The sequence below is a fragment of the Ahaetulla prasina genome, chromosome 2 (assembly GCF_028640845.1).
Source record: "Ahaetulla prasina isolate Xishuangbanna chromosome 2, ASM2864084v1, whole genome shotgun sequence".
Lineage (NCBI taxonomy): Eukaryota > Metazoa > Chordata > Lepidosauria > Squamata > Colubridae > Ahaetulla > Ahaetulla prasina.
Window position 1 is genome coordinate 80,828,162 of NC_080540.1, and position 71,635 is coordinate 80,899,796.

The 71,635-nt window shown below is 42.5% G+C and overlaps 4 protein-coding genes across 5 annotated transcripts in view; 2 read left to right on the plus strand and 2 right to left on the minus strand.

The window, feature by feature from the left end:
* The first annotated feature begins 269 nt into the window (after positions 1–269).
* Positions 270–25,893, plus strand: SLC34A1 (solute carrier family 34 member 1). The gene is made up of 11 exons (XM_058167846.1): positions 270–348; positions 13,674–13,802; positions 16,181–16,324; positions 17,101–17,212; positions 17,629–17,824; positions 19,007–19,102; positions 20,856–20,958; positions 21,112–21,279; positions 21,444–21,560; positions 23,579–23,703; positions 24,002–25,893. The coding sequence occupies exons 1-11, from the start codon at positions 270–272 to the stop codon at positions 24,554–24,556; spliced, it is 1,824 nt and encodes a 607-aa protein (XP_058023829.1). The 3' UTR covers positions 24,557–25,893.
* Positions 25,894–30,820: 4,927 nt separating this feature from the next.
* On the plus strand, positions 30,821–32,581 carry LOC131193320 (alpha-2Da adrenergic receptor-like). Its single transcript, XM_058173369.1, has one exon. It carries the CDS (start codon positions 31,069–31,071, stop codon positions 32,278–32,280), a length of 1,212 nt encoding a protein of 403 aa, XP_058029352.1. The 5' UTR covers positions 30,821–31,068; the 3' UTR covers positions 32,281–32,581.
* An 8,552-nt stretch (positions 32,582–41,133) lies between these two features.
* Positions 41,134–64,517, minus strand: F12 (coagulation factor XII). Of its 2 annotated transcripts, XM_058170505.1 has the most exons (16): positions 64,136–64,517; positions 63,147–63,273; positions 61,739–61,774; positions 59,688–59,724; positions 57,197–57,296; positions 56,919–56,989; positions 56,573–56,680; positions 55,198–55,332; positions 52,318–52,422; positions 51,251–51,422; positions 50,503–50,603; positions 50,151–50,424; positions 49,279–49,415; positions 48,589–48,732; positions 46,171–46,319; positions 41,134–41,446 (listed from the first exon to the last, which is right to left on the minus strand). In XM_058170505.1, the coding sequence occupies exons 2-16, from the start codon at positions 63,192–63,194 to the stop codon at positions 41,291–41,293; spliced, it is 1,773 nt and encodes a 590-aa protein (XP_058026488.1). In that variant the 5' UTR covers positions 63,195–63,273; positions 64,136–64,517; the 3' UTR covers positions 41,134–41,290. The 2 variants fall into 2 exon arrangements, with proteins under 2 accessions (XP_058026488.1, XP_058026489.1); XM_058170506.1 differs by lacking the exons at positions 61,739–61,774; positions 64,136–64,517 and having other exon boundaries at positions 63,147–63,249.
* A 4,345-nt stretch (positions 64,518–68,862) lies between these two features.
* The window catches only part of LOC131191942 (uracil nucleotide/cysteinyl leukotriene receptor-like), a 5,615-nt gene continuing 2,842 nt past the window's right edge, over positions 68,863–71,635 (minus strand). The window contains exon 2 of the mRNA XM_058170605.1: positions 68,863–71,398. Within this exon, the coding sequence (XP_058026588.1) occupies positions 70,331–71,398 (1,068 nt within the window). The 3' untranslated portion in view covers positions 68,863–70,330. The remainder of the gene's footprint in view (positions 71,399–71,635) is intronic.

Here is a 71,635-nt window from a genome sequence, read left to right on the forward strand (position 1 = left end):
AATTCCAGCAAGAGCTGGTACTGGCTCTTCATGGGATGGCACAGCAGGCTTTTCTGCCTCTTATTTTTTGAAGAGTTTCCTAGATAATCTCACAAGTGATACTAGGAAGTAGAAGAGCCTATCGTTTGTGAGATGCAGTTTCTTTAATAAACATTTCTCTCTCCATAGCTTTACAGATGAACCTGAATCCTAGAGAATATTTGGTCCCCACTGTCAGTTCTAACCTTCAGCACTTTCCCCCTGGCTCCTCAGGGAGGCTGGCAGAAAGCATGGAGAGCCATGAAATCAACATTCATTTTTCCAAGATGTGGGATCCATACTCACGTTGGGAGGAAGCAGAGAAACCAGGTAAGGGAAGGGAAGCTAGGGATATAGCTGTAAACAAGGAAGTGTATCAGACCTCTCATTTCTTTGTAACATCATGTCACTTCCAAGTCAGGTGATTTCAAGGACATATATATGCCGAACTATTGGCAACAATATAGAGATGTCTTTTCATTTCTTTCTTCTGGAATTACATTTTACTTTCCAGTGTCTCTACAGGCTCAGTATTTCCTGGTGATATTAGCTAGGACCAGCCCTACTTAGGCTTTCAAAATCAGCCAAAATGACCTAGGTGAGGGGTGTCAAACTGGCAGCCCGCGGGGCGGATGCGTCACATGCAGGCCACGCCCACCCCAGCTCTGCGAATAAGAAAAATGTCATGCAACATCATGTGACAGCAATGTGACACTGCAAGTTTGACACCCGTGATCTAGGTCCTGCCATTCTACATAGTCACTTCTTCAAAATATTTCTTTTCATACTTTGTGTCATTCTATTCTGTTCTATTCTATTCTATTCTATTCTATTCTATTCTATTCTATTCTATTCTATTCTATTCTATTCTATTCTATTCTATTCATCAAATGCAATTTGAACTGATGTTAGATGATCTAAAGTTCAACAGCTCTAATGGTATTTTCCATACAATTATTATTATTAATAATTAAATTATTTTTATTTCTGTTCTATTTCTTTTCTTTTCTATTCTATTCTAAATTTAAAAAATGTTTACTTATTACCTAATACGTTCTTGACAAATAAATAAATATATATATATATAAATAAAAAAACAATTTCAGATTAAAAACTGAAGAAATCCAAATCACAGCACTATTAAAGCCAGACAAGGTGGCAAGATAAAAAGTTAAATATCAAACAGGATCATTCTGAATATCATAACTAAGATGGCTTCTGATGCCCTTCAGAATATTAATAATTCTGTGGAAGGACTTTACAGAATGTGTGTGTGTGTGTGTGTGTGTGTGTGTGTGTGTGTGTGTGTGTGCGCTCTTTCTTTTAACAACAACAAGTATGCACCATTTAATTATTTTTCCGATTACTTGAAATAGAACAATTTCATACCACCCGCCAAACAAATCAAATGGATGGTGGTCTGTGGTCATAACAGGGCAACCTGGCACTGCAAATATGGCATAGATCTCCAATTGATAGGGCTATCAGTTTTGCACTGCCAATCCTAGATGATCACTAGACAGTAGTAAGTAGATACCAAAAATGTTAACTCTTTTCTTCGTGTGGTGATTGGTTAGAATTTGCATGAGATGAACAGGTGGCCCCAATATAGATTTACTTTTCATCTCTCGATCTTTGTCATAAAACACCAAGAAATTTTAGCAAGAAAAAGTTGTAAAAAGGGCTCCCTTCTCTAGAGTGACAACTACTGTAAAACCATGAAGTCATTTTGTTCAAGAAGAATCACAACGGGAGATCAGATCTATAACTTTCACAGGATTCACGTCTTTTTCAGAGAATAGCCAGATCAAAAATTATTTCATTTCACACCATACAACTCCTCCATAATCACTGAAAATGGGAGTGTGGTGTGTGGTGAAGTATTAGGTAACGGTCTAAATTCGGGGTTTTCCCCAATATTTTAAGATCCAAAAATTTTAAGTAAAATTTACTTAAATTGCACTGTTGTTCATGCACTGGCCTGGATCCCAATTTCTTCCCTTTAAGCTAATATTTTTACAGTTTGAGGAATGTTCTGCGTGCCAGAACTCCAACAAAAATGATTGGGTGCTGGAATCATTGACGTCTAATGGTTGAGAATGTTGTATGCAGTATACTTGTGATTGTTAACATCAAGTGTTCCTGTTAAATACTGGACTATGACATGGTTAGAAATGGATTCGTCTACCTTATGACATTTTGTTATTTTTAAAAATTCTTCAGAAGCTATGTGGGCCTCTATTGTGCTAGTCTAGGACAAGTGTACATATATAGACAAATGTTAACAGGTCCTCTTGAGAGGAAGGAGGGAAGGAAGGAGGGAGGGAGGGAGGGAGGGAGAAAGAAGGAAGGGAGAAGGAAGGAGGGAAGGAAGGACGGACCATTTTTGAAAGAAGACAAAAAATTCACTGACTTTAGGGCAATGAGAAGAAGCTCTTTAAGGAATACACTTGTGTTAATCAGGAAGAAATAAAATAGGATTAACTGGAAATAAGAAATCTTTAATTAACAGTAATGGAAATCTTTTGCAAAATACATACGCATGCACTTATCAGGAGGACCATGGACATGAAAACCATTATTTCTCATTAATAGAGATTTTCTGTGCACGGGGGATACTTCCTTCTTAATCCTCTGCCCAGCAAATTGCAGAAAAGCTGGTCTCAGCAATGTGAAAGAACTCTAATATGGAATCAATTTTTATGAACAAAAGATTCAAACAACAGACAAAAATACCATTTTTTAAAAAAATAAATCAGATATTGTTTACCAATGTTTCCAAGATTAGATTTGTACCTTGCACTGGTATATACTACAATTCAAGCTTTCTATTTGTGGTAGAATTATTTTAGCTATTTTAGTACTGTTGCTTGGTAACAATAAAAAACATGCCAATCAAGTCTTTTTTCCTCCGCGGGGCTGCCATTTGACAGCTTCCTTCTGCCCCTGTCATTGTGTTTTTAATGATCCACAGTTGCAGCAGAAGAAAATGCTTACAATTGTGTTATCCACAGCTGTCCCTACTGATTTCTTTTGTGTCACATCAACTCTCCCTAAGTTGACTCCCTAAGTTTTTAACCAACAGCCCTCTGCACCCTCAGCATCATGGCTTTATTTGTCATTTAAAAGCACAAGAAAAAACAGCCAAGGCAAACACAGTTGCAGCCAAGGGCAGAAACCGAGTCTTCCCTATATATATTAGAATATCTTGTGGTCCAAAGTTTGTTTCCTCCACCCACCCCACAAAATATGCCATATAAAACATTTTAAATCAGTGCCAAATGAATAGAAAAGACAGAGCTGTAAAATTTGAGAGGCTGAATGGCTGCGAATCCATCTCTTGGAAGCTGTGAAGACACTGTCCCAAACTGTCTATGGTTTTTGTGCCAGTAAGAGACTAAACCAAAATGAAAGTTTAGACAGGCAGGTGGGAACAGTGGAAGCAGCCTGATACTGTTGATCCACCAGGCCACTATTGATGGTTTGAGTTCTGAGCAGGAGATTTTTTAGCCCAGCCCTATCTGGAATTGCAGCTGAGACGAACTTCTAAATTCAAAGCTTGTGAATTTACCTGAGGGAACATACCTCCCACAGAAAATGCTCAAGACCTGTTATATTTTTTGTTCCATACTGTGGCAAATAATGGTTTTAAACAACATGAAGGCAAGATTTTGATGAAAAGTGAGAAAAGAAATTCCTACCAGTAAGAACAGTTTGACAGTGGAACCAATGGTCCAGCGGGGTGATGGCTTCTTCTTCATTGGATGCCTTCTTTTCTAGCAGAAACTGGACTATCTGGAATTCTTTCATTTGGATTTCTTGCACTAAGTGGCCTTTGGACTCCATGAGCTAAATGGGGCTTTTCAACACTATTATTCCATTATGTACTCTATGATTCTATTTGTGTCCCATGGCCCTCATATTGCAAGAGAGTGCAATGCATCTTCCTAACAACAGAAGGCACAGATGTCTGAACAAAGGAGGCAAGCAGGAACCTCAAAACTGGGAGGTAGAAAATGTGGTATGGGTTCCTGTCTGGAACCCATACCACATTTCAGACATCAATACAATTGAACGTGTCCAGAAATATTTTACAAGAAGAGTTCTCAACTCCTCTGAATACAACAAAATACCTTATTCTACCAGACTTGAAATCTTGAATTTAGAAAACTTAGAACTCCGCCGGCTTCGACAGGACCTGTGTTTAACTCATAGAATCATCTATTGCAATGTCCTTCCTGTTGAAGACGACTTCAGCTTCAATCATAACAATACAAGAGCAAACAATAGATTTAAACTCAATGTTAACCGTTTCAATCTTGATTGCAGAAAATATGACTTCTGTAACAGAGTTATTAGTGCTTGGAATAAATTACCTGACTCTGTGGTCTCTTCCCAAAATCCCCAAAGCTTTAACCAAAAACTATCTACCATTGACCTCACCCCATTCTCAAGAGGTCTGTAAGGGGCATGCATAAGAGCACAAATGTGCCTACCGTTCCTGTCCTATTGTTTCCTTTCATTATATCCAACTAATATAGTTATCACATACTTATGCTCATATATATGCTTATATATTATATAGTTATTTTCATGCTTATGCTTATATATACTGTTGTGACAAATAAAATAAATAAATAAATAAATAAACATGTCATTTGCTGCTTAATAAGCAGTAGGACACTATTGTACCCTGAGTTGAGTTCATCACTAGGAGGAACTTTTTCACACCTGTGAAAAAAAAGTCCAATAAACTGTAGGAGACTTCAAGAAGCCAGCCCTTGAGGAGATGATCTAACTCTGCAAAATACTTTGAATCCAAACCAAGTAACTAAATTGATCCAGGTTCCATATAAGAATCAAACATAGCCAGAATGAGCAAAAGTGAGGAGAGAGGCTTCTTTTCCTTTCTAAAGTATAGGAAAATTGGAAATCTCTAAAAGGGAACAGTTGGTTCCCAAAGCTAAGGAGATCTTTAATGGAGAGGAAGAGCAGACTATGAATCAATCTTGAGCATCAAACAGAACCCCGAAGGCCCACAAACCAAGAATGAAAAATACACTAAGTTGCATGTGGTAGCTATTTTGAGCTCACTTCAAAGTGCTGGCAATTCACATCCAATTTGTTTGGAGACTGGTCCAACCTTCTAGATCAGCTGCAGACTCAAAGGCTCTGCTTGGGGTGTTATGAACACAGCCACACATCCCGTAACTTCAGCTCAAGGGTGCTCCTCTAATCATTATATAAGATCCCATCCTCAGGCTGCTGGTTTCTTCTCATCTTTCATAACCAAGGCCACCTAATATTGGAGTTTACTGATCTAGTGTGAAGGTGGTGGTTTGCATCTTCTTCCCGCATGACCTTCCTATTTGGTGATGATTGGGGTCTGCCTAGGATCTGCCTAGTTGCACTGCAGGCTGTGTGTTATGGGTGCTGCAGATAGCCTAGAGTGCCCCACTGAGTGATTAGTCTTTCCATGGTGACTTCTTTCTACATTGGTCATCACATATAAAAAGGAAGCTTTGACTGACAGATTGCTCAGCAGCAAAAGTACCTTTCTACCCCCTGCACAGGTCACCTATAATGTCTGATTTATGGATGGCAGAGGGTACCTGGTGAAGCAGGATCCCCCAAACAGTTTCACCTGTAGGAAGTCCATGGGATAAGCAGGGGTTTCTAGGGAAAGCAGGAGCAGAAAGTCCCTACCTACCCAATGAATTAACTTTTGAGAGTTGGATAAAATACTAGTCATCTCTTAAAAATCATACCTTTTCCTGCCCCAACCTGTCTTGGGGAGAACAAATGGTGAATATTTCCCTGCTGAGAATGAATCTGCTTAACCCTAACCCTAACCCATTGATAATAGATTAACAGAGTTGGAAGGGACCTTATAGGTCATCTAGCCCAACCCTTGCTCAAGCAGGAGACCCTATACCATTTCTGACAAATGGGAGTCCAATCTTTTCTTGAAGGTCTCAAGTGATGAAGCTCCCACAACTTCCAAAGGCAAACTGTTCCACTGGTTGATTGTTCTCACTGTCAGACAGTACTTCCTCATCTACCTTAACTTACATACAGTAAATAGGGCATCACCACTCAACAACCTTATTAATGAATATATATATATATGAAGAAGAAAAGAAAAACAATAGGACAGGAACGGTAGGCACGTTTGTGCTCTTATGCACGCCCCTTATGGTCCTCTTAGGAATGGGGTGAGGTCAATAGTAGAAAGTTTTTGGTTAAAGCTTTTAGGATTATGGGAAGAGACCACAGAGTCAGGTAAAGTATTCCAAGCACTGATGATTCTGTTACAGAAGTCATATTTTCTGCAATCTAGATTAAAGCGGTTAACATTAGGTTTAAATCTATTGGTTGCTCTTGTATTATTGCAATTAAAGCTGAAGTAGTCTTTAACAGGAAGAACATTACAATAGATGATTCTATGAGTTAAACTTAGGTCTTGTCAAAGGCGACGGAGTTCCAAGTTTTCTAAGCCTAGGATTTCAAGTCTGGTGGGATAAGGTATTTTGTTGTTTAATTTGGGCCACTTCATAGACAGAAGGAAAATGTATCCAACTGGCTACCTGGATGAGCGCAGACACCAAGAGCTGTTAATTACTGGAACAAGAGACCCAGCATTGTTTGAAGAATTCCTTCCCTATGTCCTTCTTCTTTCCCATATTTTTTATGATAATTTTCAACATATCACTTTGGGGGAGTTTTATCTCCAAGGACAGCACCCAATCTTTAAAACCAGGAACAAATACAAATATGGACACTCTGTGGATGCAAAACTAATCTCAAATGCTAGCCTGTTTAGGGAAGCTGAGTGAACTTGTGCAAGAACAACAATACATCGAAGGCTGACTCTTCCCAACAGCAGATCTATTCACGTGGAGCTCATCAAATTAGGTATAAGACCAAGCTGGGGATTTTCTTCCAGCTAACCTGTGTCAGTTGTTTTGTGGCCACTTAAAGATTTGTGGGTTTCCGTTCTGCTCTGCTCTGCTCTGCATACTGAATCCAGTGTGAGCAATTGCTCAACACTTGGATAATAATTATTTATTTTAAGGCAACAATCTAGATATGCTCTCCTCTGCCAACTGGGCCCTGCAACATGGGATGCAGCTTCAGTAACAGCAACTGCAGTGGAGCAAATGTGTCTTTTAGGCTTTTCACCATTGCTGTAGACCAAGATGGAGAACTCTTATCTAACAGAGATGTTAATGGATCCCATCTCCCAGCAGTCATAGACAATGTGGCCAGCAATATGAATTGCTGGAATTCAAATCCTACAACCCTTGAACAGCGAGATATTCTTCCTCTCCTACCCTGAATATTGACCTACCATACATCCTATTACTCACAGACAAACTCAGAATCTGAAATACCGTAGTATTGCAAGAGCAATGCTCAGAGTACTTGAGTAATTTTTGTGCAATAAAAAAACCCATGGTTTGGTCGTGAATTGGTAATGACTCTATATGTGTCAGAACTAAGTCATTAAGGTTGTATAACCACCACCACCACAGCATATGCTATATATTTCCAACTGATAACTCACAGTATACAAAGAGAACACTCTGGCAGGGTCCTTCCACCTTCTTTCAAAAACTGTGGCATGTGAAATTTAGTCTTCAGTGGTGTCAGTGTTTAGGTGTAGTTCTGCAGCTTTCATCTCAATCCACTCTTCTGACTGTGGGAGTGCTGTTCCCAGTTCAGGCTCCTTCTACATTGCGAAGCATTTGCCATTTATAGAAAAATGACTGGCACGTTATTTACCGTTACTAAGCAACTCAAGCAGGAGTTGCAATAGTTGGGTTGGTTTAGGGATTGGAATGCCTGGCGGATGGATGGATGGATGGATGGATGGGTACCTTTTTTTCACATTCCCCCTTGCTGACAAAAAGTTTCTTTTTACCCTTAGTGCAAGCAGAGTCAGGGGCCATTTGGAGACTGAAAGCAAAGTCTCCAAAGCAATTTCATGTTTCCTCTCAAGGTTTGGAATTTGGGGATGTGGAAATGAGGGGCTTTCCAGATTCAACTCTCAGCAGCACAAACAGCATTGTGGGTTGTGAGAGATGAACTGTACTTCCCCTGTCTCAGAAGCATAAATTCCCTAATCCTTTTGCAAGGATTATTGTATTTAAAATAATCACCCAGTCTTTCCAAGCAATCACACTTCAAAGCACTATGAACAGCGAAAGTAATACAAACTAAATCTACACATTAGATTTAGTGTAGATTTAATGTGTAGATTAACCTACACATTAAAACAATGTTTAAACAATCCATGTTCAGTAAAAAGGTAGTTGGAGGACAGGGCGAGAAAACAAAATCGAACTGTTCATCCTACATTTTCCTGGGGAAGGCTGGAAAATGTAATGATTCACCAGCTCTGTAACAGCAAAGGCGTTTTGTTCCATTTCCTGATCCAAAATTGCCAGGGTCGGATCACTGAGAGCAAAAACTTGAGTCTGGCTTGGTAGCTAATTAGCAGCTGTTTTAAAGCTGTGGTTTAATGTGTGCATCACAACCAGGTTGCCATATCCTCCACAATTTAGGGTGGGCCACAGAGAGCACTGGAAGAAATTAAACATGAAGTTATCAGTGTGTTGTTGATCATGCTGTGACTCAAGAAAGACATTAAGTTTATGTAAATGTAGAGAAACCTGTAATGTATCTTTAAATGTTTTGGCGGGAAACAAGCACGTTGCTGATTGGTTGTAGCCGCCGGCTAAACTGTATTTAAGGAGAGGTTTTTCCCCAGCCCGGGTGCTGGGTTCATCATATATTAAAGAGCTGTTGTCACTACCCTGGTCTCCTGCCTCGTTACTGCCCAAACTTAACACTGGCGACGAGGATGGGATCTCGAGGCTAAAAGCACCAGGAACGAGCTGAACGCACGAAAGAATCGAACCCAGCAAATTCAGGGCGGAAACGCAGAGATGGCCAGCTACACACCGCCCGCGCCGTTTGACCCATCCAAGGAGAAATGGGGAACGTACATGACCCGTTTCGAGAGCTTCCTCGAGGCGAACGAACTGCAAGGAGTTCCAGATAACAGAAAAAGGGCATATTTCCTGAGCCACTGCGGTCCCGAGGTCATCGACATCGCAGAAGCCCTGGCAGAGCCAATGCCGGTACAATCGGTATCGTGGCAAACGCTGCAGAATCTATTGAAGAACCATTTCGTGCCGCCTCCGTCCAAATATGTACGGCGTTTTGAATTTGGAGAGCGCAGACAGCAAGAGGGCGAATCCATCAGCGATTACATGGCCGCCCTGAGGAAAGCCTCAAAGGATTGTGGGTACCGAGATTTGGATGAGGAACTGTTAGAGCAACTCATCCGTGGGGTCAGGGACATTCGTTTGCGGAGGCGGCTGCTATCAAAAAGCAATCTAACGCTGGCAAACGCTCTGGACGAAGCCAGAGCTCATGAGATGTCCACCCAAGCAGCGGAAACCCTACAAAAGCCGCTCACACCAATGGCGAGCGCGAAATCAACCCCGGTCCACAACGAAGAAATCCAGACCGAATCAGACGGCGAGGATGAGGAAGGAGTTTTCCACACCGGGAGAATGAGCAAAGAAGACCGGGATGAATGCGGAAGTTGCGGAGGGCAACACCAGCGTCAACAATGCAAGTTCAAGGACGCTACATGTCGGCGGTGCGAGAAGAAGGGGCACCTGGCTCAAGTCTGTCGAGCACCCCAACCTTCCCGCCGAAAATTCAAACCAACCAATCAGAGCGCGGGATCGGCAAGGCGACCCGTGATTGGTCAAAACAAAAAGGGCGCGAAGTCAAATCGAACGACCGTGATAGTGGGTCGTGCAGCAACCCGCGTAGAGAAGAAAATCTTCACAAAACCGAAAATCGAAGGAGTGCCGTGCCGACTGGAAGTGGACACAGGGTCAGCGATCACAATCATGTCCTGGGACACTTTTGCCAAAGCTTTGCCCAAAATCGCCAAACGCCAACTGCACACACAGCGGCTAAGAGTTCAAGACTACCAAGGGGATCACATCCCTGTTCGAGGACAACCTCCGTCCGCGTCGATACGGACCACACAAGAAGACCCTGCCCATCACAATAGTCGAAGGGACCCTGCCAAGTTTGTTGGGACTAGACTGGTTCCGTGCGTTGGGCATGGGAGTGACTGGCATCTACAGAAATGACTTTAACCTAAAGGACACACTCATGGACAAATTCGAAGATGTTTTCAAGGACTGCCTGGGCAAGTACAATGGGACCCCTATTTCTTTCAATTTAGACCCCCAGGTAGCCCCAATACGGTTAAAAGCAAGGAGGGTCCCTTTTGCCCTTAAACCCAAGATTGACAGGAGATAGACAAACTCATCAGTCAGGGATACTGGTGCCAGTCGATCACGCAAAGTGGGAGGCAATCGTCACCCAGTGAAACCAGATGGGTCAGTTAGAATCTGCGCTGACTACAAGGCAACGTTAAACAAAGCCTTGCAAAAGCGCTTACCGGTCCCGTGGTGCAACACTTGCTGCACTCGCTGGGGCAAGGCACGCGTTTTGCCAAATTAGATTTGGCCCAAGCCTATCAACAACTGCCTGTAGGCGTAACACAGCGAAGCCCAGACAATTGTGACTCACAGAGGTGCTTTCAAGTGTACCCGGTTACAGTTTGGGGTGAGTGTGGCACCTGGTCTATTTCAAAATTTAATGGGCGACTTCTGCAAGGGCTCCCGGGGTAGTCCCTATTTTGATGATGTATTGGTATCAGCGAAAATTTAGAAGAATTGGGGGCGTTTGAGAAAAGTTTTGGGCATTTTCGGTCAGCGGTCTAAAGGTTAAAGTGAACAAATGCCAAATAGGGGTAGAATCCGTAGAGTTCTTGGGCTACAGAATAGACAAGGAAGGAATCCACCCACTGAGAGCAAGGTCAAGGCAATAAGAAAGGCTCCAGCGCCCAAAAACAAAACAGAGCTACAGGCATTCCTGGGTCTAGTGAACTTTTACGCGGTCTTTTGAAAAATAAGGCAACCGTTGCCGAGCCGCTACATAAGTTACTGGGAAAGAATACTGTTTGGTCTTGGGGAAAGGCGGAAGCTAGGGCTTTCGAGCAGTAAAAACCTACTCTCGGCGATAGCTTACTGATCCAGTATCATAGCACAATGCCATTGGTATTAGTTTGCGATGCTTCCCCTTACGGGTGGGTGCTGTGCTCAGCCACAGGCTTCCAAATGGCACAGAAGCCCCAATAGCCTTCTACTCCAGAGCGATGTCCTCGACAGAGGAACTATAGTCAGTTGGATAAGGAAGCTCTAGCTATAGTGTCAGGGTAAAAAGTTTCACGAATCGTTTTGGTAGAGACTTTGAAATTGTTACAGACCACAGACCACTGTTAGGGTTACTGGCTGGCGACCGCCCAACGCCTGTGGCACTTTCGCCCGATTGACCCGATGGACTATCTTTTAGCCGCCTACTCCTATAAACTGCGGCATCGGCCAGGAAAAGAGTTGGGGCATGCGGACGCGTTAAGCAGATGCCCACTGCCAGGGCGATCGAGACCCCACTCGGGGCGCCCATACTGTTAATTGACTCTCTGGACTCTGGCCCAGTCACGTCTAAGGAGGTGGCTCGGGCGTCATACCAGGACATTATTTTGAGAACTGTACTTGGTTGGGTACAAGAGGGTGGCCCGCTGCGCGGGCGGCGTTTTAAAGAGTTTGTAAAGCGTGGGAACTTTCGGCTCAAGGGGTGCCTGCTATGGGGGATCAGTGGTGATCCCAGAGAAATTGAGGAAAAGGGTGTTGGATCTCCTCCACGAGGTCACCCAGGGATCGTGAGGATGAAGGGTCTAGCGAGAAGCTATGTGTGGTGGCCTTAATGGACTCGGAAATTGCTGAAAGGGTAGGAAATGCCAGGCCTGCCAGGAGTCAGACCGCTACCCCAACGGCCCCGGTTCGGGAATGGGAGAAACCCCAAGGGCCCTGGTCTAGAATCCACATTGATTTTGCGGCCCTTCCACGGCCAAACCTTTCTGGTAGTAGTCGATGCCTACTCCAAATGGCTGGAAATCATTCTCATGAGATCCATGACAGCCGAGGCCGTGATCTCAGTCCTCGACACCTATTTGTAACCCATGGGTTGCCCGACACGTTAGTATCCGATAACGCCCGCAATTCACGGCAACCCAGTTTGAGGAGTACTTGGCAGAAGAGGGCATCCGGCATGCCCTCTCGGCGCCTTTCCACCCTGCGACGAATGGCCTTGCAGGCGTTTCGTCCGGGCGCAAAGAGGCATTGTCAGACTCAAGCCAGGCGACTGGCAAACAAAATCGATGTTTTCCTGGCGTCAACACAGAACCCCTGTGTCACAACCGCAGAAGCCCAGCAGAATTATTAATGGGCAGCTCAGGTGCCCACTAGACCGTTTAAATCCAAACTATACACGGAGGGTTACAAGGGGACTCGAAAAACAAGAGGAATGGACATAGGCGACCAGTGTGGGCACACAACTATGGTGAAGGCCCGACCTGGGTAGCAGGAAAATCCTAAACATAACAGGTCCAAAATCATACTTGGTGGAGATAAAGACGGCCGGGTATGGGCGCCACATAGACCAAATAAGAAAGCATAGCGAACAATCCGAATTAGACGAAACAGGCCCTGACTATACAATGTTTGAATCCACAGCTGACTCAAACCCGGGGAAATCGCAGGACTTATCTGAGTTCCAGGAGGTCCAGCGACGCCAACAGGTTCCATTAGAAAACAGCAGGGACGACTCGGCAAATAATCCAGGGCCGGATGGCCTAGAGGAGGAGTTGAGAGGAGCAAACAGCCCCTCCGCTCAGCTCGACCCACTCCCAGGGAATGAATTGCGCAGGTCCGAAAGAGTCAGGAGACGCCCAGTCTATTTGCGTGATTACGTTGAAAAATAATATGCAAATATCATGTAAATATTGGTAAAGTGTTTTCTGGGAGGGAAGGAGTGTAATGTATCTTTAAATGTTTTGGCGGGAAACAAGCACGTTGCTGATTGGTTGTAGCCGCCGGCTAAACTGTATTTAAGGAGAGGTTTTTCCCCAGCCCGGGTGCTGGGTTCATCATATATTAAAGAGCTGTTGTCACTACCCTGGTCTCCTGCCTCGTTACTGCCCAAACTTAACAAAACCTATTCTCCCGAAGTTCAGGAATGCATTCAAGATACATGTTCGTTGTCAATTTTTGAAATGTCAGCATGTTCTAAAAACGTGATGATGGAGCAATATGTTTCTACGTGGCCTAGATTTAATTACAAAATGTAACTGACTTTATACTGATACTACACAGAACTTTCCCCCCCTTAGTTACTTTTTCTTCTTTTAACTTTAGTCCCTGTAATGTAGGTAGATTTCACACACACACACACACACTCGTTTTTGAGGCACAATCACTGGTATTTCTTTTTGTTATTGTTATTTGTTTGTTATGATGAAACTTAATTGTAACTGATTTAAAAGGCCATCTGGAGCTCCTACATAAGCTTTCCCACTGTGCAGCAACTACATGGAAAGTTTAGTGCTGTGGAAAAATGAAATGGAGCACCAGCAGGTAACAGTTGGATAGTCTGTGGGTGATAAAAGTTGAACTAAATCTACTGCATGACTGTATTTAATCTCTGTTCTTCCTTTGCAGCCCTTCGCAAATGTGCAAGAACCAGATCCATCCTTATTTCCTGTCTCAAGGTCCCCTTGATGTTTGCCTTTTTATACCTGTTTGTGTGCTCCCTTGATGTACTGAGCTCCGCTTTCCAGCTGGCAGGAGGTGAGGTTCGCCCTGATACTTGCCTGCCTCGCCACTCCTCTCCACCCACCTTCCTCCCTAATGATCCCTCAGAACAAAAGTGCTACATGTCCTTCTTAGTGGGTTCCCCCTCCTGTCTGTCTCTGCTGCTGGCATGGGTGCTGTTGGAGTTGGGCTCTGAAGAAAGAAGCTAAGGGGCAGCTGGTGGCTCAGACTGCTAAGACAGTCTGTTATTAACAGCAGCTGCTTGCAATTACTGCAGGTTCAAGTCCCACCAGGCCCAAGGTTGACTCAGCCTTCCATCCTTTATAAGGTAGGTAAAATGAGGACCCAGATTGTTGGGGGCAATAAGTTGACTTTGTATATAATGTACAAATGGATGAAGACTATTGCTTGACATAGTGTAAGCCGCCCTGAGTCTTCGGAGAAGGGCGGGATATAAAAAATGCATTAATTAATTAATTAATTAATTAATTAATTAATTATTTACATTTACATCCCGCCCTTCTCCGAAGACTCAGGGCGGCTTACATTGTATAAGGCAATAGTCTCATCCTATTTGTATATTTATATACAAAGTCAACTTATTGCCCCCCCCCCCAACAATCTGGGTCCTCATTTTACCTACCTTATAAAGGATGGAAGGCTGAGTCAACCTTGGGCCTGGTGGGACTCGAACCTGCAGTAATTGCAGGCAGCTGTGTTTAATACCAGCCTTGTCGTAGTGGAAGAAATACATGGCGTGAGAAACATGTAAGTTAGGAGGAGTATAACTGCTGTAAGGAAGTAATCTTGGGTAAAAGAAGATAGACAAGATTTACTTAGAGAATAACAAGGTGATAGGGAAACCTTCGTTATTTAAGCCCATCTACAGTTCGAAACCTTAGCATACTGCTCTCCATTGTGGAAACAAGGCTGGTCGGTCAGGGAACCTGTGCTGTTGTTGCACAGATCTGAGTCAGAAGATGAAGAGAGGTGAGTTGAGAGTAGAAGGAATGGTTGAAAGCCCTGGGAGTGTGAGTAGGAAGCATGTTATCAGGCAAAATAAGTCTTTTGGACAAGAAAGGAGATCAAGGTGCAGAAGACACCTTGGTTAATTATTTCCCCATCAATGGGGTCAGTAAGTTTATTAGGGCAGAAAGCTGGTGTGCGTAAAGTTGAATTTCAATAATTTTACTAGAGATTCATGTGACTTCTTCCCTCCCCTCCAGGTGTTTTTCTGTTCCTAATGAGAAATCCATAATCTCTTCTCCATAAGGGCAAATTTTGTTCACGAATGGAAAACGTCACTTCTGATTAGCAAACGCTTTGAGGGCATCCTCATTTGTTCAGCTCTATCCCACATCAGCGACAGTATATTGCAATAATTCTACCGTATTTTACTAATATGTCTGCTCTTTCTCCACTCCTCAAATTTTCAGGGTCTCTTTTTTTAAAACTAGCATTTCAGTTAAGCACCACAGTACTAGCAGAAATGCGAAATTGCTTATTTTATTTTTATTTATTTATTTATTTATTTTGTCACAACAATATATATAAGTATTATACAGAAAAGATTATATAGTGTATAAACATATATATGAGTAAATAATAGGAGGAATAAGCATATATATATATAAGAAGAAGAAAAGAAAAACAATAGGACAGGAACGGTAGGCACGTTTGTGCTCTTGTGCACGCCCCTTATGGTCCTCTTAGGAATGGGTATTATGGTATCAGTACTGCTCACAATCCTTATACAGAGAAACCGACTTCATGTTTTCTTCATAAACGACTTAGATGAGGGAATAAAAGGGGAACTCACCAAATTTGCAGATGATAATAAGCTGGCAGCAATAACTAACATCCTAGAAGATAGGCTCAAGATCCAGATGGATCTTGACAGACTTGAACAAAATGAAATTCATTGTAGAGAAAAGTAAAGTCCTACACTTAGGTAGGAGGAAGAACTTTCTGACAGTGAGAACAATCAACCAATGGAACGGCTTGCCATCAGAAGTTGTGGGAGCTTCATCACTTGAGACTTTCAAGAAAAGATTGGACTGCCATTTGTTAGAAATGGTATAGGGTCTCCTGTTTGAGTGGGGGGTTGGGTTAGATGATCTGCAAGGTCCCTTCCAACTCTGTTAATCTGTAAATCTTCATTTTAGCAAAAAAGAAGGGAGCTTTTAAATAGTTGCATTCATAGAATTCCTGAAGATTTCTCCATCCCATTTCCAGAAAGAGCTCATTAATCTTGAGACTGGAATCTTTTAACTGGGGTAATAATGCACAAGCTATATGTTCAGCTAGTAATTAACAGAGTCTAACTAGAACTTGCTTTATGAGTAAGCTGGACTAGACTTGATGCCATATGCTCAGATCTGTTTTGCTACTCTCTGTTTTGCTTTCCCCCCCAGGTAAAGTAGCTGGAGATATTTTCAAGGACAATGCTATCCTCTCCAACCCAGTGGCAGGGCTTGTGGTAGGAGTCCTTGTTACCGTCCTTGTACAGAGTTCCAGCACCTCCACATCCATCATCGTGAGCATGGTTTCCTCAGGATGTGAGTAATGCTGATGGACTAAAATCAGAATCTGGCTACATGAATATACAAAACAAGTGGCTCCCCTGACCCCTGACCCTTTCCTATTTCCTAGTTGATCGTGGCATAGCTATATAGCTTTAGTAGTTATTCTTCTTTTGCATCAGGAATAGGAACTTTTGGCCTCCAGATGTCATTGAACTACAACCCCTAGTCCTCCCAATCAGACAGTCCTAGAGTTGTATCTAATTGTAAGAGGTCCCAGATTTTTCTCTTCTGGTAATATTTGTATTGATAATGACATAGAGGGCCTGATACAGTGGTGAAATTCAAAAAATTTTTTACTGCCGGTTCTGTGGGTGTGGCTTGGTGGGCGTGGCAGGAGAAGGATACTGCAAAATCTCCATTCCCACCCCACTCCAGGGGAAGGATACTGCAAAATCCCCATTCCCTCTCCACTCCGGAGGGAAGAATATTGCAAAATCTCCATTCCCACCCCACTCTGGGGCCAGCCAGAGGTTGTATTTGATGGTTCTCTGAACTACTCAAAATTTCCGCTACCGGTTCTCCAGAACCTGTCAGAACCCGCTGAATAGCACCCCTGGCCTGATAATAATGTCATTGCAATTGTGAGGAATTAATACATTGGCGTGTCTGATGGAGATATACATAGGATTGAAGAGGAAGAGTCTGGCCAGGAGGAAATGTGTGCCTGAACTCTCATTCTGTTTAGGATGCTATGGTGGCATCTTCCAGCCAGAGTTCTCACCAGGTGCTCTTTGCCCTTTGCTCTCTAGTGCTGGAGGTAGGTTCAGCCATCCCCATCATCATGGGCTCCAATATAGGGACCTCAGTCACCAACACCATTGTGGCACTCATGCAAGCTGGCGACAGAAGTGAATTTAAGAGGCAAGTATTATTGGGTGGGAGACGGGAGTCCAGTAACTGCAGATGGAGACGAGAATGTAGCCAGCTTCTGCCTTGGAAAGAAGGCCGGTTGTGTGTCTGGCAGAACTGGATGAAGAACAGGAGCAGGCTGGCCGAAGGAGAAAGTGCTCATCATCTATAGGAGGATGCCAGTAGACGTCTGAGGTTGGGGGGTGCTGGGGCTACAAACCTAAGTCAGGAGTAATGAAGAACAGGCATGTGTTAAACCAGGAGTAATTGGTAATTCAGGTAAGCAAAACGAATAGGCAGAAGTGGGGCTCAGAGACACTTCTGCAGTACAGATAATTTGGATGGATGCTCAGATAGGACCCATCCATATACTCCATGCCACGACTCCAATATTTCGCAACAGCAAAAGCTTCTCTCTTGTCTAACAGGGCCTTTGCAGGGGCCACTGTGCATGACTGCTTCAACTGGTTGTCAGTACTGATTCTGCTGCCTCTGGAAGTGGCCAGTGGCTATCTGCACCACATCACCAAAGTTTCTGTGGCAACTCTCAACCTGCGCAGTGGACAGGATGCACCAGAGCTCCTGAAAGTAATCACGGAGCCCTTCACTGGCCTTATTGTCCAGGTATGTGTGCTATGCAGGGACGCAGTGGCTCAGGGGCTAGGACATTGAGCGTGTCGATCGAAAGGTCGGCAGCTCAGTGGTTCGAATCCCTAGTGCTGCCGTGTAATGGGGTGAGCTCCCTTTACTTGTCCCAGCTTCTGCCAACCTAGCAGTTTCGAAAGCACATAAAAATGCAAGTAGAAAAAATAGGGACCACCTTGGTGGGAAGATAACAGCGTTCCGTGCGCCTTTGGCATTGAGTCATGCCGGCCACATGATCACAGAGACGTCTTCGGATAGCGCTGGCTCTTCAGCTTTGAAACGGAGATGAGCACCGCCCCCTAGAGTCGGCAACGACTAGCATGTATATATGAGGGGAACCTTTACCTTTACCTTCTTATGTGTGCTATGCCAGGTGGAGGATTATGTCACTAAAGATCTGGAGGGTACAACTTGGGAAAAACTAATCTAAATTCTTGGTCTTTCTCCTCGGAGATCCTTCTCGGTTTTCTATACAAGTGGTCCTCAACTTACTGTATAACCATTTCTTTAACGAAGTTACAGCAGCACTGAAAAAAAGTGACATAGGACCGATTCTTGCATAGCACCCCCATGGTCACATGATCAAAATCCAGGCACTTGGCAACTAGCACTTGGCCACCAGCAACAGTTATAGCATCCTGGGGTCAAATGATGGCCATTTGCAACCTTCCCGGCTGGCTTCCTACAAGCAAAGTCAATGGGGAAGCCAGTTTCACTTAATATGAAATATTAATAGTTATGTTAATAGCTAGAAACGTAATAGTTTCACCATCTACTGTTCACCCCATTCCTAAGAGGTCTGTAAGGGGTGTGCATAAGAGCACTAGCGTGCCTACCATCCCTGTCCTAATGTTCCCTTTAATTTTATTCATTTTATGTATTGAATTCATGCTTATACTTATATATATTATTTAATATGTACTCGACAAAATAAATAAATAAATAAATAATTCACTTAGCAATTGCAGGGATTCACTTAACGAAAGTGGCAAAAAGGTCAGCCGTGACTCATTTAACAGCCACCTTGCTTAGTAATGGAAATTATGGTCCCAACTGTGGTTATAAGTTGAGGACTACCTGTACAGTAGCCTTGGGAGGTGGGGATGAGAGAGGTATCTTCCACTCTTGCCACAATTTAAGGATTTTTCTTGTTCCCTTCAGCTGGATAAGTCAGTGATCACAGGGATTGCCACAGGCAATGAAAGCTTGCATAACAGAAGCCTGATTCGGGTGTGGTGTGAAGCGCCAGCTCCAAAGGTGAGAATTGTGCCAAAGAAGAGAAAGTAGACCATAACCTACTACTAGATAATGTAGAAAAATGTGGGTTAGACAGCACCACCACCAGATGGATTCGTAACTGGCTGACCAACCGCACTCAGTGTGTAGTCCTCAACGGAACTACATCCACATGGAGGGAAGTATGCAGTGGAGTACCCCAAGGCTCTGTTTTAGGCCCAGTACTCTTCAACATCTTCATCAATGACTTGGACGAGGGAATAGATGGGGAACTCATCAAATTTGCAGATGACACCAAGCTGGCAGGAATAGCCAACACTCCAGAAGATAGGCTCAAGTTACAGAAAGATCTTGACAGACTTGAACATTGGGCGCTATCTAACAAAATAAAATTCAACAGTGAAAAAAGTAAGGTTCTACATTTAGGCCAAAAAAACAAAATGCACCAGTACCGTATATGTGGTACCTTGCTCAATAGTAGTACCTGTGAGAGGGATCTTGGAGTCCTAGTGGATAACCATTTAGATATGAGCCAGCAGTGTGCAGCAGCTGTTAAAAAAGCCAACACAGTTCTGGGCTGCATAAACAGAGGGATAGAATCAAGATCACGTGAAGTGTTAGTACCACTTTATAATGCCTTGGTAAGGCCACACTTGGAATATTGCATCCAGTTTTGGTCGCCACGATGTAAAAAAGATGTTGAGACTCTAGAAAGAGTGCAGAGAAGAGCAACAAAGATGATTAGGGGACTGGAGGCTAAAACATATGAAGAACGGTTGCAGGAACTGGGTATGTCTAGTTTAATAAAAAGGACTAGGGGAGACATGATAGCTGTGTTCCAATATCTCAGGGGTTGCCACAAAGAAGAGGGAGTCGGGCTGTTCTCCAAAGCACCTGAGGGTAGAACAAGAAGCAATGGGTGGAAACTGATCAAAGAAAGAAGCAACTTAGAACTAAGGAGAAATTTCCTGACAGTTAGAACAATTAATAAGTGGAACGACTTGCCTGCAGAAGTTGTGAATGCTCCAACACTGGAAATTTTTAAGAAAATGTTGGATAACCATCTGACTGAGATGGTGTAGGGTTTCCTGCCTGGGCAGGGGGTTGGACTAGAAGGCCTCTAAGGTCCCTTCCAACTCTGTTGTTATGTTATGATATATTGTGTTTTCTGCATTTGGAGGCCTAAAGGAAAGGATCTGCTTCACCCCTGCTTTGGGAAAGATTTGGAAAGGAAGAATGGTACCTTTGGGAAGCACCCTTTAAACCTCATCCCCCCAAAAGATGTGTGGCCTTGCTGCCTGCAAATTTCTTTAGGCACTCAAAAGTGGAATAGGGCAGATGCTGCCAAACAGATTCTTAATTTTAAACTGCTTGCACAATGCTCGGAACATGCGTAACTTTGGGAATGCAGTCACTGAAAAAGCATTTTGGGAAAAATGAAACCCAAGGAAGGAAACAGCAGCAAAACAAGAGGTTGGGAAATGTCTTTTTTCCTAAGGGAGTTAAACAGATGTCACTGCCCTGGAACTGATGCTAGATGAGTGCTGATGGATGAAATATGACGATTGTTAGGGAGGCTAATTGGTATTAGCAATATTTTGCCTGCAAGGATCACTTTTGAATGAACAAAAGGAGTGAGATGGAAGGATTGGAATGTATTAATGGCATTATAATAAAGCTGTTTTTGACGGGAAATGATTGGGTGGGGAGGGGATTCCTCACACATCTTCCCAAAGTTCCAACAAAATGTTAGGATGAACCGCTTTTTTCACAGATTTCTTCAGCAGGCGCAAGAGGAAGTTCCCTAAACTGCAGCTCCCTTATGCCAAACAGTCTGGAAAGTGCTCGGAACTTCAGCAGTGCCATGCCACAGAAATGTAAGCACCAGCAACTTCATGCAACAAAGCTCTGAAAGAAATGGCTACAGGTGCCACAGGTGCCCCCGTTCTTCCTGTCAGGCCACAAAAGCAAGAAAGGTGGGGTGGGGGAAGCAGGCCTCTTGCCCTGACCTCTTGCGCTCCTTTGTTCAGGCAATCACCTGTTTGTGGACTCCTCCCTGCCAGACTTGGCTGTAGGACTCATGCTGCTGGCTGGATCCCTGGCTGTACTGTGCACCTGTCTTATGATGTTGGTCAAACTGCTAAACTCTCTGCTCAAAGGCCAGGTGGCCAGAGCTATCCAGAAGGTCATTAACACAGGTGGGCTGATAGACTGGTTCTCTTCCCCACCCAGGTTGGAGATTTCTTGGGTCAAAAAGTTTAGATGTGGGGCCTCTGAAGGGCACCAAGTTCTTGTAGTAGAGCCCACCTATGTGACTCCTCTCTTCTCCTTGCTGTTTCTGACATTGTACTGATTTGGGCAGATCTCCCATCACCTTTTGGATGGGCCACCGGTTACTTTGCCATGCTTGTTGGTGCCGGGATGACATTTGTTATGCAAAGTAGCTCTGTCTTCACTTCAGCAATCACCCCTCTCGTAGGTAAGTCCCTCTATATCTTCCCTTTCCCCACAATCCCAGTAGCAACTCAAGAGGGAGGGTCTGTGTTGTACAAAAGAAACTCAGGATGAGATTTACCATATTTTTCGGAGTATAAGACACTCTGGACTATAAGACGCACCTACCTTTTTTTGGTGAGGAAAACAAGAAAAAGAAATCTGCCTCTGCCTCCCAGCAATTTTGCCTTGTTCCAGCAAACAGCAAATAGCCTGCTTTACTTTCATTTTTGTTTTCAGCATAGCTTGATTAGCACAAGAAAAAGAAATCTGCTCCCAGCAATTTACCTCCTTGCAGCAAGCAGCGGAGGCCCACGCAGCAATAGGCAATGGCAATCCCTGCAGCCTGAAACAGCTGAGAGTCGTGAGGCCGATCCAATAGACAATCAACTTGTGCTAATTAGGCTGTGCTGAAGCTGAAATGGGCTGTTTCTTCTTGCTGCTTGCTGCAAGGAGGTAAATTGCTGGGAGGCAGAGGCCAAAGGGTGGGGGCCAGTGGGTGGGCGGGGCTACATTCGGTGTATAAAATGCACCCAAATTTTCACCCCCTTTTAGGCAAAAAGGTGTGTCATATACTCCCAAAAATACGGTACTGTGGATTTTTAGCCCCCTGCATGAGAAAAAGAGAAACACCAATCTGCTAACAATGTTTCTTAGCTGCATCTGTCCCATCCACCATAGCAGGAGGAAGTCAGCCTGGGTTTAATGGTATAGCTGCTCTGTGATATATGGAATAAATAAGCAAGATATTACTATTATACTTAAACAGGATGTAATGATGTAATGATTTGAAGGCACAGCTATCTCAGAAATTACTGAGATACAAGGTGCTGTACCTATATTCACATAACGTATTTAGCCAGATCAGCTAGAGGTGCATAAGCAACAACCTTGATAAGTGATCAACTTGGCGATTTCTCATGGCTTAATGTGGGTTCAAATCCATCTTGCTTGGTTCAGAATAGACCTCATAGAAACATGGAAGGAATAGTCCATATTAGAGGTCATCTAGTCCAGTGGTCACCAACAGGTGGTCCGTGGACCACTGGTGGTCCACAAGAAAATATTGGTGGTCCACAGAAAAATTATTTTGTGCGAAGACTGTAGGGAAGCACCACTGGTTGCAAAGAGCTAGAGGTCTTGTTCCAGTGAGACTGCATCATGGCCTGGAACTGGCTGTCCATCCTGGCCTGCCTGCGCCGGTGCCTGGCCTTGCACTCCCACAGGTCTTCTCTTTGCTTGGAAAGCCTATGCTCCTAGTCCTCAATAAGGTGCTTCTGCTGAGCCTCCTTCTCTGCCAGATCAAATTTCAACTGAGCCAGCTGTTTTATCAACTCTTCTCTTGTGGTGGCTGCTTAGCTCCAACAACAACTTCCTATTGGGGTCCTAAGGAGTCCAGGTGGGCAGGTAAGGAGTAGCTGGGAGGGGAGGGGCGAATAGAGGCCAGTGAGGTGCCCCTTGATGTGAGTAAGTTGGCTACGCCCACCCAGTCACATGACCACCTAGCCAGCCAGTCATTAGGCAGATCATATTAGTGGTCCGCAGGATTTAAAATACGGAATTTAGTGGTCCCTGAGGTCCAAAAGGTTGGGGACCCCTGATCTAGTCTAATCTTCTCCTTAGTATAGGATACAAAGCCGGATAGTTTATTCACTAACCTGTTAAACAAGATGACTGAACAGGGACAATGAGTAACTGGACCAGTGGTGGGATTCAGCCGGTTCTCTGGATCGCGTGAACTAGTAGCTCCACCCACCCACCCGGATGTATATGCGCAACTACTGCACATGTGCAGAAGGCCTTGCGCATGCGCAGAGGTGGCGCGTGCGCTCCCATTTGTGAACCGGTAGGGAAGGTAAGTGAATCCCACCTCCGAACTGGACTCATCTTTAGGAACTCTGCTTCGGTGGAATAAGGAGGGCTGCCTTTGCACTGCTGTAGTGTGTATTGTGGGGAAGGAAGTTGTCGCTTTCTGACTAGCTCCTCTTTTCTTTTGTGGGACAGGTCTCGGGGTGATTAGCTTAGAACGTGCGTATCCCCTCACTCTTGGTTCTAACATTGGAACTACAACCACGGCTATCCTAGCAGCCCTGGCCAGTCCAGGGGATAAATTGGCCAGTGCCTTGCAGGTGAGGAGATGCCCTCTTTCTATTCTGTTGAACTGGAGATGATGGCTTATGACAATAGATTTCCCAGCCGAAGGATTTCTTTACATGCCACTAAGGACTGCCATTCCCACCCTCTATAACCACCACCACCCAAGGAAAGAACAGCAATGGTAAAGCAGAGAGGCACGAGAATGAATCAAAAGTGAAAGGGCTACTAGGTTCCTTTCCTTGCTCTCTCCCCAAACCCCGTGCCTGGCATGCATTTCTTCCGAATGTTGCGCCCAAGAGAACTGCTAATGTTTCTGGCTTCCCTTCTCAGATTGCTCTCTGCCACTTCTTCTTCAACATCTCTGGGATTTTGCTGTGGTATCCCCTGCCTTGTACTCGCCTCCCAATCCGCATGGCCAAAGCATTAGGTGAGCAGACAGCCAAGTATCGCTGGTTTGCTGTCTTCTACCTGATTATCTGCTTCCTCTTGTTGCCGTCGTTGGTTTTCGGACTCTCCGTGGCAGGGTGGCAGGTGCTGGTCGGAGTGGGAGCTCCGTTCCTGATTCTCCTTGCTTGTGTGGCCGTTATCAACATCATGCAGTCACGAAGCCCCGATCAACTGCCCAGGTGGCTTCAGAGTTGGGACTTCTTGCCCTACTGGCTTCATTCTTTGCAGCCCTTGGATGGGCTGATGACCAGAGCCACGGCGTGTTGTGCTGCCCATTGTTCAGGTAGCCAAGAGGACTGTAAAAAGAAATCACCAGAGATTAAGGTCGGAAGAGGCTTGCCAAAGCCTTCTGTTTTCTTCATGGAGGAATGGTCTCCACCACCAAGACTCTCACCCCAGCTGAATATCCTGCCAACGCAGCGTGCTAGCCGCCTGTGATTTGTGCTGGAGCACAGCTCTGCAGACAGTGGTGCTCAGCAGACAAGCAATAATAAAAGAAAAAGCAGGACAAGAAACCGCATCAGCGCAAATATTGGAGCTTGTGCTGATGGCTGCCCTCCTCACTGGAGCACTGCCATGGCCACGTGTGTATTCCAGCCAATATAGATTCATGTCTCATTGGGCAGAGCTTTTCATGGGAAATATGCCTGTAACTGGCGTTTGGTAATCACTGTGCATATCATTTTGACACGAGCATCAATGAATGAGTGCAAAATAATCAGCGTCTGGATTTACATGAAGTGCAGGAGAGTTTCTAGTACTTACAATGCAGCAAAAAACTCACCACTCTCGATTGCCCTTAGCACCTGTGTAACAGGAACTCCATATACTCAGAAGTTATTTTGTAGCAGAACTGTAGGTCTCCCTGAGTAGTGTTTACTCAATGTGCAACACATTTGCAGAATTACTCATAATGGTGCTTGGAAGATATTTCCCTTTTAACTTGACAAAAAAGGTCCTTCAGTTGTTTGATGACAACTCACATCATCTCAAAATCATTATATGTGCTAATTAAAACTGGTGGGAATTGGAAGCAAAAACCATCTAGAGGTTGTTTGAACCTGTAGAACACCTACTTCATTTTGTAGTATCGTCTTAATAGATTCTGACCATCAAATCCTTTATGAGCAAGAAAGTAATAGAAACTGGTGCAATGGTGTTTCTTAAAAAGTCCCTATAATAATAATTTTGGAATCACTAAGCAATCAGTCGCTACGTTTATACCACTTATATTTCTGCTGGGCAGTTATAGATCACTTCAATTTGGGTTCCAGGAAAATTCTAGAAATAAATCTGGGGAGACATTTGTTTCTGTACTTTTACTACAGTAGATAAGAGTTCTCATAATTTTCATTATTCCAGTGAAAATACAGATTGTGAAGAATTTGATGTGTACTATTTATAAACTGTGACACAATATTCTCTTGGCTGCCGCTGAATGTCAGCTGAGGTTGAACCAATAACATGATGCAGATCAGCAACTGACAATCCTAAAACAGGAGCCATTTCCTTTGATTTTTCAGTTTTTAAGAATAGAAAACTCTATGTTAACAGACAAACTGATCACATAAGAAAATCACTAGAGGGTGAGGGAGTGAATCTATCCCATTAGCAGACCCTGAACATGGTTTGAATTAGGAGTGCAGCCACCGCTTTGGATGTTTTGGTTGCTTTTTAAAAAATAATAATTGCAAGCACTAGGAAACTTTGTAATCGTCTGTGGATCTTCTTCATGTCTCATGTGTTCACATTTACTTTAGGATTATGTCACCAGAATGTGCACTCTGTCATTTTTACCTTTGCTTTAGCATATAATCTCAAAGCACCTTGTGTTTCTGCTTCTGTCGAGTTTGAATTTGCAGAGTTTCTTTCAGATTTGTGTCCCCTGTTGCATAATTTGAGCATCCAGATGTGTTTCTAAGTCACTTCTTCAGAAATAAAGTTCACTGATAAATCTGTTCTTAAAGCGAGCTATAATATAGTATATAATTTTCTACTTGAATGATGAGGTCCCAAGAATAGCATTACTTTTTGAAGAAGAAAGTACACTGGACATTTACGGGCCTAGTTTCAGCGTAAATAGAAACCATTGTTACTCCGTGTATTAACACATTGCACTATTTTATTTGCTATACAAACTTTTCTTTCTTTTTTACCTAATGAGAAGATCAAGCTTTTCTTCCTGGTTAACCACAATTCTTAAACATTTGAACTCAAAAGAACTGAAGTTTGTTTACGCAACGGGTTTTGAATGCACTGCCTATGTCCAATATTGTGATCACCCAGCCATATTATGAAACCCATTCCATGATTTACAGATAGTTCCCGGCTTATGACCACAATTGAGCCCAAAACTTCCATTGCTAAGCAAGACAGTTGTTAAGTGAGTTTTACCCCCATTTTACAACCTTTCTTGTCACGGTTGTTAACGGTTGTCTGGCTTCCTCTTTGACTTTGGTTGTCAGAAGGGCGCAAAAGGTGATCACATGACCCTGGGATGCTGCAACCATCATAAATTAATGCTAGCTGCCAAGCATCCGAATTTTGATCATGTGACCATGGGGATGCTACAACACTTCCATTTACAACAGTTGTAAAAAAGGGTCATGTCACTTTTCCCCCCCCAATGCCATCATAATGTCAAATGGTCACTAAACGATGGTTACAAGTCAAGGATTATTTGTACTGCTGTGCAAGTGAATGGAACAATATCGTTTTGAAAAAGTGCCCCCAAAGGCAAAATCCTGTCCCTTGTAATTGGGCAGCAGAATTCTTGACAGTAGTTTTTCATTAAGAAGTTATTCCCACCAGTATTCAAACATAAAGAGGTGTTTTATTCCAATAGACGAACTTAAAGGCAAAGTACATTTCCCTGCCACAAAGCAACAGTGGGAAGAAGACTTCAGTGAAGGGTTTTGAACAAAGCCCTTAGCATAATTGGATAATTACCTGTCTTCCTCTCCTTTCCAGTGAAAGGTGCAGCAGAGTCCTTGAAATTTGGGAATATAAAGCAGACATGCCTGGGCTGCCTCATATCGCTTTTGCATTTCTTAGGGTGGTCTCGATGCTTCCTCCTCAAAGCATCATATGTGCACAGCATTCTGCATGCCCCATAAAACTCTGGACATGCTCTGGACAGGCCTGCTCATGAAAAATACAATTGTGCCGACTGTTTCATGACAATGATTAATCTTGCATCCAAAATTTCGTAAAGGTAAAGGTTGCCCTCGCACATATGTGCTAATCATTCCCGACTCTAGGGGGCAGTGCTCATCTCTGTTTCAAAGCCAAAGAGCTTCGCTGTCCGAAGATATCTCTGTGGTCATGTGGCCGGCATGACTAAACGCCAAAGGCGCACGGAGCGCTGTTACCTTCATACCAAAGGTGGTCCCTATTTTTTTTTTAATACTTTTTATTAAACAGTTTGTCTTTAAAAACAACGGAAAAAGCAAACACACGTATAAAAACAAGACATGTCAAGACATAACATATTAAACATTACATAACATTAATGGTAATTTTATATCATTTCATATCAATTTACATATTTTGTTTTTGTAGTTCTCTATTCTATCATTTCTATTTACTACTCAATAGTAGGATAATTGCGTTACTCCAAAACACATACACACACACACACACACACACACACACACACACACACACACACACACATTACAATATTCATTGTTCTTATCTACACATTTATATTCATTTATATTTACATCCCTATTTTTCTACTTGCATTTTTGATGTGCTTTCGAACTGCTAAATTGGCAGAAGCTGGGACAAGTAACAGGCGCTCACTCCATTATGCAGCATTAGGAACCCAAATTTTACAAAGGAAATAAATTACCAATGTATTAAGGTACTAAAAAAGCAGAAAGGGGCTGTTGAAGATACTCCTTTTCTAGTACGGCACTTTTTGGTCTATGTCCAAATTAAGATAAAAATCTGTATAACTTTAACTATCTCTAACGATATCTTACCCATCAGTTAAAACAAATACGTCTTTTAAAAACAAAGAACCTCTAAATACCTGATAGTCATGTATGGTCCTTCCTAAACATCTGAAATCAGCTCAAGCCTCCTAAGCTTTGTTGTGTTGTGAACTCATAAAATGATACACATGTGCAAACACGCATATCCACATCACAAATTAAACAAATGATTTTATTGGGTTCGAGTTGGACAAGAAATTATGGTACCACTTACTTTTAATAATTACATTATACATAGCAAAGGTTTCCAAACTTTGCAACACCATAACTGTGTACTTTGAGTTTGTGCAATCAAATCAAGCAAAACTGAGAGGAAAATCTTGGCAGTAACTTCCACTGTGCCTGAACACACCTGGTCAGGTTTTAGAAAATTATGATCCCCTCTATATGGCTTACAACACTCTCTTCTACACCCCACAGTTGGGAACCCCCAAGTCAGTCCATTACAGTGGTCTAGAAATAATCCCAAAGAATGTTGCTTCCATGAAAAACCACCATCTTTAGTGAAACATGTCTCAAAGATTCTTCTGAGAAACAAAATAGATGATAATATCCTGTGATCTTTACACCCTCATTTGTTTGTAGGTTTATGCACAAAAATAGGATTCTTCCAAATTCACACCTTAGGCAGTCTTGTTAATTGCTTGTAAGTCTCTTATGGGCAAAATTGGCAAATTTAATATAGCATAGGAAAATTCCCTGAGATACTTCATTTGCATTGCTAATGCCAGGCTGGATTTGAGAAAGAAACTGCATTGCTATAAATGTTTCATAAAGACCCTGGGCAAACAATACCTTTAAAAAGATTCAGCTGCCCACTCCTCTCAAATGCCTGTCAGTAGGCGAGCTATATTTTAAAATTCAACCTACTCCTTTATCTGGCACTATTTCTGTAACATGTGTCAGCAGCCTCTTTGGGAAGTGAGGTTGGTGCACAGACAGCTCTGGCCACTGGGTGGCAATGTGGGATAACGGGAATCTGAATTCCAGTCCTGGAAGAACTAGCCAAGGAGCAGATGGCTCTGCCAAAACAGCTGGGATGATGGGTGCCTAAATTTGCCAGTGAGGAAGTAAAGGTGGGTTTGGGGCTGTGTAAGAGCCCTGCTGAAGAAAGCAAGAATAGAATAGAATAGAATAGAATAGAATAGAATGGAATGGAATGGAATGGAATGGAATGGAATGGAATGAATGGAACGGAACAGAATAGAATAGAATTCTTTATTGGCCAGGTGTGATTGGATGAGGAATTTGTCTATGGTGCATATGCTCTCAAGTGTACATAAAAGGGAAAAAAAAGAAAAAAGAAAAAATACATTCATCAAGAATCATAAGATACAATGATAGTCGTAGGTTACTAATAAGCAATCAAATAATGCAGATAGCTGAGAAGAACCAAGGGAATAATTGATCTATTTCAGATCCTGCTAATTTGAGGTTGCCCCCAAAGCCTTTCAAATACAGCCTTCAGTTGAGGAACGATGGATTAATGAAGGTGATTCCGCTAAGCATGTGGAGAGGTACCTAGATTTAAGTCTAGGCAATCACAGCTACAGAATCCAGGAGGGTTTTTTCCTCACTCTAGCCATCTTTTTCCCCTTTTATTCCCCCTCTCACTAGAATGAAGCCTCCTTCAAGTGGTGCTTGATGCCCGGTGATGGTATGGCACCAGCATGTATGCTTTGGGGTGGGTAGGGGGCAACAGCAGGATTGTGGCTTGCCATTACTAACTTCTTGGAAGTCTGTATCTACTTCTCAAAGGAGGCTCCACCCTGCTGTTCTCTGGACAGCTCCCCCCCAAGTCCTTATTGGGCCTAGCTGTGCTTAGCATCCGACCCCAAAGCTGGCCAGCACTGCCAAATTGCAGAGACATCCCACCCTCTCAAGAACTACATCTCCTAGCAATGTGTACACTTGCTGGCTTTCCTTCCAGATGGATGTGGGCTTCTAACAGATTGAAGGAGAAAGACAATACTCTTGAGAAGTTAATGCTCGTTTCTGTCATTAAGCCAAGAACATATTTCTGTTCCAGCAAAAAAGTTTTACTGGTAGGGAGGAAGATTAGAAAATAAAGATCTTGGGGTTTTTTTCCCCCCCACCTCCCTAACTGGACAAACAAGGATTGCAAATCCCAATACACTTTCTTAGAAGGACTTTATGATGAGAGCAATGATCTGCCCAATTATAATTTCAAAAATAGTTTGGAATAGGTGACTGAGGCAGCTGGCACTGTCCTTCCCCCCCCCCCTTTGCTGCCAGTTTGCACTTACCAGGTGGGGCAATAGTAAGCAACTCAAACTCTCTGAGACTCTCTGAAGCTCATTAACATTGGTAGCAAACAGCCTCTCCCACCACTAGCCAAATCTGGCTGGGTGCCTGCAGGCCGAACCGTAACTCCGTCAGCCCCTCCCTTCCCTCCTCCTCGGGGAGCGCAAAGACCAGACTCAGAGAGACTCAAGCTGGAGCAGCCCAGCTGAGCTTCACATCATTTCAACAAAAAGGAAGTATCCAAGAAGACTGGAGTTTTCTGTCTTCCCACCAATATTGTCTTGGATATTCCCAATAACCCAAATCTGGAAAGGTTCAGCAACATGAAGAACTGGTGATAATAGCTGGAGTGAGCTGGGGAAGCTATCAGATCTGCCGCCTGCCTCAAAATATTCTGGAATCCAGACGGCCTCGCCAGGATCCAACTTACTCTTCAAGGTCCGTCATGCCTTCTTGAAGACTGTGATTCTGCTGTAACATCCAACGTGATAGCTTGGATTTTGCAGTGCCACTGCAGGTTTGTGCTGTTGCCTCCTAGCTTAGAATGGTTTCTACCAAGAGGAAGGTTGGTGGCAGTGCCATCCTTTCCTGCAGCTGTCCTGATTATACAACTTGCCCTACCTGAGCAAGACTTGGGAGCTGGTGAACCTTGCGCAGGCTTTCAGGGCATGGCCTGGTCTGGGGATGAATGGGATGGAGCCACAGCAGAACGGATCTGGCAATCGGAGTGAGCAGGGACCCACCATCTTTCCATACTCACCTCTGGCCACAACTCTCATCCTTGTGGCAGGACTGACTGTGGCTCTTGTGACATTTATGGGGAATGTGCTGGTGGTATTAGCTGTGTACACTAGCCGTGCCCTTCGGGCCCCACAGAATCTCTTCCTGGTGTCTATGGCTACAGCTGATATCCTGGTAGCCACCCTCATTATCCCGTTTTCCTTGGCCAATGAGATCATGGGCTACTGGTGTTTTGGGGGTCTTTGGTGCAGTTTCTACTTGTCGCTGGATGTCCTGTTCTGTACCTCCTCCATCATGCATCTGTGTGCCATCAGCTTAGATCGCTACTGGGCAGTCACCCGAGCTGCCCGCTACAATCTGAAAAGGAACCCCCAGAGGGTCAAATGTATGATTGGGGTTGTCTGGGCCATTGCTGCGGTTGTATCCCTGCCACCACTGTTTAAGTCCAGGCAGCAGGACCAGGTCTGCCTCCTGCATGATGACACTTGGTATGTGCTGGCCTCTTGCACTGCTTCCTTCTATGCCCCTTGTCTCATCATGGTTGCAGTCTATTGCCGGATTTATCATGTGGCCAAACACAGGAACTCCATAGTCATTGCAGCACGGCGGGTGTCCTATCCCAACCTCATCCCTGTGGCCAAGTACAATCCCTGCAGACAGAGCACCCAGAGCACTCCTGGGGAAACGCAGAAGATGGGGATGGAGTCCGGCCACCTTCCTTGTCCCCAGCCTAGCTTGCCACGGCTCTCTCGGCAATGGAGAGTAGATGACGGTGGCAACAGCAGTGCTCGGCCACCAAGGACCCCAAGGCTTTCTTGGTCACTTCCCTCCAGTCCCCATCAGCGCAGAAGCAGGGACATGTCCCTCTCCACCAATCGGCTGATGCAGGCCCGGGAGCGCAGATTCACCTTTGTCCTTTCTTTTATCATTGGAGCTTTTGTCCTCTGTTGGTTCCCGTTCTTCTTCACCTACAGCCTGGAATCTGTGCTTGGAGAAGGCTGCTGCATCTCTGAGCCTCTCTTCAAATTCTTCTTCTGGATTGGGTACTGCAATAGCAGCTTCAACCCCATCATCTATACGGTCTTTAACCGGGACTTCCGCAGAGCTTTCCAGCAACTCCTGTCCCCTGCCCACTCATTCCTGTGCCGAAAATGAGGACTCTGCTAGAGGGTTCCTGGAGCCCGAGAGAGGCACAATGGATAGGGGTCACACAACATCCCCCAGGGGTCCCAGAGAAGGTAACTAGTGGAGGCTGGGGAGCTGAGTATTTCTGCAGCTGCTTTTTAATGAAGACTTCCCCACCCCAGACATGCATGTAGCTTGAAGGGCAGAAGTGCCACAAGAAGCAAGATTTATGAGACTCACTGGCATACAGTTGGTTGGCGAGAGTCAGTTTCACACTCCTGCCTGTTTCTCTAGCTTGCTGTGGTTGCCTGAATCTGTTGTTCAGCAAGCTAAGGAGGAGGGGGCTGAGGTAAAATTATTGATGTACTGTAATGGCTACTATGGCAGCTTTGACTCCGGATGCAGACTTGCCCCAAATTTTGGTCATTGTTATAATAAACCAGCAAATGTACGTTCTTGGTTATGATAATCCTAATCTTGGTTTAGGGGTGCAATTTATAATTGAACCACCTTAGTGGTTGGGCTCCATCCTTAATCCTAAAATGGAAAGTCTGCTCCAAAACCAGTTCGAACTCAGAGAAGCTTTGGAAGGAACGTTCATTTATCCCAGCTGCTCTGTGGGAAGAGGAAACAGAAACAGATTCTATTAAAGGGGATTCAGCAGGCTGACTATTTTGGTAATGGAACTAAAAATGTACAGTTGCATATTTTTCTGTCTCACGTATATTGTCCCTTGTCAAAACAAGGGTGGGAGCATTTGGAGGACTTGGGGGCCTATTAAAATTATAAGAAGATCCATCCAGTGGTCTGGTACTCCACCAGAAACACTGGCCAGCTAGGGGGCCTTGAAGGAAAAACTCACAGACAGAATGCGATACAATCACAATGATAACCTCATGTTTTCTCTCATTGCATAATTGTAGCAAGAAGCATTCTGCTTCTGAACATTATTTCCTTGTTACTTTGGGTCTGAGCAGCTTGACATTTGGCTGATGTCCTCCACAGAAAGAACGAACAGGAAAGGAGCAAAATCATGGATGTCCTAAGATAACTTTTCCCAATCCCCAGAGTCCTCTGAATTACAGCTCCCATATGCTCAGCTTTTGGTCTCACTGATTTGGGATTTTGAGGGCTGATGGGGTATCAAGATGGGAAGAACTTTTCCAAGGACAGTAGATGACTTGACCAAGGAACCGACTTATCCTAGGGATGCCCTGGGATTGCAGAAAGAGGGATAGACCAGGAGGGAGAGGGGGAATATTTCCTGCAGAATCAATGGATGATGGTGCATTACTTGGTGGTGTGAAGCTGCCGGTTTCAGAGTCCTCTGGCTAGCCTGCCTGCGAGCTCAAGGGAAGCTGAACTAAAGAAGCGACATACTGCAAAGCTTACTTAACCATCTGGCTTGAGGAAACATTACCCTGATCCAGTTCTGGGCAGATGCCAGGCATAAGTCTTGGCAAAGAGGTTCCTGTCAATCATAGTAAAGGTGTCTTCCATATTGCCTCCAGCAATTAAGTTTTTCCTGTTGTTCCAGTTTGCTGAGATTAGTTTCTCAAGCTAAGGCTGGTGCCACAGCCAAGCACCTACCATCTCTTAGGCATTTCTTCCCAATAATCAACTCCTTTTTTAAATGTCCCATATGCTTAGCAGGGGAACTCATGCCATGGCCCTGAATTACAACTGAGGCACAAATTCAGGTTCTGGGCTCCTGCCTCATATTCCAGCCTTAACTTTAACAGGCATTCAGCATAATATTTTCTTCCTGGTACTGTAAGAGAGTGAAGTGGACAGCAAAACAAGGCAAATTCTGTTTGCCAGGAACTTAATTAATGTCTTAGAGACTCTTTAAGGACAGAAAAAAGAGGCAACCGTTGTAACCCAAGGCCAATTCACAGAACATACTTTGCAGTCACAGGACTGCTTCTTTGATATGCTCCCCTGTCTATAAAATGGCTTTTCTAATCATCTGTCGCCTGTGACTGGATAATATAGTCAGTGGACATAGCTTTAAGCCCCCAACAGGCCTACTGCCTTGTCCTATTGTGATAAATAGTTATCAATGAGGGTGATTTCATGTGAAGTCTCTCTTCCTGTAACCATTACTGGTTATGTTGCTAAGGAGACCAATCCGACAATAAAACTACAAACAAGGCAAGCGTTTCTACCAGCTAATAGAGCGACATCTGGTAGCTCATTCTTCCCAGAAAACAGAGCAAACCACAGGTGGCTAAATTAGGCAGGTATCCACGGAGATAGGCCCGTTTAGTTCCATATTACCCACCCCAGTTCCAGACACTTAGAAGGGCACCTGGTGTCTTAACTATTTTCTCTCAGAGAATTTGGGTAAACTATGTTCTCATGTACAGATTGACCACTGAGATAAACTGGAAGGAAAAAGAATCTGAAAGAAAGAATGCATGTTTCTTCTAACATCTCAATGAACCTGACACTAAGAGTTACCTTTTCCTTATAAGCATGTTACCTGCCATGCTTCAAATGCACTCCAGCATCCAACCTGGAAGTCTACACTGCTTATTCTTTCTACCCAGAAGTGGATTAAAATGTCTCCACCTCTCACGTTTCACTTTCATCTTCCTGGGATGCCTCCTCTCTACCCTTTCCATTAATTCTACAGGGTTAACATTTTGCACTCTTCCATGACGTTTTGTTTAGTCCTAATAAAGGGTTGGTCTAATTTTGTTTTGTTTGGGGGTTTTTTCCCTGTTTTTTCTTTTTATGGAGCAACTTTGGCATTTGATCAACAGGATGGACAGTCCTTTCAAGGCAGCCTGGACAGATCCAAAAAGCATCTCCTACAGAGTATTGCCCTGCGCTATGCTGGAGTCAATGCAAGGAAGTACAGGGGTGAACTTGTAATCATTAAAGGGTGCACACTTCCATCCAGAACCACTACGTGATTGGTCAGTTTAGCAAAATTGGGTTTTTGCTTTTTTTACAGAATGGCCTTCGCAACACCTAGGAAGGGGAAAACAGCAGTGCTCCAGATCATCTCCACTGATTATGTTTTGAGACTCTGTGTGTGTTATGTAGTCCTGCTACCACATCTCCTGTGAAACTATGAATTCCTGGATTGTCTACAGTGTATTTTCAATGAGAGGGGGGTGGTTTATTTTTTTAATAAAAAGGTAAAGGTAAAGGTTCCTCTCGCACATACGTGCTAGTCGTTACCGACTCTAGGGGGCGGTGCTCATCTCCGTTTCAAAGCCGAAGAGCCAGCGCTGTCCGAAGACGTCTCCGTGGTCATGTGGCCGGCATGACTCAATTTTTTTAATACCGGTAGGCAAATTAGACCTGCCTACATTCTGTGATTTAATTATAAATGAAATGAAAAGGCTGCATTTCAAGTGATTTCCACGTGGCCATTGGGATTGCCCAGGATTTGGACAAATATTAAATACCTGCATCATGCAGATTGCAGTAAATAAATTTTTATCCTAGGTAGTAGGATGGAGCTTGTTTGGGTAGTATTCAGTGCTGGAATTCAAATTTTTTTACTACCGGTTGGTGGGCTTGGTGTGGTTTGGTGCGTGTGGCAGGGGAAGGATACTGCAAAATCCCCATTCCCTCCCCATTCCTGGGGAAAGGATATTGCAAAATCTCCATTCCCACCCACTCCTGGGGGAAGGATATTGCAAAATCTCCATTTCCACCCCACTCTGGGGCTAGGCAGAGGTGGTATTTGCTGGTTCTCCGAACTACTCAATATTTCCACTGCCAGTCGAACTACTCAGTATTTCCGCTATTGGTTCTTCAGAACCTGCTGGATTTCACCCCTGGTTGCATTAAAATATTTATGACAATGGCCCTTCCCCATTCTGACATCTCTGCATTGCAGGCAGCCAGCTGGCATGGGAGAGAATAGGGCTGGAAATGAATTTTGATATCTAAAGGGGGAGATGGGACCCTAGGGAGCTGTATTAAAATGATGGTGGAAGGAAGCAAAAAGAGCAGTATGTTCTCAGTGTGTTTCCTGATCCAGTTGTTATTTTATATCCCTCCCTATTCTTCAATTTCTCTCTGGAAGTATCACCTTGGGACAGAGAGTCCTGAGTTTGATAATTGGCCAAGATGGGAGATGAGGAATCCAGTTTTTTGCAGTTTTGACTTTGACTGTTAAGACTAATCATGCAGTCATTTTAAAAATGAATTGGGGGGGAATATTTACTCTTACTTTTCAAGCTCATTTCCTCTCTTTTCTGTTGATGGGCCACTATTGCTGTAACCATTTTTGTTTTAATTTCCACCAAATGGAAGATTAAGACGTTAGATGAAGATGCATTGTAGCTACTTCGTGCTGTTTCTATTGGTGCCACTGGGCCAGGTTTCTAGCAAAGTGCCATTCCAGGAAGTTGCTGTTGGCAAGGCAGAAGGTGAGAGATGGTGAGGAGGTGGCACATGGATGGTGAGAGGCAGCCCAAAATTCCTATGAGGGAAGACCTTGCAGCTTTCTGAAAGAGTCCAGTGACATGGGACTTCTCACACAACATATCCACCAGGGCGATGTAGGTGAAGTTGACGAGGCTGTGATATATGTGTGGAAAGACGGCGATGCAAAGGGGCATGAGAAGATTAAGTGACAGAGCAGGGAAAGTCTCCTCAAGAGGCAGGGTGGAATGCAGTTTGGATTGGAAAGGACCAGACTGGCCAGCCCTCTTGGCTCAGACATGCAGAGGCAAGAGGCTGAGTAATTTCCCCAGCTTTGGGGCTGAAAATAGAAAAACTTGAAACACTGACCCTCAACCTATCTAAAAACAGCTGTTGGCGCCAAGGGAGCTGGATTCCACAAGCCAGAGGGCCTAGCTCCAAGCTCCAGCCCTCCCTTTAGTTTCCAAGCTTTGTGTGGTTGTTTGTCTGAGTCGCTGGTCTTCAGAAGGAGATTGTATTGAGCAACCCCCAGAGTGCAAGTTGGGTTGAGGCTGGGCTTGGATGATGGACTCCGCTCTCTCTCAGTTCTATCATAGAGGAGCTCAGCAAGCAAACCTTAGTAACATTTCTTACACTTTAGAATAGTCATACATATCTATATCCACAGGCTGCATTCATTCCACACAGTTAATTTGATCACTGAAATAACCAAATTTCCGGATTCATGTGAACCTACCCAAGGTGATCATTAACTAAGCTGAATATGTTTAGCAATGTTAAATGATTTCACCTGGGAAAGCATATTATGTGAAGGCAGTTGTGATGTTTAAGGATGACTGGAAAAAAAGCAGTTGCATTCCTTTTTACCCTCCATGTGACTGAAAAGGGAAAGAAAAGAAAAATAGGAATAAAGATATTTGCTATAGCAGCTCCTTTTTTTTTTTTTTGCAGAGTTGTTCTATGACTCTCCCTGTCTGCCAGCAGCAGGAAGAGAAAGTTAATTCACTGTTAACCCTTTCTTTCCTATTTCTACCACGTGGCTAAGATTGAACAGATTAAACAATCCCAAGGGTATTTTGGTGTAAAATACAGGTGGTCCTCAACTTATGTCCACAATTGAGCCCCAAATTTATGTTGTGAAGTGAGATTTGTTAAGTGAGTTTTACCCCATTTTATGACATTTCTTGTCACATTTGTTAAGTGAATCACTGCAGTTCTTAAATTAGTAACACAATCGTTAAGCGAATCTGGTTTCCCCATTGACTTTGCTTGTCAGAAGGTCGCCAAAGGGGATCACATGACTCCAGGATACTGCAACCGTCATAAATGTGAGTCAGTTGTCAACCTTTTGAATATAAATCATGTGACCATGGGAATGCTGCAATAGTCAGAAGTGTGAAAAATGGTCAGAAGTAATTTTTTCCCCACTGCTGTTGTAACTTTGAACGGTCACTAAATGAACTGTTGTAAATCGAGGACTAGCTGTAAATTCCCTCTAAACCGAACACCAAGTGGATTTAACTATTTACACAATAAACCAGCTCTTACTTGACTCTGTTAAAGTTGTTGCGCAACAGGGCCATGTATCAGTTCATATGAAACATAAACTTTGCTCAGAGTGCTTTTATCAGGGCAACAGTTGGATTCATGGGTTTGTTTTACATAGGAGCTATCTGAAAAATCATATCTGTTATGGGTTTTGGGTTTTTGGTACTATTATATATACAAAAGTTTGGATCTGACATTGTTGGCACCATATGAAGCAAATATGTGAATCTGAGGCACATGCAGAAGGTTCATAATCTACATGGTATTTATAGGTAACCATAACTAAAACAAAGATCACAGCCACCTGCATTCAACAACCAAATGGAATGGTAGTTCCAAATGTTTTGGGCACAACTCAGAACAAACATAAATATTCACATTATTTTACATGAGATCTCTGTCGAATCAGAAGCAAATCATAAATCACCACATGCATCCACACACGTTGAGCTACTACAGTTGTAGATGGGCCACTTTCTGTTACTTCTATAGTGTACTATATGGATCTAAGCTATGGGTTTTTCTTGATCAACGATTGCTGACAAATTTGATTTATTATTTCCTTATCATTCCAGGAGAATCCAATGTAAACATCTTATAAAATCAGGAGAATCCCTATTTGCTGTCCTGGGTACAACTTTCCAATTTTTCACTTGTATCCTTCCCACCAATTATAAATATGTTGTATATCATCTAATAATACTGTAGGAGATGGCCAGGCTGAGCCAGAGGGAATGGTCAAACTCATCATTAGTCATGACTCCCTTCACACCCACAAGAGATCTAAGTCCAGCCCACCTTGAATTTCATTGACTCTTATCTACAATCAGTTTGCTTGGACTGTTAGTAGTTCAGATTAATGTTGAGTGCTTAAGCTTGCAATAAATCTTTATACCATTTGAACTGCCTGGATCTTACAAATTTGCTGGGGCTTGACAGTACAAATAGTTCTCACTTACCACCTGCCTTGTTCAGGGATTGTTGGAAGTTATGATAGTACTGAAAATATAACTTTATGACCTTTGCAGCCTCCCTCAGTCAAGTGATTGTTATTACAACCAGTGTGCATTATATTGTGTCTGACCCGTTTTGGTCTTCTCCCCCCACACACACACAGAATGAAGAGATTGGAAAGGAAGGGATTACAAGAGAATAAGCAGGCACACAATGTAGAATAAACAGAACTGTTTGCACAGTAAACTTGAAGCTCCCAGTCCCAAGCACACTCGGGCTGACAGTTCCACTACATTAATTTCAATATGCATTTCCCACCGTGTGCCTGCTTACTCTTTTGCAATCCTTTCCTCTCCAATGAATGTAAATACAAACAGAAATACCCTCCTTGGTAATTATTCCAGAGCTGAGGTGAACGTTCCAAAAGGTAGAGGAGTGAGGAAAAGGAAAGCAGTCACCTGATTTCCTACTTAACAATTGCTTCACTTAGTGATGGGAAACACCTGTAGAGGTGGATTGATCTTGAAGATAATCTAATCCAAACATCTAATTTATACAGTAATTTATCTAGTTATCCTGCACAGGCATTTGACTGTCAGGTAATAAGATTCTAAGCTTATTGACAGATCACACACAGTGATGATTAATGGATATCATTATACTAAATCCGTTAAGTTCTTTCTAAGACACTGGAGCAGAGGATCATTGGGAATGGAATTTGTCTATACCCCCAGTTTCCACACTAGTTCCACTTTCTGCAGAAAAATATTTACATACTTGACCCTCCGATCTTGCTCTAAATATCTCCAAATATCTCCAAACAAGGAGAGCCTAGTGCCATTCACGTCTGCCTGTTCGAAAGTAGGAAATAGGAAGTTTCTTCTAGTGTTTGGCTAGATTGTTGTCTTGCCCACAGACTATGTCTCTGCACCTCCGAAAATATGTATTCTTTGAACATAACTTTCTGAGTTTTTGACAACTGTGCTCCCAACTAATCCTTAATAGATAGGCTGCCTCCAGACCAATGGTATTTAGATTTTTTTCCCTTTAAAAATAAGCATTCCAAAATTACTTATACATTTGCTAAATTCTTTGTCCAAGCCATAAGGTCTGGCTATGTTGATCCCTGATAACAGTGCTAAGTAATTTATTTAATTTATCAGATTTTTCTGCATTCTCATATTGCATTTGGTTTTTTTAACTTTTACGAGTATAATAAAATGTTTGTTCATTCTTTCCTTTTCTTTCCTTTTATTTCCATTGTGTCATCTTTTCCTGCTCTCTGGACAGAGAACCAACCATGTTCTGTGACAGCTCTCAGTTACTTGAAAACAACTAGCTCGTAAACCCTACATGGTCTCTGCCAAACATAAGGCTTAGTTTTATGTCATGAGATAAGCAAAAAGCCTGCTTTTGAGGAGTTTCCCATCTGGGCCAGGGCAAATTTATTCTCCATGCTTTTGGTTTTCCTTACAGAATTAATGTGGACATGGGGTGCCCTCTGCTGTTCAGAGTCTATGGAGATTAATAACCTCTGTTGAAAAATATATATTTCTTCCCACCCCTCTGAAGTATATTTTGCTGAACTTGGTCACTCAAAACACAAAGTAGATGCATAATTTTGATATTCCTGTGTGAAAACATTCTTCTACTGAGAGTTCAGTGTTCAGTATTCCAGGGCTTCATTTAGCTGAACTCCAGCTTTCGTGGTTTTGTCCATTGGAAGGAAAAACCTACCTTTTCAGGGTCTCCTCAAGAATGACACCAAAGAGATGCCTGTTGCTGAGATGTATTTGGCATGGAGAACAAATGTGAGGCTTCAGGAGACAGTGCAGGCAGCCACCCTTCTGGTTTTTATAGCCTTCCTAGCAGAGAGGAGGGAGCAGTCCAACTCAAGCAGTAGGCCTCCCGTTGTCTCAGTAAAGATTTTTTTTTTCAGCCTACAACATGGAGTCTGAACATTTGGTGCAGGATGGTTTATTATCCCCCAAAGTAACCCACACAACTGGTATCCTCTGATTCTGTCATCAGAGCATCTAGCCTAGGGAACTGCACATACAATAAGAGAGAAGAAGATGTTCAAGCCCATGGGGAGAGCTGCCGCATGGCCCAGGATTTCAATTTCACTGGCTTTCCACTCTCTGGCTTGCTAATGCATGTTGCTCCGAATCCAGCTGAGGTAGCGAGCGACATTGGTGTAAACCCCAGGTTTGCTCTTTTGGGCACAGCCTGTGCTCCAGCTGACAATGCCACGGATGGTGGCCTTGCCTCGCTCTTCACATGCCAGGGGCCCGCCAGAATCTCCCTAAAACACAGAAGGGGAGAAAAATAGATCAGCAAAGGGCAGCATCCAATATATTGCCTCTTCAACTTTTCTTAATAAAATTGGTAGGGGTTGCAAATCCATCTGCTGTAGTCTGCTTCAGTCCCTTTACTTCCTGAGAATAAACTACCATTTTGAGGCTCCTGGTTGTGGGGATTTTGGTTGCAGTAATTTTGTTTAGAAAACAGTCTCCCCACAGGGCTGGTCTGAACCCTGTCCTCTCTACGGAGTTGCTGCAGTGCTTGTTCTTAAGTGGGATCTTTTCTTTTTACGGTTTTTCCAGAAAACCGTAAAAGGGTGCCTGATTTCAATGAAGCAAAATCTCAAAACAGCAGGCATGCAATAAATCCACACCTCTTCACTTCTACAAGATAAATCAAATAGATTTATTAAAAGTAGGAGAAGTAATTGATAAAACAGGATAAGATGAAGGAACATTGGTGCACATGCTTCAGCAAATGAAATATTAGGTCCATATTTACCATTCATACTTTTAGAGTACACACACATAATCTTCCAAGAATATAAGATCATCCTTTCTGCTACAGAGTATCCAAAGCTCTTCATAAACACAGAAGTTACAAATGTGGAAATATAATTTAATAATAAACTTCTTTATTCTTAGCAACTTGGTGAATAATATTAAGCCAAAAAAGTACTACTATGGGTGAGCTTAACCAAAGCATATGCACCATAGGACTTCACCAGGAACACTAATCATATCCATTGGAAAACCCCAAAACATTCAGAATCATTTTGATTCTTGGAAGTCTTTAGGAGCAGGCTATCCTAACTGTATAGAGAGGAGTAGCAATCCATCCAAACTATACTATGAAATGATACAACCACAGCAATGAACTATGCATATCCTTCCAATCACTGGTCTCCTATACAATCACTCAGAAGCAAAAACTCAATGGATCATCTGGCCTGCTCAGTCTCTTAGCCTTCTGATTTACTAAGAATCCTTATCATAGCAGACACAAAGACCTGAACCAGAGAAGTCTAAAAAACAACAACCCCAAAGCTGGAAATTCTCAGAGATCATCACGGAAGCCATTGGACAACATGGGTGACATATTGACAGATTCCCCATTGTGTCTGAACCAGCACAAAATAATACTGAAACCACTATCAAACAAATCAGTTAACTGGGGGATTACTCACTAGAGCACTCATGACCCCACAGGTCAGTTGTTTGGTGTACTGGGAGAGATACCTGGTTTTAACCAATGATAAACTCTCAGATCTTCTCATCTGATAAGTAAAGACAATGCTTCCTACCAGTTAATGGCATTTAAAAAGGAAAATTAACACAAAGCTAGAAGGATAAGCCAATAGTTTATCCTACCCTGCATTCCTGAAAGTGTGAAAACTTTAGAATGCCAGTATCAGGGGTGAGTTCCAAATTTTTTTACTACTGGTTCTATGGGCATGGCTTGCTTGGTGGGCCTGGCTTGGTGGTCATGTTACTGGGTGGGCGTGGCCAACTCAATGTCACTCATATCAAGGAGTGCCTCACCTGGCCCCTCCCTTCCCAGCCATTCTTTGTCACACCCAGCCTCAACGTACCTATAGTTCTGTACAGATGTTGTTCATCTTTTTTCAACTTTATTATCTACATACTATAGATGCACTTTCAAGGACCACTGAAAGGAGGAAATGGCTCACATGCTTTGCCCAAGAGTGTGATAGACAACAGCCTTTTAAAGAGCTGCCAGAAAAAAAAAGGGGGGGCAATATATTTTCCAAAGCATCAGAAGGCAAAACAAGAAGCAATGGATGGAAACTGAACAAAGAGAAAAGCAACCTAAAACTAAGGAGAAATTTCCTGACAGAAACAATATAGGTGCAGAAATATTTCAGTCATAATTTCACATATAAAATAGCCATTCATGTAATACAATCTGTATATTGTTCAAAACAGTCATTAGTATTATGGCTGATGTTTGACAGCAAACCTAAAAGTCAAAGATCACAAGAGTGCTTCTTTCTTTGTATGTATACAAAACATCACATACCAGGAATAGCATATTAAGATGGACTTATGCAACCTGATGTGCAAAATAAACACACACAAATTTATGCTGTGGACTATAGACATTGAATGCATGTAAATACCTGAAAAATATGTCAGGCAAAAGAAAGGCAGTAAAATCACTCTAGGTGTAGGGACAGTGTAAAATATTAACACATGATAAATAATGGAACAATTAAAAATAATAGCACAGTTCTCTCTCTCTCTCTCTCTCTCTCTCTCTCTCTCCCTTCCTTCCTTCCCTTTTCTTTTTTTTCTCTCTCTTTCTCATCTATCTCCTTTCCTCTTTCTTTCTTTCTTTCTTTCTTTCTTTCTTTCTTTCTTTCTTTCTTTCTTTCTTTCTTTCTTTCTTTCCTTCCTTCCTTCCTTCCTTCCTTCCTTCCTTCCTTCCTTCCTAGTCTCTTTCTCCCTTCCTTCCTTTTCTTTTTTCTTGTTTCTCTCTCACACACACATACACTCTCTCACACACACACCTAGTCTGGGATGAAGTGATCGGGTGAGCTCCAAAGCAGCAAAACGGCGGGAGAAGGAAGAAAGCGGCGTGTCCCCAGAGGCCAAACGTGCCAGGCCCAAAAGATGAGTGAACCTTGTCATGTCCCCTTGGCTTTTTTTAAAAATTTTTTTTAAAATATTTGCCCTACCAGTGCTCCGTTTTGGCTGGCAGAGTGCTACAGGAGGTGTCCTTCCTGTCCCATCTCTCCCATCTCTCTCCACCCACCCACCCACCCACTCTTGTCAGCCCGCGGAGAAGAAATTACAATGCTGATATGGCTCTTGAAGAATTCCAGTTTGTCACTCCTGCTCTAGAGTTTTCTGCCAGTTCAGAGACAGGAGAATAGCACTTAAATTGACTATGGGGAAAGAACCATTTTTCACTTCTCTGTAATATGTAGGTTTTTTCTGAAGCAGCTATTAAGAACCTGAACTGGGATAAGTATTACTTGATATCACCACAAACCTCTAAAGTATAATTTTATTAATATGATGGGATTTAACTGAGAACTTCAAAAGGAAGAATAACATTGGAGAGAAGTGCAAGGTAGCCTATTGCAGGGGTGAAATCTAAAAATTTTCCCTACCGGTTCTGTGGGCGTGGCTCAATTGGTGGGTGTGGCTTGGTGGTCAGATGACTGGGTGGGCATGGCCAATAACAATAAATAATAAAAATAATAAACAAGTATACAAAACAATAAGAGGTATCAAAAACCAACTTTCACACTTTACAAACACACAACACAACACAATTGACTCACACACAGTGTAAAAGCAGCTGCACTTCACACTTCACACAGCCTCAAAAAGCTCAAAAACCAACTTTCACACTTTACACACACACAATTCTCACACACACACACAAAATGCCGCATACAGCTGAGATTTTGTGTTTGTGTAGTTAGAGTGAAACACTACAGAAACACACCAAATCTCAGAAAGCTGCACAAATATTTTATTTTATTATTTTATTTTATTTTATTTTAATGTGGACTTCAAATCCCAGAGTTCCTCAGCCAGCAAAGCAGGAAGTCAAAGCAAGCTTTTTTTTTTTTCTTCAGTAGCTGAAGAAAGCATGGCGTTGCCAGCCCGAAAGAGCAGTAATTATAGGTAAGTGAGGAGGGGGAATTGGCTGGGCATGGGTGGGGGCTCTTGTAAGTGGGGGCTGTTAAAAAGTGAGTTTAAAAGACTGTGAGGATCAGGAAACTCCTCTGGGATCCTCAGAGGAGGCTTTTAAAACCTCTTTTTTTTTTCTTGTTTCTTTTCCCTTCGGCTGAGGAGGTTTTTAAAAAAAAAACTTTTAAAGGGTTTTGGTGATCTCTGCTCAGTCCCACGATCATCACAGGGTTGTTTTTTTTACTTTTAAAGGCATGTTTCCGCTGAAGAAAAACTTAAAAGTAAAAAAAAAAAACCTGTGCTGATGGTGCGGCTCAGCAGAGGCAGGGGGGCGGGCCAGGGATTTTTGCTACCGGTCCTCTGAACCAGCAGCTGCCATCGCTACCTAATCGGGCGAGCCGGTGCAAACCAGGAGCATTTCACCCCTGGCCTATTAGCCCTAGAGAGTGCTACAGAAAGACTGTCTTTGAAATGTAGGTTATAATATGGAACCTTTTCTTCTTAAAATCTATTTTATTCTATTCTCTCTACCTCAAACCGTGTGATGGGCAGCATATAAATTTAATAAATAAGTAAAAATAATACATACATACATTCTGAATGCAAGCTGAGATTGAGCTGAGATGTAAAGTTTGAATAAGGGGTTCCAAATGTACGGCTCTATGGGAAGTTCACACACAAAAAAACCTTCCTGGCACACTTGACAGGTTCTGCCCCAAAGCAGGGGTGAAATCCAGCAGGTTCTGACAGGTTCTGGAGAACCAGTAGCGGAAATTTTGAGTAGTTCAGGGAACCGGCAAATACTACCTCCGGTTGGCCCCAGAAATAGGATGGGAATGGGGATTTTGCAGTAACGTTCCCCTGGAGTGGGGTGGGAATGGAGATTTTGCAGTATCCTTCCCCTGCTATGCCCACCAAGCCACGCCCACCAAGCTAGACCATGCTCACCAAGCCACGCCCACAGAACTGGTAGTAAAAATATTTGAATTCTACCACTGCCCCAAAGGCTAGACTTTCCGAAGGCTCCCCTGCAACCTGCCTTTACTTTGAATTGGTTTACCTGGCATGCATCAATTCTTCCTTCCAGGTACCCTGCACATAGCATGTGTTGGGTAATCTGGGGCCCATGTACCTCTGGGGAACGGCACTGCTCATGGGGAATGATGGGCACATCTGCCTCCTGCAGATATACAGAGAATTTGTCAGCTCCTAAAGAGGAAACCAAAGAAAGAAGCACATTGACACACACGAGACCTTGCTCCAGGTTTTGTCAGGATCTCTCACACATACTGGTAGCATTTATTCTGTTTTGGAACTGGACCCACATACTTGTGTTCACAAAGTTGTTCCCCCTTGATCAGCCCCTTTTCTTCTAGATTGGCTAGAAGAAATGCAACTCAAAGGGCAAATCTTCTCTTTAACTATTTGCAGCACTGTAGGAATTGGACTGTTTTGCCGATCATCAGACATCTTGTCTTACTACAGGGGTAAAATCCAGCAGGTTCTGAGTCTGACAGGTTCTGCAGAATTGGCAGCAGAAATTTTGAGTAGTTCGGAGAACTGGAAAATACCACCTCTGGCTGACCCCAGAATGAGGTGGGAATGGAGATTTTGCGGTATCCTTTCCCCAGGAATGGGGAGGGAATGGGGATTTTGCAGTATCCTTCCCCTAGAGTGCAGTGGAAATGGAGATTTTGCAATATCCTTCCTCTGCCACACCCACCAAGCCACGCCCACCAAGCCACACCCACAGAACCGGTAGTAAAAAAATTTGAATTTCACCATTGCCTTACTATCTCCCTGTGGCCTGAATTCAGAGCTCTTTGGTAGGTTTCATAAGCAATATTTTAGCGAGTTCAGTCTTAATTCTCTAGTCAGGTTTTTTCCTTCACACTTTCTGTAAAAATGACCCTGCTTGACATTCCTTGCTTCTTTAAACAGGATGCACTAAAGTCCTGTCTCACCAGGCCTTGAAGGTTCTGGGTTGAAGTGAACCATTATTCTCTCCGAAACACCCATGTACACATATACAGAGGCTCTTCAGTGAAACCTATACTCATGGATGTAGATGCTAAGGAAAACACCTGGGTGCAAATTTGCAGTATGCCATCATCACAGTTTTCAATTTAAATCGATTTAGAAGAGAAGGAAGGAGGCTATATCTGGGTGGCCATCCTATTTTTTTCTTCACACCCAGAGATCAGGTTTGCAAATTGCTCAGGCAGCATGAAAACTGAAACAGGGAGGCCGGGAAGAGATTGATGCTCTTCTTTTTCCTTTTTACAGAGAACACGGACAAGGGGGGAATTTTGTTACTCTAGGACAGGGTCTCCAACCTTGGTCCCTTTAAGACTTGTGGACTTCAACTCCCAGAGTCCCTCAGCCAGCAAAACTCTGGGAATTGAAGTCCACAAGTCTTAAAGGGACCAAGGTTGGAGACCTCTGCTCTAGGAACTGCTTTAATTCAGAGAAGGCGGGGCATTGACTGAAGGATCATTTCTGTTGTTTTTTTTCTGTTGGTTGATAAGAAAGAGAACTGATTGGCTCTGGGTATTCTCAGCCTGTTCTCAGAATTCTGAAGTCTCCAGAAATGAAAGCAATCAAAACAAAACACGTGAAAACACTCAGAGGAGACTGAAAAATGAAAACTGCACTGCATGGGAGTTCTCCTAGAGAGTGTTGGGTATCAGGATCCATCATACTGGGAGGAAAATGATCCTCTTTAAATCATCTCGGCCCTACCAACTTCATTTACCATACCATATAGCCATTGCAAAAATATATGACTGCTGACAGCCTCAAACCCCTGCTCTTGTAAGGAAGAATTTAGTTTAGTTCTGCAGGAAATGTTTTTACTAACCAGACAGTAAATGAAATTACTGCTGCTTTTTAAAGCACCTTTCTTTGATATCGTGTTCCCTAGATGTGTCAATCTAGTATTCCTACATTTGTTAACCAGCAAAATTGGACTTATTTTCTAGGGAGTATCAGAGTGGGAAACTGTTTTAAGGACATTGCGTGCTAGACCTGAAAGCAAATATCTCAGCAGAAGACCAACAAGTTTCAAGGAATCATTGTACTGGTATAGTTTAAGATTGGAAAAACCATTCTGTAAATTGCATTCTGTAAACCCTATCTTGTTCTGCTTCCATAAAAGTAATGGCTACATGCCTTGTCTAATATTAAATCAAAAGTAAGTTGCATCTGGATGCCAATTACTGGAAAACACAAGCATAAGAAGGCTATGGCCCTTGTGTTCTCCTGTACCATTGTATCTGGCTCTGCATCTGGGAACATAATATTGGGTTACATAGGCTCATCAAGCAGGTTATAAGGGGCTGGAGACAAAATGAGAAAACATAATTTTCCCCTAATAAAGTTAATGAATGGATAATGCTTGATATAGAATGATAGCAGTCAGGCCACCCTCAAGTCTGGCTTGTAATTATCTGTTATCTGTTTAGCATTGTTTCCTTACCTTCATACATATGTCCCCATCCTGCAATTTGGCAGTGTTCATTGCTGTCAGCTGTCTCCAAGGTACCAGGCAGACATATAGGTGAAATGGAGTTTGAAAATCCAATACAATGTCCTGGGGACTGTTCCTTCAGTTGCACCAGAGCTGGGGATAACAGGCCAAAACTGAATTAGGGCTCAAATATGAAGATTTCAGGAAGCAGACAGATTGAATGAAAGAGTAAAAAGGCTGGTATTGCTCCTAATGGAGTATGGCTGAAGGCATGGAGACTTAGAACAAAATAAGATTCTTTCATATAAGAAGCATATGACGAGTTCTGCAAAACCCAGTATTATTTTTATCACAGCATGCTAGAGCTACGGTGCATGGATTAGGCTTCAACAATAAAACTGTGCCATTCTAGATAATGATTATCACTCTGATCAGACCCAGCTACCATGGTCAGTCTAATTCCATAGATGCCTCACCCATCCACTAGGTTTGAATTGCTTCTGAAAGCTGCTTGCCCTTAATGGAAACTGAGGTATACAATGAACACCCTGTGGACAATCTAAGATGAACTAGGCATCGCTTGTACTGAGTCTGGGAGACACTGGAAGCTAAGAGATGTTCATTTCCAAAGCTGGAGAGTGTGGATGAAATAGATATTTGTAACCCTTGAGGGCTGGATTTAAAAGAAGAGATCCTCACCAATGTCATGGTCCTTAGTTATTTGTGAATAATTCTCATGCAGTTGATACTTCTCTACCTCGAACTTCACAGTGCCTTCAGTGCTGGTGTTGTAGAAGATCTGGCCAAGCACCACTGAAATTCTAGACACATCTGGCCTACAGCACAAAATATATGATCAGCAGAACTCTTTGAGGTGAGAACTAGATTCTCTAAAGGAGCCTTTAACAATGCATGATGTGTTAATTAGAAACCCCATGATTCCAACATCTTGAGGGCAGTGTGTTATGGAAAACTTCTCTGGAGCAGAAGAAGACAGTCTTTTGAGGGAGGGGGAAAATCAGCAGGACCAAAGCTAAAAGTGGGGGCAGATATTCCCTTTAATCTTTCCATCCAATGTAGCAGACTATCAAGAACGGAAAACATTGGTAATGCCAGAGATCTCAAATGAATGCTTCAAGGCCTTTTGAATTAGGCTAATGGCCTCATCTACTTAAGCCAAGGGGCAGGGACACTCAGTTACTTTTGTTTACACAAGAGTAATGCAAAGCTTAGATAACTGACATATGTTAAATGCCAGGGTTGTCCTTCCAGTTGATCAGGAACTTGCAGCTGAGGTAGAATGTGGTAGCTAGGTTGTGAATAGGACACCTAACTGTGCAGAGCTGTGCAGGAGTTACACTAAAACTAAAATAAGTTCATGGCCACCTGTTAGTCATTGAATCAGGTAGATCCTAAACAATTTGGGATTAGGACAATTTATGGCAATCTATCTTTGCTATTATAGAACAGGTCTGGTTAGTCACCAAGATCATCAATAAGATCCTGCTGAAATTCCAAAGTTCCTAACAGGTGAGTAATAGTCATAGCATGGAAAAGACACTGAGACTTGCCTGAATTCTAGACAATGTGCAGCAGTCAGGATCCAACAGGAATCAATAAGACTTCCTCCACAGAATTGCTCTCCAATGTAGAGAGCAGCAAGATAAGGATGGGCACCAGGAAGTGCTACCATACCTCCTACGATACGACTGCGTGAGGAAATAACTTTTGTATAGCGTTGTCCACAAACTGGAGCTGAGATAGCGGCAGATTGGGGGCTTCTATTCACATGGCTCTTGGTCATCTCTTCCAGAGATGCTCCTGCCACTTTTGTTATCAGTTCACCTGTGAAAAAACACCCGACTCATTCACTTCTGGGGTTCAGCTATACTCAGCTCTTTCATAGAGAATGATTTGTCTTACCAGCACTTTGGGGGTAACAGCGAGTAATGTTACAGTACTCCCAGGTGATTCGTCTGTCTTGTAGCAAGAAACACCAAGGCTGGGTGTCATTATCTGGATTTCTGCCCAAAGAAAATGTTTAGGATTTTTCAGGTTAGACGAATATTCCTTTACAATTTAGTGTTCCCTTTCTTATAATTTCAATTTTCCTTAATCTATTCTACTTCTTAGGAGCAGTTGGACTTTCTACATCCCTGGATACTTTACTTTTTCAACCCTTTATATTTATTTATTTATTATAAAAATTTTCGGCCGCCCACCTTACCATACGGTAGCTCTGGGCGGCTTACAATATATTGTCTCTTTCTTTGATTCTCATTAAATGGATCTACTTTGCCCATTTGTACCTCTAACTACCACATACACCATGTCCCATCAATGTCAATTTTTTTTTTCTTTTGCTCCAGTGAGGTTCCCTTCAACTAGTCTCCATTTTATTGATGAGACTGCCTTAGATCATCCTTAGCTGACTTACTCTACAAGAATTATTTCCCTCCTTATTCTGACACCTTTCAAGGATGGCCTCAGAATACGTACACTCTGATTGGCTTGGTCACCCTTAGAGGGCAATGAAGTGGGTGCAGTGACCTGAAACAGACCTACTAGAAGACTGGCAGTGGGGTAATATTGTTTTATGACAACTCAAGGGTAGGTGGATAGTCCTTCAACTCACCAGTGGGGAAAGGTCCACCCTAAAACTTTGTCTCACCTGCAGAAGGCATGTTCCCCTAGGCCCAGGCTTACTGCATTCCTGAGTTTGATGGAATACTCCATAAGCAGGATCGGGGAGTCCCAGGGTAAACATGGGGCCCCTGAGGAACTAGTCTGAGCCATTCCTCGGTATAGGTGCCCATTCCCACTGTAGCAGATTTCAGTGTGATCTAGGGCACAAAGAGATCAGAGACAGATTGTAAAATTGAAGAAAAATGTGAGGCGTCTGACTCCTTACCGTGATTTCAGAATACCCTCCAACTTCTGGGTCACATATAGGGGGGGGGTCACATATAGGGGGCGTATTTTGTTTTCCTTGAGAGAGGAGCACCTACAAGGAGGGCTCAAATAAGTCAAGACGATGGCCAAGATTGTGACCATGGTTTTCTTAATGTCCCCCTCCCCACAATGCCCCTGGCTTGAAGTGATGGCCTACATACAGAGTCTGACTGGCAGTTAAATCAGTAAATAGGTACTATCTGATCAGGAATATAGAACAAATGCCTCTGTTTTCTTCCTTGGCATCATTTTATATGACCAACTGCCAGTCTTCTCCATTTGAGGCAATCATTCTGCTGGCACTTGATTTTTCTGTCCTTTGAAAAAGCTTTACAGAAAGTGGATGTTAATGCTGGGCCAGAGGAATAAAGTTGGCCCTCGCTTAGAATGTTTCTATTACATGGATCGTCCTAATCAGCTCTGCCCCTCTTCTTTTACATTTATTGGACACAGCATACTTTTGCAACTCAAAACCCACAACTCAGAAGTTTCTTTGACTTTATCATACATCCAGCAGTGAGAGCCCATCTGTCCATAACATCAGCCTAGGAAACTATAAAATATAATTGCATTGACTGGATATTTTATACAGAATCCAAAGCCAAGACAGAAATATAACAAATTTATTTTTTCTCAGTGGGCTCATAATTTCACCTTGGTTATTTTCTTTTCTTTTATGCTGGCATATGACATATCTGCCAATTATTATCATTATTTTTGCCCTTTCTCTAGCACAACTTTAGTGCTGTGAAGATAGATATATGAAAAATAAGATTGTAAACATACCTATATCACACAGTGGTCCAGAAAAATTTTCAGGACAGCTGCAGACCAAGTTCTGACCCATCTGTATGCACTGACCTCCATTCAGACAAGGGTTGCTTCTGCACGCTGTGGGTCCCAATAGAGAAAGATACAGAAGAAGCTGTCATGCCAGCTCAAACAATGGTAGACTCACATTTGGTAGCTTGTGTTGACTTAGCTCCTGGATCTCCAACAAGCCCACCTTCCTTGAGGCCTCCGAGGACCCCTGCCACTCCTGATTTGATTTATTTTATTTCATTACTTTTTCTTTTATATTAAAATAATAAAATATTATTTTAAAAACTGGGGGAAACTAGCATTATAGAGCAAGGCAACACTTTGAACTTCCAGTATGTCCATTGGCCCACTTAGACATTTAGAGGCTTTCTTCCAAAATTATTTAATGGGTGGTTTTCTCTCATGTTGCCCACTTGCACAGGGGAAAAAAAAGATAAAGTTAAACTGAGGTGGTGGAGAACTTCCAGGGGAGCATACTTATGTTTATTTATTTATTTATTTATTTAATCAAATTTGTATACCGCCCTATCTCCCGAAGGACTCAGGGCGGTTCACAGGCCAATAAAAACATATAAATACAGATTAAGATCACAATTAAAAAACTTATTCTAAAGCCAAATTAATTAAAATGATATAAATACTAAAACCAATTAAAATCAATACAAATTTAAAACCTAGCCCAGTTGAAGATATATATGCATACATTCATTCATTCATACATACATACATAATATACACACACACACACACATATATATATTCCTAGCATTTTTCCGGCAGGTGCAGTCCATTTCTTTGGATCAACCAAATGTTTGTTAGTTATAACAGGAATTGACTGACCAGTTTGTTGCCCGAGCTGACATCATGCACTGAGAGAGAGAGAGAGAGAGAGAGAGAAAGTGTGTGTGTGTGACTGGCTCAAAGTCACCTAGCTGGCTTTCGTGCTGAAGGTGAGACCAGAACACCCGGTCTCCTAGTTTCTAGCCTGGAGCTTTAACCACTAGACCAAACTGGCTCTCACAATTCAATATATTGCATAAACCAAGAAGATCAGTTTATTCAATAATGTTGTGCAAACATGATCTATAATTAGTATTACTGTAATACTGGGGCCTAAGTACACATTGCACACAAATGCACAAATTATAGCAGGCTTTTAAGGTGTGCAGCTGCTGCGAAAAGAGTGCAGGTTCTATGCTTTGAGTATTACGAAGGGATTCAAACATACAGCTGCCAGTAAAACTGTACCCTCGAGGAAATATATAGTGAGACCACACTTGGAATGCAGCCTCCACCCCTTAAGAGTTGTATCATGGTACTAGAAAAGGTGCAAAATTGGACAATCAAAACAGGTAGGAGGCTGGAGCAGCTCCCCTCTGAGGAAGGATTCAGCAAGGAGGGCTCTTTAGCTTGGAATGAAAGAGAAAAAGGAGCAAAGTAGTACACTAATTAAATCCATGCCTGGCAGAAATCATATTGTGAGAGGAAAAGTTATCACCCTCGCTTGTCAAAGTTATTCAGGAATGACAGAAGGAAATATTTTATATAGCACAGTTAAGCTTTCCGGAATTTACTGCCAGAATTTACTGCCAAAAATGGGATTCAACTGCTTTGTAAAACATCAGCTTCTAGATGGCCACTATCACTGGCGGCTGTTTACTACCTCCCAAGTCGGAGGCAGCAGGATGCCTTTAATAGGGTCCTGAGAAGTAAAAGTGGAAGGGGACTCTAATCCACCCGATCCAGGCTGGTGAGCAACTCAAATGCATCCTAGTGGCACAGTATGCTGGCCCAGAAGGAACTGTAGCCTGATGAATTCCTCATTAATGAATTTAAAGAAAAAGACTTTTTCAAGAATAAGATGAGAAGTGATGGTGGCTACTGAAAGAGGTAAGAACATTCTCACGCAGATCAATAAAGCCCCAAATATTTCTTCTTTTAAAAAATCCAGTACCGTTTGGGATTTTTTGAAAGATACACACACATGATAGAGCAATGACTTCTATTATAATAGTCTATACCTGTATGTCTCAATTTTTGCCTCTATAAGACAGGTGGATTTCAACTCCTAGAATTGCTGGCTGAGTAATACTGAGAATTGAAGTCCACCTGTTTTAAAGTTGCCAAGACTGAGAAACACTGATATATACAGTCCACCTTCCCTTAACCTCTCACAGCAGACTGATATAAATGTTATATTACGTCATGTCCTCATGTTTGAGGTTTCACATGACTTCTTGCATGGATACAGAGTATATCCTATGTGGAATTTTCAGTTATGTTGACCACCAGGAAGGACCATGTGATCCGTTTCACCCATTTGGGCCTCATCAGATATACTGTAGGTAGAATAACATCTGGCTACTCGCGTCTGAGGAGTTCCAATAATAGACAAAATTGGCCATAGGGTGCCTTCTATTAGTCAATGTAATGCTGCCATCTGACTTCATACATGAAAAAAGTAAAACTTCTTCAAATCAAGCTTTGTTTCTGGGACTAATTTTAGATTGAAATTTGATCTTTTTTCAACTTCCCAATCTAGCCAATAGCCATAGGGTTGCTTACTGGTCTTCCACTCAAATAATAACTAGGCCTAATCCTATTTAACTTTTTAAGATCAGCCAAAGTCAGTTAGATGCTACCAACTACTATTGAAACTATTAGTTTTGGTATTGACTACTATTTGAATCTCAGTGAAAAATGTAATTCTTACTTTATTCAAGTCTTTATGTGATCCTACTCTATTAGAAAGGGAAGCTTATACTTTGAGCAACATGCAATGGAAAGATTTCTCCCCTTTATTTCAATATAATTGGTTGATAGCTTGCATCTGCCACTTCTGACCTTTTCCATGGAGTGTTTTGCAGAGAATCTTCTTTCTGTCACAGCGGCACTCCTTCAGTCCAGTGGAGGGAAAATATTGCAGCCATGTTTCGTTCTTGCCAACATGCAGCCATCTTTGTGATCCAAAGCAGCCTTCTGTGAAGTTAAGCCACGGGCTAAGACTGGACTCAGCTCATATTAACCTTCAGCAATTCTGCCCGATCATCAGAGAGGTTTACAAAAACAGCCCATCCCTCCCTACTCTACAGTTCAGAGGAAGCCTATAGCCTCATTAGAAGATTTTAAAAGTTATCTGGCTTCTTAAAACCCCATTAGGTAAAGGTAAAGATTCCCCTCGCACATATGTGCTAGTCGTTCCCAACTGTAGGGGGTGGTGCTCATCTCCGTTTCAAAGCCGAAGAACCAGTCTCTGTGGTCATGTGGCCGGCACAACTAAATGCCAAAGGTGCACAGAACACTGTTACCTTCCCACCAAAGGTGGTCCCTATTTTTTCTACTTGCATTTTTTATGTGCTTTTGAACTGCTAGGTTGGCAGAAGCTGGGACAAGTAATGGGAGCTCACCCCGTTGCACAGCACTAGGGATTCGAACCGCTGAACTGCCGACCTTTCGATTGACAAACTCAGCGTCTTAGCCACTGAGCCACTGCATCCCTATCATTAACCCCATTACTAATTCATAAAATTCTTTTTCTTTTCTTTTGGACCCCCTATGCTGCCAGAAAGAAAAATATGACACTATGAAATCCAGTAGTTCCTTCTAAGAGGGAGTTATGGCTATCATCAGTCAATGAATTTGAAACACCATAGGCTCCTGTAGACTCCAGCAAGGAAAAGCATGATCTTACATTGACCCTGTGCAAAGACCTCTATACCTGACAGGAAGGGGCATGCATAAGAGCACAAACGTGCCTACCGTTCCTGTCCTTTTGTTTCTTCCATATATATATATATATATATATATATATGTCTTTGGTTATTTGGGTTTTCTCCCACGTAAAATTGGAAGTGTCTTGGCGACATTTCGACGAAGTCTCATTCGTCATCTTCAGGCTTCAGCTTCGTGCTTCTGGGAGCAATGAAGCTGAAGCCTGAAGATGACGAATGAGACTTCGTCGAAACGTCGCCAAGACACTTCCAATTTTACGCGGGAGAAAACCCGAATAACCAAAGACCTACATACAAACACCCGCGAAAACCTCAGAAAACATATATATATATGCTTATACTTCCTTGTTTCTCCTCATATATTTGTTTATACATTATATAATCTTTTTGTGTTATGCTTGTATATATTGTCTTGACAAAATTAAATAAATAAATAAATAAATAAAATAAATAAATAAGGTGACAGGGCTATAGCTCCAGAATCATACCTTTCTCACAGCGTCTCCCATGGAAACCAGCTGTACAGGTGCAGTGGAATCCAACCTTTCTAGCTTCACAGGCACCCCCATTCTGGCAGGGGTTAGGATCACAGTACCCTGGAAAGAGACGACTATAGAGTATAGACTATCATCCTTGGATAGATACAGCTAATATCTAACTGTGTAAAAACCACAGTAAAGCATGGGCGTAAAATTTGACACTGTGGATTGCAGCCATATTAGGAATACGGTTTCATGTAAAATACATTCACAGGGAATGCTGCCTCTGAAAAAAATCCTTTGTTTGGGCCATAATACACAGGCTTAAACAAATAAATAAATACCACTGACTTACCTGTTGGCCTTTCCTCTTTCTGACAAATCTTCCATTGTTGGTCTCGGTCATAGTTTTCTGTGGTGGCGCACCTGATAGGGAAGAGTCTCGTCTCATGTAAGGTGTGCAGGGAAGATGTGCCAATGCCACAATTTGCACATTGTGACTTCTTTTGTTCCCCCCCCCCCAGGTCAATCAAGCCTCAGGCTCAAAGTGTCCTCTTCTCTGCTCCCTGCATGCTCCCGAGTTCTCATTGTTCCTGTGAGCAATCAATACTTTTCTGGCCAATCAATACTTACCAGCGCTGAGATTTAAGAAAGCCACCAGGGAGACAGGAGTAGTGCATTTTGCGTTGGTAACGGAAAGGGAAATGACAGGATTCCTCACTGGATGATGTCACTGCAAAACAAAGGAAGATGGGTCTATTTCTTGTGCTAAAAGGCTGCCCTATAGCTCTCCCATTTCAGCTAGTGATCGGGCAGGGCTACCTAGCTTCCCTTCATATCTATCTACCTTTTGATTATAACAGAGGACAAAGTCTTTTTATGCAGTCTTTTTAAAAAAGTCTTTTTATTTTTATTGCAGGTAGTCCTCGGCTTATGGCCGCAATTGAGCCCCAGAATTTTGTTGCTAAGTGAAACATTTGTTAAATGAATTTTGCCTCATTTTATGACCTTCTGTGCCACAGTTGTTAAGTGAACCATTGCAGATGTCAACTTAATAACATAACTGTTAAGTGAACCTGGCTTCCCCATTGACTTGGCTTGTCAGAAGGTCGCAAAAGGGGAATCACGTGACTCTGGGGCACTGCAACCGTCATAAATAATGAATCAGTTGCCAAGCATCTGAATTTTGATCATGTGACTATTGCAACGGTTGTAAGTGTGAAAAATGGTCATAAGTCACCTTTTTCAGGACCGTTGTAACTTTGAATGGTCACTAAATGAACTGTTGTAAGTTGAGGATAACCTGTATTTCATAGAATTCAGGCTCCATTGAACATAAGTGCTGAAAGGGCATCGCATTTTCTCAACCACAGATCTGAAAAGGCATCCACAGCAAAACTGATTTAAGGGCCAGCAGCAAACATCATGGAGGAACAGATGGCTGTGACTGAGCCACTCTTGCCCCATGTATCTTCGTGTCTTCTAATTTATTCTCCATTAATGGCTGCCCATGCAACCCAAGTTGTACAATCCATACATATAATAGAAGGATGGCAAGTGGTGGGGCGGGAACCTCAATTTAGTAGAAATTACCCCAAAATTATAGGATAAAAATTATTAAAGCACAAGACTTTCGGGTGCAATTCAAAGTACTGGTTACCACCTTTAAAGCGCTCCATGGCAGAGGACCGGTGTATCTATGGGACCGCCTACTACCACCGGTTGCCTCCCATCGACCCGTGTGCTCCCACAGGGAGGGCCTCCTCAGGGTGCCGTCGGTTAAGCAGTGCCGGCTGGCGACCCCCAGGGGGAGGGCCTTCTCTGTGGGGGCTCCTGCCCTCTGGAACGAGATGCCTCCGGGGCTTCGTCAACTCCCCGACCTCCGGACTTTCCGCCGCGAGCTGAAGACTCTTTTATTTCATCGTGCAGGGCTAGTTTTAACATGATTTTAAATTTTAAATGGGGTTTTATTTCTTTTAAATTTTATGCCACATATTGAATTAGTTTTTTAAATGGTTTTTAACTTTTGTTATATGTGTTTTTTATTGGCTGTAAACCTCCCTGAGTCCTTCAGGAGAAGGGCGGTATAAAAATCTAATAAATCTAAATCTAAATCTAAATCCAAGCAGCCAATGAGAAAGGAGTTTGTTGGATGAGAATGACTTTTGAGAATGACTGCCAGAAAGAGCAGAAAACATGAAATTGTTGGCTGCAGAAGCGAACATGGTTTGGAGTTGAGAAACCTCACTTTAATAATTGTGTCATTCATTTGCTCTTTTAAAAAATATTTTGATCATTTAATATCTCCCCTCCCCATCCCATCTTCTGCCAATTACTTCACAAGTTCAGATAGGTGGATGGGTAGATGGGTGGATGGATGGATGAATAATATAAATGACAGAGAGACATGGAGAAAATACCAGCAGGTTATTCTTTTCCCAGCAGCAACATGTTACCTTTTTATAACCCCCCATCCCTCCTTTACCTATAAATAGTGATCCTTCTTCTCCCATTTTCAAAAATGCCCTCACTTGGTCTCTGCTTGCAGGAAACCATAAACAGTTCTTTGAAAAACACAGGCAACAACCCTGTAATGAGGCTTCCACTCCCTTACATCTTTCCCTGGTGAAAGATTATTGCATTTCTTAAGTGCTAATGTGGTGGTGATGATGGGGAGATAGTAGAAACAACCTAGCCTTATTCCTGATATACCAGTAGCAACTTTGGGCTGCTACTGGTATATCAGCACACTGGCCTGCTTCCTGCTTCCCCTGTTTGCCCCCTTCTTCTATTCCTATTAAATGTGGCCTAGCCACAATTCTTGCTTTAGCTGTCCTGATTTCCAAGCAACTCTAATGGGGAGATGATGGAGGCAAGATCCAATTTCCTGGTGTTGCTTATGGTGTTGTAGTGATCCAACAGTGAAAGATGTGGTGCAGCCCTCAAGAAAACATTTTTGGGGAAATTCCCACTTTTATGCTGAGCTGAAGGGAGTTAGAAGCTCCAAGCTTGAACTTGGTAGGATTGCTTTTTTTCTTTGACTGACACAAAAATCTCCCCCTCCCTCCCCCTCCTATCATGCCCAACTTTTAGAAACGTTATAGACTAGGATAGCCATACTCACCTTCATGTTTCGCCTTATGGGGCATACCAATGACACCCTGCCAAAAAAGCAAATGGCCGTGTCACAGCAACCTTACAAAACTTGATTTACATTCTGTGCAAAGCAACTTTCCATTCTTTCCAAGATAACGAAACACCTTGAAAGATGCTAAAATCAGTATAAAGTATTTACACATTTTCTCTCCTGTCCCTTTCTACAAGCTATCAGATTTTTATTAAATGTCCCACATTATTTGACGTTTTTGTTTAATATTTCTTCTAACTTGCAGGTAACCCTCATTTATTAACTACCAGGTTCAGTAACTGTTGAAAATTATGACAGCACTGAAAAGTAAGCTTACAATTGGTCCTTGAATTTACAATTATTGCAGTGTCCCCATGGTTACATAATCACAATTAGGGTGTTTTACAACCAACACATACTTATGGCAGTCATAACATCCCACAGTCATGATTTGTGACCTTTCCAGCTGGCTTCCAACAAGCAAGGTCAATGGGAAAACCAGCAATTTATGTTAGAAATGTGGACGACATAAGGGGTCATTTTATCATGCTTGATGGACTTGTAAAAAAGCATACAAATTTTGAGTTCAGATACATACAGTGATATAAAGAATTCCAAAGAATAAGATTTAACTGGAAGTAGAATTTTTTTGTTGGGATTAATGGTCAGCCAATTTGAAAAAAGCCAAGGAAGATTACTTTTATATATGATCATTGCTATGAGACCACCATATGTGCAAAAATGGAAAGATTCTGAAATCTTCCTCAAATGGAGGAATGGTTGGTGAAAATGATGGAATTAGTAGAGATAGAAAATCAACTCATTTGCTTAGAGAAAAATCAACTATTGCATTTATTAGTGACTGGAAATCCCTAATGGACTTTTTGTTGAAAAAATTAAAAAACGAACTGATTTATGGATATGTTGATTAGAAATGTAGAATATGGAAAAAAGAAAACTTTGATGTAACCATACAGAGAGTAAAATATAAATGTACTTATCAATGTAATACGTTGAGCATGATCATGGGAGGTTTCACTTAACGACTGTGTCTCTTAGCAATGGAGCTGCAGGTCCCAATTGCGGTTGGCAAGTGAGAACTACCTGTATTTGACAATTCATTTGTAGTACCCTTTTATTTTAAGACAAGCAAGCAACCGCTTAGAAACTGCAACTGGTTCAGAATGCAGCAGCACACACGTAATGGAGACCGCTAGTTTTATACATGTAATATCTCCTGACTTAGTGGACTGCACTGTTTGGACTGCACTGATTTAGTGGATGCAATTCCAGGTGCTGGTCATCACTTTTAAAGTCCAGGTGAGTCCAGCCAGGTTATCTGTTACCTTTCCCTAAGGATAACTAACTTTCCTAACTGGTTAGATAGAGTGGTCATATTGCTAGCTAGTCCGTTCCACTAAATATCTGATGGAAACTAGGAAGCCTTTTTCATGGCAGTCCCTGTCCTATGGAATACCCTTCTCCCAGAAGTTCACCAAACCTCCACCCTCCTAGCCTTCCATAAAACTTTGAAGATCTGGCTTTTCCTCAAAGCGCTGGCATAAGAGACTATATCACCTGGCGCCAGGTTTTCAGTGTTTTTAACATGCTTAGTTTTATAGTTGTTTATAGTTTTATTATGGTTTTTATGGTGTTGGGAGCCACCAAGAGTTGATTATAAAATGAGTGGCTATATAAATTTTTAAAATAAATAAATATTGTCCAGTTACAAAGTCTTACAAGTATCTGTAAATTTTAATGTACTAAGTGAATATATGGAAGGCTGTAACAGCTGTCTCTGCAAGCTGTTTTTACAGCTGCCTTCCGTAATACAGATATGTACACTTTCCATCCCTGTCAGTTAGAGAAAGCTGCTATGTAGCAGGGAAATGGAATCCAGGAGATAATGTCATTGCCAGAAACGACACATTTCCCTTTCTTGCTAGGCAAAACCTCTTTTCTCTCTCCAGCTGAAGAGAGCCGGAAAGAAGGAACCAGGACCACAGCAAAATAACTTATGGCTTAATATAATGGTATGAAGGAATGACCTTGGGAGTTGCGGGATCCCATTCCTTCTGCTGAGTCTGCAAAAAAGAGAAAAAGAATGGGAACATGCAGACTCAGAAGAGATGCTCCCTATTGTCTTGGAGTATAAAGGCGAGGGGGAAGAGATGTACTTTCAGACTTGCAGGATTCTATTAACATAAGCTTACCATAAAGACAGAACTGGTACCCTGGGCAGGGGTCTCCAACCTTGGTCCCTTTAAGACTTGTGGACTTCAACTCCCAGAGTCCCTCAGCCAGCAAAGCTGGCTGAGGAACTCTGGGAGTTGAAGTCCACAAGTCTTAAAGGGACCAAGGTTGGAGACCCCTGCTCCTGGGTATGCTTGTAGTACCTCACAAGGCCAACACTTACGGAGAGAAGAAACAAAACCACCACTGAAACAGAACCACCACCCACCTCTCATACATATAAGCATAAACATGTGCATGAACATTGAACTGAGCAGTCTGCTTATCTAATTCCATCCCATATATCACACATGTGGAGTTTAATGGCCTTTTTGCCGCAGGAGTCCTTTTTCTGCTACTTTTCAAATCGCATAGCGAAATGAAGGAAAAAAACCCCATACCTATTATGCCTCTTAAAACACGCATACCTATTATGGCTCTTAAGAAGCTCACAAGAAAGTAAAGCATTGTGCAGGAGGAAATAGCCTTGTGAAAGTTTTCCAATTCTCATTTGGAATTTACTATCTGTGTGGGTGGTTTTATTTTGGAGAAGTTACCATTTTCAAAGTCAACATGAAAGCTCCCATGGGAACAATTAAGAGCAGTGCTACTTGACCTCTGGAGTCCAAAATATAAATGCAAATGTTTAAAAATCTTCCATCTCTCAAGAAAATGGTGTTTCCATGAGGAGGGGAGTAGGAATGTGCTGTTAGCTGACCCTGGTGATATGGCAACAAATCCACACAGCTTCCACACATTTTTAAACAGGATCCCTAACATTAATAAACATTTATAAGGATGGTCCAGAAACACCATTGAGGACAATAGATTACTTGAGTGCTGAGGAAACCAATTGTTTTCAATAATGGATATTTTTCTCCCACAAGACAAACGAATAACAATGAAGCATATCTCATGTTGCAAAACAATACACAGAAAAAAGCCTCCTGAGGCTCACAAATCCCAATCTTGTGCTTGAGTCAATAGACTTGAGAGCACATCGCTAGTCCCAGTAATAGATCTGAAATATTCTGGGTAGGAAACGGGTAGGAAACAACTCTGCAGCTCATTCTTCAGGATTCTAGACCATGCCTCACTCATTTTTTATTTTTCATTTTGTCTCCATTATATTTCCCCATATAGACAAATACCTTATATGTGAAGGTTGGATGTAAATACTAATAGAATGAAAGAAATATGAAATTTGATGTTCTGGAATCTCACCAAGAATAGCTTCGCAAATAGCAGGAGAAGCAGCAACTGAGCTGTCATGGTGGTGTCCAGGGACAGATGAAATAGAGAAGTTTTGTTGACTGCTTTAGACAGAACAAACAGTTCCTGATCGATATATCTGAAAGCAAAGGTCTTTGTGTTAGGTTTACTCAGCAGGATGGAGATTGCACCAGGGGGATAAACACCGAATTGTAACTGGAGCCAAATAAAAAAGATTTAGTATAAGTCCCCAATGGGACTGTGCATATTATTTATGTGTCCCAGGCACTCTTCTATCAGCAGAAAATTGGCAAGAATGCCATTTTGTGGGGATCCCAGCTACACCTGTATAAAAGATGCACAGGTGTAGCTGGACTTGTGATGTGTATGTTTGAAGGTGTATGTTTTCAGCAGTGGAAGCTTTCTTCTAGGCTAGCACTGATGATGTTACCTTGTTTGGGTAATGAGCTCAGAGAGCACCAAGGCCCCCTCATTTCAACCCTGAGCTACAAATATTCTAGTTCATTAGGAACTTTTTTCTGACATTTCAGTTATTGAAGAGGTCTGCTGGTCCAAGTTCTGATGATGAAAGATGTTGCTCACATCTCCCTGCCATGTTACTGCATCTCCCCATAAACCACCCATAGGTTCCTCCTCAGTGGCTATTAAAAGCTCAATAGAAGGAAATGTGGAGTCCACAAGGGAGGAAAGTCTTTTTGTCAAAGCCCGGATCCAAATCATACTCTCTTCTGCTCCCTCCCTCCCAGAATATGCTCATGATTAAAGATGCTGAGAGTTTGGCTTGCAGGTCAATACAATGTGTTGTTTAGCTGTTATTATCCAAAGGTTATGTCTTTTTCCCTCAAAAAACCAGCCGCAGTTTCCCCTCAGGTTAAATTGCCAGGAATGCCTTAACAAAGCATTCTGAGGACAAAGAACAGACATTTCAACAGTTACCAAATTGGTATTGGATTTTCAGCTACCAGTCAAATTTCACATACCTCTTTTGTACAAAAATAAGCAGCAGCCATGTGGGATCTGACAGATTTACTCTTGTTCTGCTTGTTTCAGATACAAATGATGGTGCTGCAGTCAGAGAATAAAGATTCTAGCGCATAAAGGTTTTCTATCAAACAACGTAAGTGTGTTTCTTACAATAAGAGCTTCCTCATGAGGGCCTTGGTCTCCATTACTGTTGGGATATTCAGCCCCACCTAATATACCGTAAGTATTTATAGCCAGGAACACGTGGGCAAGTTCTTGTGCTTGTCCTGACCATAATGAGAAATTTTCTGATCATGATTTTGACTTCTTGGAGGCCTTCCTTTTTGATTGAAGATAATCTGGACAGAATAGTATTGTATCTGAGTTTCAAAATTAGCCAATCCAGTAAGTTTATCTTGTGGCTCATTAGGTTTGTAAATGTTCTTCGTATGTTTCCTAGGGAATTTTATTAAAAAATAATTCATGAATCTAATTTTATGCTGCAATTTTGCACATCTTTTGTTGGAAGTAAGTTCCACTGAATTGACAGGAGTTTTCATTCTGCATAGGCATGTATTGGAACATACTTATATACAAATGTACCTATTGCATAACTGACATAATTCATGTCGCATGCAAGAGAACAGTATCCTGCCTTGAGCAAACAGATCGGAAACTCCATGGAGGAACAGCTGGAACATCTGCTTCGTTGGATGTGCCTCGTGGACTGCTTTCCACAAACAGTATATGTACCAGTGTGCATTTAATTTAGTTGTGCTTTTCCATGGCCAAAGCAGATGCTGTGAAGGTATTCATTCTTGTTGTGTTTTTTAGCTTATTGAACTGATTGACCATGTTTGGATGGGGCATTTCTCCTGGAACCACTGACATCTGGGCCATTGGTGATTAAAGCATCAGGCTAGAAACCAGGAGACCATGAGTTCTAGTCCTGCCATATAAAAGCCAGCAAGGTGATTTGGGGCCAGTCACTTTTCTTTAGCCCAGCTTGCCTCACGGTTTGTTGTGTCACCTCTTATTGTTGTGGGAAAAATAGGAAGAGGAAGGTGTGCATTCAAATGCTTGAAGAGCTTTCAGAAGTTACAGCTGGATGCAGAGTGCAGTGGTACAGGCAGTTCTTAGGCCCACTAGAATGGTTCATGTTACATCACTGCTTTGTGAGATGCAGTGATCGCTGGTCTGTTTCCGGTATAATTCAAAATGTTGGTCATCTCCTTTAAAGCCCTACATGGTATGGGTCCAGACTACTTGAGGAACCATCTCACCCCGATGGGACTGGCTGGTCCCAACCTGTGCTGGTAGAAGGGGCAAACTGTGGATTGCATCAGCCAAGGAATTTTGGCTGGCAGGAAGAGCCTTCTCTGCCATGGCTCCTGCCCTCTGGAACATCTTACCGCCTGGGCTAAGATTGGCTCCCACCCTCCTAATATATCACAGAACCTTAAGACCTGGCTCTGCCCGATGGGTTGCGGACCCAATGGGAAAGCTTCATACTGGAAGTGGTTGTCTAATTAAAATTCAACCCTATCTCCCCTCCCCATGTGTCTGGCTCCCTTCTTTGCTCTCTTGTGACCATGATTTTAACTCTTAATATTTTTTGTCTGCTGTGTTTTTATAATGGAAGATTTTAACATTTTTCAATGTTTTTATGTTGTAAGCTGCCCAGAGTTATTGGATGCAAGATGGGTGGAAAAATAAACAAATAAACAAATAAATATGGTGTGTTGGATATGTTAATTGCCTTGAGTTATTTGTAAGACTAATAAAGGCAGAATACAAGTAAATAAATAGAAATAAGTAAGAAACTGGTTCTGTAGACATGGCATAAAGCATGGCCGTGTCTGTTGAATTTTTGAGTTTGGACTTTTGAACCTAACTAATTTCAGTGAAATCATTAGCTTTATTTATAGAGGGATCTTACAAATTAATTCATCATTTTAAGGGTTGCAGTGTCACAAAACCCGAGGAATAGTGCCTGGGGCATCCTCAGAAGAGCCAGACTCTGTAAGATGTTTTTATGTTTTGGCAGGAGGAAATGGGGCTGTCTGAAGAACCCATGCAACTATTTAGTGAAGGAATGTGCAATTTTGTTAGAGCTGGAGATGTTATCTAGCCACTTCAGTCCAGAGCAGGAATAAAAACTTGGACCACAATCTGGCCGAATCAGGTTTTGCATATGCAGAACCATGTACTAAACTTGTTTTGTTTTGTTTATCAAAGTTGTGTGCCACCTGATTCCCAGCTGACTCTGGGTGACTCACAACAACCCAGTTATAGTAGAACCAGTTAAAAGGAAGAAAGAGGGGAAAAATGATAAAACAGACTGGATGGAAACGAAGGAAGGGGTTTCACTCTCCTTGACAGCCAACAGCTGATTTGTTTAGACAGAGGGACAAAAATGTGACTTTTTTGCTTTAGTGTTAATTGTATTGAAAACAGTGGGACGTAAAGAACCCAATGAACCATTTAACTTCTATTGATTCATTTTTGATAGATCTTGATATGTATTTTATTATAGAGGATTTTTTTCAGTTTTTTTATGAGTATGTATACTCTACCTATATACTCATAAAAAAACTGAAAAAAAATCCTCTATAATAAAATACATATCAAGGTTTATCAAAAAATGAATCAATAGAAGTATTTATGAGCCTGTATACTCTACCTAGAGTATTGTAGATCGAAAGGTCGGCAGCTCAGCGGTTTGAATCCCTAGTGCTGCCGTGTAACAGGGTGAGCTCCCATTACTTGTCCCAGCTTCTGCCAACCTAGCAGTTTCGAAAGCACGTAAAAATGCAAGTAGAAAAAATAGGGACCACCTTGGTGGGAAGGTAACAGCGTTCCGTGCGCCTTTGGCGTTTAGTCATGCCGGCCACATGACCACAGAGACGTCTTTGGACAGCACTGGCTCTTTGGCTTTGAAATGGAGATGAGCACCGCCCCCTAGAGTCGGGAACGACTAGCATGTATGTGCGAGGGGAACCTTTACCTTTACCTTTATTCAGTAAAGAATTGGATACAAAAGCACTAATTAAACCGCCATATTGCTGTAAGTTTAGGATTGTAGTTAATGCCTCTGAACTAGCAATACATCTACTGCATTAGCAATATTTTAAATAGAAAGGAAAATAAAGGGAAAAACATTCTCTGTAAAGACCAACCACACTCAGGAAAAATATCAAGTTGTTTCTCCTTATGTCTTCATTTTCTGAATAAAGCAACTAGAGCTAAAATTTCTATCCTTTCATTAAGGCTCAAGCTCAATCCCTCCAAGACGGAGTGGCTGTGGATGCCGGCACTCCGGTACAGTCAGTTACATCCGCAGCTGACTGTTGGGGGTGAGTTATTGGCCCCAATGGAAAGGATGCGCAACTTGGGCGTTCTCCTGGATGGACGGCTGTCTTTTGAAGATCATTTGACGGCCGTCTCCAGGAGAGCTTTTTATCAGGTTCGCCTGGTCCGCCAGTTGCGCCCCTTCCTAGACCGGGATGCCTTATGCACGATCACTCATGTGCTCGTGACATCTCGCTTGGATTACTGCAATGCTCTCTACATGGGGCTCCCCTTGAAGGACATCCGGAGGCTTCAGTTGGTTCAGAATGTAGCTGCGCGGGTTATAGAGGGAGCCCTTTGTGGCTCCCATGTTACACCACTCCTGCGCAGACTGCACTGGCTACCTGTGGCCTTTCGGGTGCGCTTCAAGGTTTTGGTTACTATCTTTAAAGCGCTCCATGGCATAGGGCCGGGTTATTTACGGGACCGCCTACTGCCACCGATCGCCTCCCACCGACCCGTACGCTCTCACAGAGAGGGACTCCTTAGGGTGCCGTCTGCCAGGCAGTGCCGACTGGCGGCACCCAGAGGAAGGGCTTTCTCTGTGGGGGCTCCCACCCTCTGGAACGAGCTCCCCCCAGGGCTTCGCCAACTTCCTGACCTCCGAACCTTCTGCCACGAGCTTAAGACACATCTATTTATTTGCGCAGGGCTAGCCTAGGGTTTTAGTTTTAAATTTAGTTTTTAATGGGGTTTTATATTATTTTAGTGATATTTTTAATTTGGCCTAATTAATAAGTTTTTTAATTGTTGTTTTTACTTGTATTATTCTCATGTTTTATCTGGCTGTAAACCGCCCTGAGTCCTTCGGGAGATAGGGCGGTATAAAAATTTGAATAAATAAATAAATAAAATTATTAAGAAATGAAAGAAAAATCTTTATGTGGAATATTGTTTTTCTGTTTTACTTTCAAAGATGACTGCATTTCTCAAGGACTTCAATTTAGATCAATTCTGAATTTGTGACAACAAAAAATGAGAAATGTCTACAAAATGTTAGGGACTTGTGATACTCAGAAGAATTATTTTCTTACGGTTGCTATGATTCACCTTGCCATGTTAAAATAATCCAGTTTCTTTAAAAGTCCTAATTACTTTCGTATTTCTCATTTTAAAGGGTTAATGTGATGAATCATTATCAGAACCCATTATTGCCTAATTTAGCTACTACCTCTGATTTGGGTTTTTGTGTGGAAGCTGGGGGCTACACTCCCCATGAAATGAAATGAAATTAATAAGCTACAACTGATATGATTATTAGATATATGAGATTAAGATTCCTTTTCTGCCCCATTACAAAGAACTACAGTTTGATAATAACTTTTAGATTGGCTCTGAGAACTACAGCTAAGAATTTTAAAAATTACCCTGAAGTTCTGTGTTTTAGTGTCCTTAATAGATGTGTTTCGTTTGTAGTATCCAGAGAGTACTGTTGAAGAAGTAGGACCCTTTGTATATCATCACACTTTATCCATATAAATCTCACATTATAAGAAGTCTGTCTTAAAATCCATTTAAACACCAATGGACAATGCTGTTTATGTGTAACCTTCTTAGCAATTGCAAATGGAAAGCTTTATATTTTCTCCAGATCTTCTTCCCCAAATGGATATTGATCAAGATTCTGTAAAAGACCAGGTTCTGACATATGTCCAGATTTGGCAGTGGTAAGAACTGAAGAAACCATGCTATGCCAGTATAACCAGGACCCTGTTAATGGGGACTTTTAATCAAGTAGTTGAGTGGAATGTCTTTTATAGCTTGTGTGCTGTTGTAGCTCTCGATGCTTCAACTATTAGGCTGGGAAATGTATTGGGAGATGATAACATGTAATAAATTAATCCATATCCTGCAAAGTATTTCCAGAGCTGATTTGTACAGATTATTACTTATTTATCTCTCAATCTTCTGGACCTTGAGCCAAAATCACCTGGACCTTGAGCCAAAATCTTTCTATAAATAGAAAGTAACAATCCCAACAATTACCATGCTTCCAGTCTTGATTAACATGATAAACTTTCCTTGCCTCACATTATTCCTGAACTGTGAGTCTTGCCTGCCAAAGTTTCTCCTTGCCAAGATTTTGTTAGCCATAATCTGTTAAATAAATTATAACGGTTGACTTCACACACTACACAAAGCTGTAAAATCATAGTTTAGAAAGCACAATGCTAACTTGAACAGTACAGAAAACTCAAACCAAATTATGTTATGTTCAGCACAATACATGAAACCCAATTAGAGTCACAACAAGCACAATTTTGTGTTGCTTCCCAAACCATTATTTTCTGCTGTCATCTGTATTAGGCTGCAACCACATTCTGTCATTAGATGGGAGAAAAAGGGGGGCAGTTCTAACCCAGATTATTGCAACACGAATCTGATAGCTCTAGTCTGGATTCCTAGTTTATTTTTATTTTCTGTCCTCTTCTCTAAACAGTCTTTGTTTCCACTGCTTCAGACTGGTTGTTCTTGGGTTACAGTTCTTATCTGATCTTGAAAGAACATTCTAATCTAGTCTTTAACCTGAGTGATGACCAACCAGCATTATCCATTGGAGCGCTGTTTGGGACAGTGGAAACTGTGGAACAAACACTCTGGTGAAGACAAGATTGGGAGATACAGTTTCATCCATTCCCCTATACCTTAACTTAGACAAGGCCATGATATAGGCTGGGCTAATGATGCATCATGCCAATCAAGGCAAGCATTAAACCAATATCTCATGTATAAAATTTCTCTCTCCTTCTTTTTCTCAGTCTGTCTCTCTGCCAAAGAGGAGCATATAACTTAGGTTACAATAATATCCAGGGGAAGAGTCCGCTTTCACCTAGATGTTAGAAAGAAGCCGTAGACAAAATTCAGTCTCTAAGAATTATGCTCCTTCCAGGGGACTCCCCTGGGCTATTAACAATATCACCTGGCTCCATAAGATTTTGACTGACTGAGCCGCAGCATGGTAGCTTCCAGTCTGCAGGCTTCATGTTGAAATAGTATACCAAGGGGTCAAGAGCACTGTTGATACTAGCAAGGGCCATAGCTGCACGCTGGGCTGAGCAAGTGAAGTGCAGCAATCCTGGAGCTGAAAGAATGCCAATACGGCCCAGGGTGTGTAGCACATGAATGATATGAAAAGGGAGAAAACAGAGGGTGAGCAGGCTTGTCACCATCAAGAGGGTTTGAAGGGAATGCCTACGCAATGAAGATGCCTGCATTGTCCCATGGCCCAGATTCATAATTCGGTGGGCAATCACAATGGAACAGATAATGATAGTAAGGAAGGGCAGGAAGAAGCCCAGGGCTGAGGAAGATAGGACCATGGCTGCCAGACTTCCACTCCAAACTTGGGCTGGGAAGTTTTCCATGCAAGCGGTGTTTCCGTTGGAAAAGTGATGAGTCATGGTGTTCCTGGAGAAGAAGATCAGCAATCCAATCCCTACCACAGACCAGATAGCCATGGAGAGCAGCACACGATACAGAGGCCATTTGAGGCGCAGGTAGAAGACAGGATGGAGGACAGCCACATAACGCTCCAGGCAGATGCAGGCCAGGAAAAGGGTGCAGCTGAACATGTTGGCCAGGAAGAGGGCATTGGTGACCTTGCACAGGCCTTCTCCAAAGGGCCAGTCATTGCGCCTGGCATGATACACTGCCTGTGATGGCAGCGACAGGGCAAAGAGCAGGTCAATGATAATGAGGTTGTAGATGAAGATCATGATGGGTGGGGCCTGGGCTCGGTAGACCCAAGAGCTCCATAAGGCCACGCCGTTTGAGGCCAGGCTCAGGATGCAAACCAGGCTGTAAATGATGGGTAACAGTAAGTGCTGGAATGCTGCTTCAGCCACACACTGCAAATGTGCTGAGTTGTTAGGAAGAGAGCCTGGCGTTTCCCTCAAAGGGAAGGATGCATCTGTGCCATTCTTCCACATCTGCAAAACAAAAATAAGACTTGCATGTTAGCTTAACCCAGAGTGGACAACCTCTGGGCGTTTTAAGGAACACCAATCACAGCAGGGCTAATGTGAAGTAGAAACTCTGAGCATGGAGTATTTCCATTGCTTTGCTGGCTGCATGCAGCTGCAAGGGCAGAAATATGGGTGGAGAAAGATTGGACTGTTTATATTCTTTAAGGTTTCTTTCTTAAGGGCCTATCTGCTTGGCCCGGT

Coding starts and splice junctions, on each gene's coding strand:
- LOC131193320 (XM_058173369.1), top strand. CDS start 31,069: ATGAATGGGATGGAGCCACAGCAGAACGGATCTGGCAATCGGAGTGAG.
- SLC34A1 (XM_058167846.1), top strand. CDS start 270: ATGGAGAGCCATGAAATCAACATTCATTTTTCCAAGATGTGGGATCCA. Junction 17,213..17,628: donor GACAGAAGTGAATTTAAGAG/GCAAGTATTATT, acceptor CTTGTCTAACAG/GGCCTTTGCAGGGGCCACTG. Junction 23,704..24,001: donor AATTGGCCAGTGCCTTGCAG/GTGAGGAGATGC, acceptor TTCCCTTCTCAG/ATTGCTCTCTGCCACTTCTT.
- F12 (XM_058170505.1), bottom strand. CDS start 63,194: ATGACAGCTCAGTTGCTGCTTCTCCTGCTATTTGCGAAGCTATTCTTG. Junction 61,775..63,146: donor TATTTGCGAAGCTATTCTTG/GTGAGATTCCAG, acceptor TCTTTTTTGCAG/ACTCAGCAGAAGGAATGGGA. Junction 50,425..50,502: donor CTGTTACCCCCAAAGTGCTG/GTAAGACAAATC, acceptor GTTTTTTCACAG/GTGAACTGATAACAAAAGTG.